The 61,619-nt window shown below is 36.0% G+C and overlaps 5 protein-coding genes and 1 pseudogene across 6 annotated transcripts; 2 read left to right on the top strand and 4 right to left on the bottom strand.

Moving 5' to 3' along the window:
- The first annotated feature begins 2,609 nt into the window (after window positions 1–2,609).
- LOC105792000 (cationic amino acid transporter 6, chloroplastic) lies at window positions 2,610–5,600 on the top strand. The gene is made up of 5 exons (XM_012620351.2): window positions 2,610–3,064; window positions 3,175–3,397; window positions 3,720–4,050; window positions 4,151–4,379; window positions 5,014–5,600. Exons 1-5 carry the CDS (start codon window positions 2,677–2,679, stop codon window positions 5,559–5,561), a joined length of 1,719 nt encoding a protein of 572 aa, XP_012475805.1. The 5' UTR covers window positions 2,610–2,676; the 3' UTR covers window positions 5,562–5,600.
- An 825-nt stretch (window positions 5,601–6,425) lies between these two features.
- On the bottom strand, window positions 6,426–7,727 carry LOC105793397 (protein FIP2). The gene is made up of 4 exons (XM_012622309.1): window positions 7,701–7,727; window positions 7,324–7,510; window positions 6,761–7,150; window positions 6,426–6,667 (listed from the first exon to the last, which is right to left on the bottom strand). Exons 1-4 carry the CDS (start codon window positions 7,725–7,727, stop codon window positions 6,426–6,428), a joined length of 846 nt encoding a protein of 281 aa, XP_012477763.1.
- Window positions 7,728–26,468: 18,741 nt separating this feature from the next.
- Window positions 26,469–28,685, top strand: LOC105793396 (protein ACCELERATED CELL DEATH 6). Its single transcript, XM_012622308.2, has 3 exons — window positions 26,469–27,271; window positions 27,355–27,887; window positions 27,963–28,685. Exons 1-3 carry the CDS (start codon window positions 26,710–26,712, stop codon window positions 28,608–28,610), a joined length of 1,743 nt encoding a protein of 580 aa, XP_012477762.2. The 5' UTR covers window positions 26,469–26,709; the 3' UTR covers window positions 28,611–28,685.
- A 1,286-nt stretch (window positions 28,686–29,971) lies between these two features.
- Window positions 29,972–47,350, bottom strand: LOC105793395 (phospho-2-dehydro-3-deoxyheptonate aldolase 1, chloroplastic-like; annotated as a pseudogene).
- Window positions 47,351–48,688: 1,338 nt separating this feature from the next.
- Window positions 48,689–53,008, bottom strand: LOC105791997 (DNA repair endonuclease UVH1). Of its 2 annotated transcripts, none has more exons than XM_012620346.2 (9): window positions 52,079–53,008; window positions 51,719–51,942; window positions 51,495–51,586; window positions 51,188–51,349; window positions 50,080–50,841; window positions 49,763–49,873; window positions 49,418–49,678; window positions 49,107–49,330; window positions 48,689–49,025 (listed from the first exon to the last, which is right to left on the bottom strand). In XM_012620346.2, the coding sequence occupies exons 1-9, from the start codon at window positions 52,936–52,938 to the stop codon at window positions 48,815–48,817; spliced, it is 2,907 nt and encodes a 968-aa protein (XP_012475800.2). In that variant the 5' UTR covers window positions 52,939–53,008; the 3' UTR covers window positions 48,689–48,814. The 2 variants fall into 2 exon arrangements, with proteins under 2 accessions (XP_012475800.2, XP_012475802.2); XM_012620348.2 differs by having other exon boundaries at window positions 51,495–51,583; window positions 52,079–53,007.
- A 229-nt stretch (window positions 53,009–53,237) lies between these two features.
- LOC105791998 (uncharacterized) lies at window positions 53,238–55,617 on the bottom strand. The gene is made up of 5 exons (XM_012620349.2): window positions 55,061–55,617; window positions 54,578–54,676; window positions 54,446–54,490; window positions 53,935–54,072; window positions 53,238–53,763 (listed from the first exon to the last, which is right to left on the bottom strand). The coding sequence occupies exons 1-5, from the start codon at window positions 55,445–55,447 to the stop codon at window positions 53,401–53,403; spliced, it is 1,032 nt and encodes a 343-aa protein (XP_012475803.1). The 5' UTR covers window positions 55,448–55,617; the 3' UTR covers window positions 53,238–53,400.
- Window positions 55,618–61,619: the final 6,002 nt, after the last annotated feature.

Here is a 61,619-nt window from a genome sequence, read left to right as displayed (position 1 = left end):
ATTCAACTATTAACTGTCACAACCGACTTCCATTCCGTTTCTAGCTTTTAATGAAAGTTACATAAAGCTGTTCTGGGATGCTTATGCAGGATCCTCAACTCTTATCTATAATCGTCTTATGAGCAACGGCGTATCTTCACCTTTGGGGGCCAATTAAATTATTTACTTCACTATTTATTAGTGATTCTTATGTCCACAAGGGAGACGTTTTACATCATGCATAATTAATATATATAAAAGAGAAATTCATTTATACCATTTCAAAACTTCTAATGTTCGATATAATGCCAATTGCAACTTAAAGAACATCTGGTAGGCTATTATAACTTACGTTATATGATTTGCATGCTTTAAACCAAAACTGTTTGGACTTTTAATTGGCGATCTATGAGGTTTTTTAATAGTCCATTACAGATTCACTCTATTATTATCACTATTCATATTAAATATAAAATCAACTTATAAATGGTGATTAAACATACCATATATTAAAAAAGAAGCATCATCGATTCATGCATTCATATAATCACTATAATACTACATCATAGTCATCAACAACTTAATCTCTTAGTTTAGAAAAGGAAAATTAATAAAACTCCTAATGGTAAAAGGAAAGGAATTATCAATTAATGAGAGACTTTATTCTATTTGTTATAGTGAAAACTTTGAATTTAGAGACAGAAATAGAAGATGACAAGTACACCAACAATAAACGTATTAAAAAAACTGACTTCTAATACTATTGATTAAGCTTAAAATTCCATTTATAGAGAGGCTGAAATGATAAATTATAACAATTTTTTTATTTTTTCTAATTTATGAGCTATAAAGTTCAGTTATATACCAAAATATAATTTTTTTATCAAATATTTATTTAAAGAGATTACGAAATTTTGTAGAGTGCCATCAATTGAGTGACTTGCCTAATCCGACTTGGATCAAGTTTGGATAAAGAGTTTTTGTTCACGAGTACGATTTATTTAAATTTAATTATAAAAATATATAAATATTAATATAAAATTATATTTTTTTTTATTTTTTAAAATTGTAATATTGACTTTTTGAACAGACCAAGTCGGAGGGCCTAAATTTTTTTTAAAATCGAGCATCAGCCCGACCTGGGACCACCATGGACATCTCTACCTATTACCATTTATATCCTTGCCTATAAGTTCATATAAAGAGCTTAAAATCCAAAGTTGAATTCAGTTGGTAGTTACATGCATGGAGTTCAAAACTTCAAATCCTAGTACTGGTAATAGACATTATGTTTGGAAAATTGTTCTCAAATTGCGATTCACCACTCATTTATGTAGTGAAATATTGGGGATGGGGATTATTAGATTGGGGTAAAGAAGAGAGAGAGAGAGAGAGAGAGAAGAGGTATCTACTCTAAAAACTATAGCCTCTATGAGATGGAAAAAAAAGAAAAGGTACATTCAGGAAGATCAAATCAAATCTTGATAAGTCACAGGTTGGCAAATGATATATTCCAGATGCTTTGGTTATATTTACATGAATGAATTCCTTATTCCAATTGATTTGATTCTTTTCAGCCAATTGTCTATACCATGCACTTTACCAAAACGATACGCCAAGAGAATCACCAACTTACAAATTTTTATTTTCCAACTTATAATCAGCCAATTGGTGTTGTGAGAATGTAATTTGTTTTTTTCATTTCGCATTTATATCTCTTAGCCGGGAAAGTGCACCGCAATGATGAACTGAAGATGTAGTGAAAGAGTTCGACTTGGAACATCATATGTAGCCTAGCTGGTCATAGTAAGATGTAAGCGCCGAAAGCTTTGTTTTGTGAATGAGAAAATGGCAGGCAATGCGCCAGCCATCTTCACAGTGCTGCCGGCTGAAGTTTTGCAAATTGTAATAATGCATAGTCTTTGCCACATTCAACTCTCAAAATTTACCTAGGCCTTGCTTTTTTCATGATGATCTTCAGTCAATTCTTATTGGTAAAATAATTACAGAAAATTAACATCAATCTTTGTTGTGTTAGTGCAAATACACGTGTGACACTCTAACAAGATTTTCCTTTTACACTGCAGTGATCTGTGTTGCAACTGTAATGTTGTGTTCAGGAATCAAGTCCAATTATTCTTGGAAACTGATGGTGAAGCAATTCTCTCTAGTTTGCTTTTTTTTTTTTTTCAACAAAGTGTATGGGGATGCTTGTCACATCTTTTTCAAAGTTTTCAGATGAGGAAATTCTTAAAGATTAGGTCAAAGTCTTTCATCAAAAATATAGTTCAAGTTATTCCTCTTTACAAAGCTTGTATTATTATTTTCTATATTCTTACTTATTATTTCTTTACATGCTTCTCTCTCTCTCTCTCTCTCTCTCTCTCTATATATATATATATAACAGAAGAAGAAACACTCTTTCGAGTCTTGGGTCTATAAAAGCTGTTTCTGTGTAGGATAGAGACCAAAGGGGTAGAATTGTAAAGATTGAATAATCCCAAGGACAAGTTGGTCTTTTTAATAAAGCTAAAGGCTCTCACCATTTTGGTTCTTTCTCCATCAATCAAAACTTTAGAAAAAAAAAAAAGAATCCAGCAAATATACAATACATAGCCTCTCACTTAAATGCATATTTAAACCCTCACCGCAAGCTTCTTATTCGAAAGCCACAAAGCACTCATTTCCTTCACAAACATGGCAGCCATTCAATCCACACACAACAAAGTTTTCATCTTCAACTACCTCCAATCTCTTTCCCAAACCCCTCATAGGCTTAGAAAGAGAATGCTAGCAACATGGACCCCGGACCAAGAGCTTAACCAAGTCAGGCTAAGGTCTGGTGCTGATATGAAAAGGAAACTTAAGTGGTATGATTTAGTAGCTCTTGGTATTGGTGGAATGCTTGGTGTTGGTGTTTTCGTCACCACTGGCCGCGTTGCTCGCAATAACTCCGGCCCTGCAGTCTTCATTTCTTATATCATTGCTGGAATATCAGCACTTCTTTCTTCTTTGTGTTATACTGAATTTTCAGTCCAGATTCCTGTTGCTGGTGGCGCTTTCAGTTACCTCAGAGTCACTTTTGGTATACCATCATTACATTAATTATATAACTCTTTTTCTTTTTTCTCCATTTCTTGATTGAAAGAGATTAAAACAATATATATACATATATCATCAACTTCTCCATTGTAGGAGAATTTGTGGGGTATTTTGCTGGAGCAAACATACTAATGGAGTATGTATTATCAAACGCCGCGGTGGCAAGAAGTTTTACAGAGTATTTATGCTCAGCTTTTGGGGTAAGTGATCCCAATTCCTGGAGAGTGGAAGTTCATGGATTGCTTGAAGGCTATAACAAGTTGGATTTCACTGCTGTAGCTCTTGTTCTTCTTCTCACTCTCTGTCTATGCCATAGGTCTGGATTTGATCTCTTACTTCAAAAAGTTCTTTTTAATATTTGTTTAACAAGAGAGTAAGTGAGTGAAGTGGAGCATTTATTTTACTTGTCTATTAGTGGCTTGGATAATTGGGTTTTGGTTGTTGGAAAGGAAGTGATTAGTGTCATTGGATCTGTGTTCATTACAAGTTTTTCCAATTTATTATCGTTGTTGTTTTGTTTTATTATGATCAAACTAGCAATTATTACTACTCTTTTCAGTATCTTTTACTCATTGTTGAGCTGCAGACAAAGAAAAACAATAGTTGATGTTCTTTTTTTCTTTTTGTGGGGATTGCAGTACAAAGGAAAGCTCAACCTTGAACCTTATTATGACAATCTTTCATGTTATTTTCTTTGGATTCATCATAATCGTGGGTTTCTGCAATGGGAGCGTGGATAACTTGGTGAAACCAAATGGGATAGCTCCACATGGTATTAGAGGAGTGCTTGATGGAGCAGCCATAGTTTACTTCAGTTACATAGGATATGACTCAGTTTCAACCTTGGCCGAAGAGATCCAAAACCCTTCCGTGAGCCTTCCAGTGGGGATTGTTGGGTCAGTTCTTATTGTTTCAGCACTTTACTGCCTCATGGCCTTGGCTTTATGCATGATGGTTCCTTACAATCAGGTCAATCGTCTAAACTCCATTTTTATTAATGAGGAACAATCGTGATGTATAATTTTATGACATTCTTTTGATATCCATATATTATGATATGAATGTATAGATAGCTGCAAAGGCTTCATATTCAATGGCTTTCCAAAACATTGGTTGGAAATGGGCGGGGAATGTTGTTGGGGCCGGAGCAAGCTTGGGGATTGTTGCTTCTCTCTTGGTTGCCATGTTAGGCCAAGCCAGATACCTATGTGTTATAGGAAGGGCGAGGCTAGTGCCTTCTTGGCTATCTAATGTGCATCCTTCAACAGGCACCCCTTTGAATGCCACTCTCTTTTTGGGTACGTGAATTTTTTCCCCCAGCTTAGAACTCACACTTCACAAAGATTACATGACATAGGAATGACAGCATTAATGGGAAGTGCTTACCTTTTTTTTTTCTTTTTCTTAAAGGAAGGGTTGGTGTGGGATTTGTTGAGAGTTGTTAGGTGATACCCAAAATTTAACCACTAAAATATCTTGATTAGTTTCATCTCTTTTCTATCACTTTTCAACTATAACACTTGTTTTTATTTGATAAATATCAAAACTTGCATAAAAGAGAAAATACACATTAACATTAAACAAAAAAAAGTTTCGTACTTTGCATTTTTAAAAAGAAACATATGTTAATCGGTTGTTGTGAGATATCTCCCTAAATATCATGATGAATTCATGATCAAGGGGAAGCATGCATTTCCATAATTCATGTAGGGGAAGATGCAATGTCTTAGGTTTCAGCTTAAATACTGATGCACATATAGCGAAAAAAAACTAATAAAAATCATACTTCTATCATGTATGATTTAAGAGTTTGATTTTCTTATCCCTTCCTCAAATTAATGAAGCCATTTGCAATAATAAAATAATGCAAAACTTTCCTAGTTAATTGAGAAGAAAAGAGAAAAAGAAATTGATCCATCTCCAATAATGTAGGGCTTTGCACAGCATCAATAGCACTATTCACAGACTTGGACATAGTGCTTGAAATGATCTCGATTGGCACACTGTTGGTGTTCTACCTCGTCGCCAACGCTACGATCTATCGGAAATATGTGATCAAAAGCCAAAACCCACCTCTCCGAACACTGTCTTTCCTCTTCCTCCTCACATCAAGCGCCATAGGGTTCTCCATATCATGGAAACTGAAACAGCAATGGTGGGGTTTGCCTCTATTTGGTGGGCTCATGGTCACAATGACAGCCTTCTTCCAGTACATGGTCCCTTGCATCCGTCAGCCTAGTGAGTGGTCGATCCCCTTCATGCCTTGGCCGGCAGCCATATCTATTTTCCTCAATGTCTTCCTGATGACAACACTGAGTATGCTGTCTTTCCAAAGGTTTAGTGTATGGGCATGTTTGATAACTGTGTTCTATTTGTTGTATGGAGTTCACTCAACTTTTGAAGCAGAAGAGATGGAGAAGGAGTTGGCCATTAATGAAGTGCCCAACTCATCCATCCAACTAACTAAGCTAGATGTTTAACAATTTAAGTTCATAATCGAAACAAGAAATTCAAGCTCCCTCTCATTGGATTCCTGTATTTTCTATCAATTAATCATTTAAAAATTCCATAGTCAAGCTAAGTCCAAATTCAAAGAATGTTACATCTAAATCAACTAACCAAACGGCAGTCTGTCATATAATATTAAATTAAGCATTGTTGCAGTGGGTTTTAATCCGTTCATATGATTCAAGGTTCTGATTATTCGATGTTACATTTGGTGGGATCAGATATAAAATACAACTTTTTCTATGGTACGTTTTGCCCACTTTGATTGGTGAAAACAACTAGTCTTTTCGTCCAGACCTTAGTGGCCCAAACTTTTTGGACTTTTGGGTGTTTTCTCATACCTTTTCTTTTTTCTTTTCTTTAGTGGCCCAAATCACATCAATAACTTACGCTCATTGGCATCGAGAATGGAAAGCTGATTTTACCGTCAGGTCATCATGCCATCCTTGCATCTATTATTACTTCTATGAATCCCTTCATAGGATAGGTCCCCAAAACTTTCAAAGTACTGAAAACCAGAAACCAAATGAAAACTCTCTGTCTTACTTTAAATCAAATTCTCATTCATGCATGATTCAATGGATGAACACAAGCTGAAGTTTTCATCAATGCTCAAAGTCAAACCATCATGAAACAAACCTTGGGGTGCAGCTTTCTAAAATGAATAAAAATACAGAGGCATCTCAATTTCATTGAATAAAAGAGATAATGTAAACTATATTATCTCAAACATTCTTTTTGGTCTCTTATCATATCATCTCCTCGCCGTTCTTCAACCTCATTCATTTACATTAGGCAATACCGTGGAAGTTATTTCTTCTTTTTTTCCTATTCGTCTATTCCAATAATGCCTTGGCAAACACATCCATGATCTTTTGTCGTGACTCAAGTATCATCTCATTATGCTTCATTTCCATCTTCATTCTCGTCTTCTCGATATCCTTCACCATCTCTATCTTCATCTTCTCGATCCTCACAAACCCTTCAGCCAACAACTTAATTGAGGAAACCATCTCCTCCACTGGATCCATGCCCCTCTTGACTCCACCATTACCATTCTTCACTCCGAGTTCTGGCCCTGAACAAGAAGCAAATCCATTCAAACCCCTATAGTCATCACCACCAGGATTAAATCACCTATCAACTACACCACATTTCTTCTGATGAAAACCTCGAGGGACTGAATCCCAAGCACCTGAAACTTTTGCTTGAAACCCCATTCCTTCGTCTACGTACTCTTGCAAATCGTTATCGTAATCATAATTGAGATTAGAGCTACCATGATTCTTTGGCTTGAACCCTAGGTTCATACAACTCTTATCACCTGAGGTCTTGAGAGGAGCCTTCCCAAGTCCAACACTATCAATACCTTGACTAAAACTATGATGAAAATCAGTCATAGAATCATAACCATCTCTAGTTCCACCATTAATCTTAAATTTTTTAATTCCTTCAGTCACAGAATCCCCGTTATCCTGCAACTTCACCCCATACCCACCTCCAATTTTGTGATCAAAATAAAAGATTGAACCATACCCACCATTTAAACAATGATCAAAACCTAGATCAAACCCAGATTCCCATAAATCTTTTCATGATTCTTCAATTTCCAGCAAAACCCGCCATCTTTATTATAATAAAGATTTTCTTGATCAGCAGATCCGTTGACCGACACAGGTACGAAATTCATAGAATCAAGCAGAGGAAACAAGTCCCACGAAGAAGAGAACTTGCCTCGGTTTTTAAGGCTCCGTTGCTTTTCCGCACGGAACCGCTGCCTCAGCTGTTCCATCTTATGACGGCATTGAACGGACGATTTCATGGTTTCAGGACCAGAAGCGAAGGATACAGCGGCAGACACGGCTCCCCAGTCGGATGCCTTGAGGTTCTGGCATCGAAGAACGAACCATTTTGATAGAAGCTAGAAAATCCAATAGAAATTTGAAAGAGAGAACGGAGTTTAGAGAAGAAAAAAAAATAGAAGAAGAAGAATTCTGTTTCATTCCATTCATTTCATAACTGCCTTACTCATGCAATTTCAGCTTAAGAAGAAAAAGAAATAACAAACATATAACGTGGCAAAAACAAAATAACAAAACTCGTCGTATTACTAGCGTGCAACGCTCCGTTTTACCCATTATTTCCTCAAATCCCAAAACGCACCGTTTTATAACTTTCTAGCTCGTATCAATACCACCCTCTCAAACTCAATCCTTGTCCTCAATGATGAAAATGAGGAAACTTCGCCTGTAATTCAGTCAAAGACTCCCAAGTTGCATCTTCTGGAAAAGAGTCTACCCACTCCACAAGAACTTCGGTGACCGCTTGGTTCCCTCTTTTCACCATCCGCCTCTCAACGATTCTGACCGGTTCCTTTGGTAAAGCACCATGAACCTCTAGCAAGGGTAAGTGGGGTTGCGAAGGAGCTGACCCGATGAGTTTCTTCAGTTGCGATACGTGGAAGGTTGCATGGATACGAGATCCCGGAGGTAGCTGCAAGGTGTACGCTACTTCACCAACTTTCTTAAGCACGGGAAAAGGTCCATAGTACTTAGGGGATAGCTTTTGATTGAGGACTTTCCGGACAGTGTGTTGTCTATATGGTTGTAACTTCAAGTAGACCCAATCTCCAACCTTGAAACTCCTCTCACTCCTATGCCTGTCTGCCAATTGTTTCATGCGCCCTTGAGCCCGTTTTAAATGGAAATGTAACAATTTCCTTGCAGCTTCACGAGCTTGCAGACTCATATCAACAACAGCCACCGAAGAAACTCCAGCAAGATATGGTAGGTGTGAAGGTGGAGGCTGCCCATAAAGAGCTTCATAGGGTGTGAGATGAATGGAAGAATGGAAAGAAGAGTTATACCACCATTCCGCTAATGGTAACCACCGGAACCAATTGGTGGGAGTCTCTCCAGTCATACATCGTAGGTAGCTTTCAAGGCAACGATTCAACACCTCAGTCTGACCATCCGTTTGTGGGTGGTAGGCTGTGGACAACAATAGCTTAGTACCCGCCCGATGAAATAACTCCTGCCAGAATTTGCTCACAAAAATTTTATCTCTGTCTGAGATAATCGAATCTGGCATGCCATGAAGTTTGTAAACATGGCTCATATATTCCTGTGCCACTTCCTTAGCTGTATAAGGGTGAGTTAAACCCAGGAAATGACCGTATTTAGTTAAATGATCCACCACTACCAAAATAAAATTTTTCTTACTCGACAAAGGTAAGCCTTCAATGAAGTCTAAACTGATGACTGGCCAAGCTCGACTAGGTATAGGCAAAGGTTGGAGAAGCCCCGGAGAAGCCACAGACTCGCTCTTTCATCTTTGACAAACCGAGCATTCACGAACCCACCGTTTCACATCCATAGTTAACCACTTCCAGAATAGCAAACTTGTCAACCTTTTCTTAGTAGCTTGTACCCCCGAATGACCACCCACTGCACTAGCATGAAAATGCTGAAATAATTGATGTCTCAGCTGCATATTTTTTCCCACCATGATTTTTCCCTTCCGACGCAAGAATCGGCCATCCCAAGAAAATTTGTCACATTGACCATTGGCTTGTTGTAACCCTTGAATGATTTTATTCAGCTTCCCATCAAGCGTATATTCTTGTTGTACCTTATTCTTGCTACCCTTCCTATATGATATCTCAAAATCATACCCAAGCATCTTCGCAACCCAACGTTGTTGAAAGGGAGTGATTGCTGCTTGGTCGGACAGAAAGCGTAAACTTTGATGGTCAGTCCTTATTTTGAAATGTCGCCCCACTAAATACGTATGCCACTTTCTGACTGCTAGCAGTGCTGCTAGCATCTGTTTTTCATAAATGGATAACGCTTGATGTCTGACTCCCAAGGCTTTACTAAAGAAAGCTACGGGTCTCCCTTCTTGTTGTAATACTGCCCCCACACCGATACCACTGGCATCCGTTTCTACAATGAATTCAATCTGAAAATTCGGTAGAGCTAACACAGGTGAAGTGCATAAGGCTGTTTTTAATGCTTGAAAAGCTGCAGTGGCTTGGTCCGACCAGCCCCACCCATTTTTCTTTAGCAACTCTGTAAGTGGTCTGGCCAACACTCCATAACCCCGAATAAACCTCCTATAATACCCCGAAAGACCAAGGAAACTTCTCAATTCCTTAGCTGACTGTGGAGTCGGCCAAGCTGAAACGCATGCTACCTTCGAATGATCCATAGCAACAGTTCCTTCAGAGAGTACATGGCCCAAATATTCGACTTTGGCTGTTCCAAAATAACATTTACTCTTTTTAGCGAACAAATGTTGTTCCCTTAGAACCAAAAGAACCAATTCCAAGTGCTTCAAATGATCATCCCATGACTTAGAATATACGAGTATATCATCGAAGAAAACGAGCACAAATTTCTGCAGCCATGGTTTAAAAACACTGTTCATGAGAGCTTGAAAACTAGATGGGGCATTGGTGAGGCCGAACGGCATAACAAGGAATTCATAATGCCCCTCGTGTGTTCTGAAAGCCGTCTTAGGAATGTCAGATTCCCACATGCGTAGTTGATGGTATCCAGACCGTAGATCCAACTTGGAAAACACACGAGCTTCCCCCAACTCATCCAGTAACTCTTCGATTATGGGAATAGGAAATTTGTCTTTAACAGTATGTTGATTTAACTGTCTATAATCAACACAAAGTCTCCAGCTACCATCTTTTTTCTTAACCATCACTATCGGAGAAGCAAACGAACAGTTGCTGTCCCTGATGATACCCGCCTGTAGCATTTCCTGGATTAGTCTCTCAATTTCTCCCTTTTGAATAGCCGGATACCGATAGGGCTGAATTTTCACTACCATACTCTCATCCTTCAAAGGAATCTTATGATCATGTAAGCGAGAGGGAGGTAATCCCTTAGGTAACTGGAAAACATCCGCGAAAGCTTCCAAAAGCTTTTGAAGCTCACTTTTCGCTTCATCCCCTCGAGAGTTGAAAGCATGATTTGTCTAGCGGAGCTCAACACCATTGCATAGGGCCCCAAGGAGTGCCCCACTGTCATAAAACACTTTGAATTTGAGTGCAAACTATCGATCGCCAAGGCACCAGGGACAATTCCCTGTATTATGCAAACTTCATTCTTGAGCGTAAACTGCATGGTCAACGAACTAAAATTCCAAACGATGTCACCTAAAGAAAGTAACCATTGAACCCCAAGCACCATGTCACATCCCTTTAATGGTAAAATCATGAAGTCCGTCTCAAACTTACGATTTTGAACTTCCCATAACACCCATTTACAGACTCCCCTAGTGAACAGCGATTCCCCATTTGCCACTGACACTCTTAGCTGCGCTTGATGCATTATAGGTAAAGATAGGCGATTAACCAACCTAGCATCTATGAAATTATGGGTGCTCCCAGAGTCAACCAAAATAATAGCTAAGAGAGAGCCTACCCGAGCAGCAACTCTCATCGTATTATAGCCCTACATACCGGTGAGAGCATGTAATGAAATTACCGGTGACTTTGGTGGTTCGTCCTCCAAATTACTCTCTTCCAACTGATCCGAACATTCCTGGAATTCCTCCGCTTCACTGTCAAAAAGAGGTTCCATCAACAACTGATATAGTTGAGATTTGACGCACTTATGCCCCGCTTGATACTTGGCTCCACACCAAAAGCATAAACCCTTCTGTTTTCATTTTGCCATTAGAGCCGGGGAAATAGAACGAGTGGTTGGTTTGCTGACAGGTGTATTATGACCCAATTGACTAACGGAATTTGCTCTTGTTAGAGTGGAAGAGAAACCCGACGCCACAGAAGAATTAAACAGCGATCGCGATGAGTTATGCATAGGAACAGAATATTTTTTTGCTGAGCCCGAAAGTAATACTTCTATCTTCCTTGCGAGCTGGAATGCATCTACCAACGTGGAGGGTTCGAACAAATCCAAATAGTTCCCGATTTCAGTCTTCAAATTACTGATGAAAATGCTAAGGGCATAGGATTCTGGTAGATGTAACTGATTCAATAACCCCACAAAGGAATCCTGGAATTGCTCCACCGTGCCCTGCTGCTTAAGATTGACCAGAGCTTTCATCGGATCTCCATACTGTCCAAAACCAAAACGGTTTTGTAAACTTTCCAAATAAGCCGGCCATGCTAGCGTGTGAAGACCTCCATTTCGTCGCGAATAGAAGTGGTGCCATTCTAGGGCTCTACCCTCCAGATGCAACATGACGACACGAACTTTGTCAGAATCAAATATGCCTTCCGCCTCAAAATATTGTTCCAGCTTAGTTAACCACCCCCGAAAATCCGAACCATCAAAGCTGGGACACTCAAGATAACGGCTAACTTTTTCTGATTTCTCCAGTGTATGAGCGGTCGTACCCCGGTGAAAACTAATCCCATCTACTAAATTCGATCCACCTCCCAAATCCTTAGCAGGAAACCCCAGAGGTCCTCCCAACACTCACTTCCCTTTGTCCTCATTCACCGATGCCGTAGGACCCACCTTAGGGTGGCCGATATATTGTTCCAAAAGGGTCTACAAGTCAGTACGAATTTCTTTACGAAACTCTTGAAACTTGGTCTCCATTTGCGTGTCCAACTTAGCCTCTAAACGACCCATTTCTGCCTACAACTTGGACATGTCCTGCTGAACACTCCCTATCTCATTTTGTAACCTCGTAGAAATCCCATCACCGGCCATTGACAAGATCGGAGAGCTCTGATACCTTTGATAGAAGCTAGAAAATCCAATAGAAATTTAAAAGAGAGAACGGAGTTTAGAGAAGAAAAAAATAGAAGAAGAATTATGTTTCATTCCATTCATTTCATAACTGCCTTACTCATGCAAATTTCAGCTTAAGAAGAAAAAGAAATAACAAACATATGATGTGGCAAAAACAAAATAACAAAACTCGCCGTATTACTAACGTGCAACGCTCCGTTTTACCCATTATTTCCTCAAATCCCAAAACGCACCGTTTTATAACTTTCTAGCTCGTATCACATTTTTCCTTGTAAGCCTCAATCAACACCAGGGTTTCCTCCTTGCTCCAGCGGGGCAGAGCAACGCGCTGTGTGGCGGTAGCGGAGTAGGACTGCGGGGTTGCCATACGGGTAGATAAGTTGGGGATGGATGTAGGATAAAGGGAAAGAAAATGAAAGCGTAAGTTGGGAAAGAAGAGAGCATTTGTTTGTTTTAGGAGGGAAGAAAGGTAGTGAAGGCAGTTGGGTGATGAGTCTAACGTGCCAGAGGGAAGCGGTGGAGAAACACGCAAGGAGCTTTTTAGCGGTACCAAACTAGTTAACGGCCAACTAATCTAAGTGGCTGAGCCTGAGCCCACTCTGCCTCTCTTTGTTTGTCTATCTCAGCGTCATCTAATCTATTGCTATTGGTGGATAGTGAAAGGGTTTGTTGCGTTGGTGGGCGGAGATAAAAATGAATTTATGAAAAATTAATAAAGGTTTTAATGTGTGTATTAATGTTTTTTTTTTAAGTTTTATTCCCCACTTATATTATATTACAGTGTGCAAAAGAGTTGGTAACAAATGAAACTAGAGAATACAATGAAGCCTAATGATTGTTTATGTTTTGCAATAACGAAAATAGTCCACTAAGTATCTTGAGCAAAGTATAACAAGGTTATTAATTTCTATAAATAATTTTTGTAGTAATTCTTTATTGATCAATCTAAGAATATAAAAGATGGTAAGAGAATAAAATAATTTTTTATGTGTTTTCCGGTATGTCATACAAATGAATTTTTTTCCTATTTATAAGAGGTCTAATGTTTTTTATAGGGACATAACTATCCAAATGGATAGTTATATTTTTAGCAATAAATATAATTATTTAATAGATGTCTACTTGAATAATTATGACTATTTGTTAATATTCACGTGACTTAACTTTTGGTTTCTTATAACTTTTTATTTGCAACTATTGGAAGACTATATATATATTGAAAATGTTCCGATAATCTCCCCTCCTCCATTTTCAAAATATTATAGATTTTGATAACCTTGGAAATCAATTGCATAAATGAAGGTGTCTTACGATTGAACCTTCACTTAGTGAAAACATGTTAGAGTTAACCGAAATTGAATGGTAGACCATACTTTGAACCAGCTATTCCATTTGATTAACCGAACACATCTCACATAATGATTTCAACATCAATCAATGCACAATTTCTAGGGATACTATTATGGTCATATGTCTATAACCTTTTTTCATGAGTATTGTCAGAACCAAGCCCTTGAGCTCTTAGAAGCAGCCACACTTCTACTCACATAGGTAGATTTCATCAAAAGTGTTCTCGTAATTATAACACTTTACCATATTTATGTTATGATTCTATTAAGAGTATAATATTTATCCTTCCCTTATCATTACGGGTACCTAGCATTTTTTCCCTTAGGATGGTATATTATATATTATATAGTGCTAGCAGTCACACACTAATGATGTACTTGGTATCATTGAACTCAAGACTTAATGTTATACCAAGCATTGAGTTGAGTTTCCATCATGGGTGACTGTAACAGTTCGTTTTAGTAAAATCAGAATAGTGGTTTCGGGACAACAAATCTGAAGTCAAAAAATTCGTTAAGAAATTTTAACGTTTACATGTTCAATTTGATGAAAAGGACTAAATCGCGTAAAGTGTAAAAGTTGTGTTCTACTAGCTAAAGGTATTAAATAGCTATAGAAATTTAAAGTGGAGGTCCTTATATGGTAATTTTTAAAGTTAAGTAAGGGTAATTTAGTAATTAAGTAATTAAAGATAAAAATAAAATAAAAGACAAAACTATCATCTTTTTTGTACATGCATGAACCAAAAAATTTCAGCAAGGAAGAGCCATGGAAGCTTGAAAATTTTGCCTAAGTAAATCCTTTGTATGTAAAACCTATCCCGTTTCTAATGATTTTTATGTTTTTGGGATAGTTGTAGCTTAACCTAGCTAACTAAGGGAATAATTTTCAAAATGGTTGGAAGTCTAGGGTTTTAACATGAGAGCATTTTAGTTGTTTGTGAAGTTTAATGGAAGAAAATGAATCTTTGTTGGGAGTTAAACAACTTTTGTTAAGTGATTTTTAATAAAATTGTTAATTAGGGATTAAATTGATAAATGTAAAAATTTTGTGGTAAATGTGTGAAATTGTGAAATTTCTGGGCTGCTATAAACATATAATAAATTTTGCTAGGCTTGTTTAGGGGTGAAATTGCATGAATTTCATTTTACAAGCCTAGGGACAAATTTGTAAAGAAGTCAAAAGTATAGGGGCAAAATGAAAAGTTTGCCATAACATGATTTTGGATTGAATTGAATAGAATGTGGTTTAAATTAGTTAAATTTGATTATATATATATCAAGAAAAGCAACGTATGGAATTATATCGGGGAAAAGATAAAGTGTTGGAGTAATCAATCGAATTTTTTCATATAAATTCGAGGTAAGTTCGTATGTTTAATAAGCATTAAATTATATGTGTTTTAAATGCTTTATTATTTCATTCTTAATGATACGACTCCACAAAAATACTCGACGAAGTTTCAGCGACTTATGGATCCCGGTTGAACCTTAGAAATAGATAGGATACAAATGACATGTCATTAGGGGTTACCGTGTTTTTGGTGCTGGTCTCGTACGTCCTACCGATGGCTGATTTTTTGGCATGTGTTGCGGTTGCTTTACAGCCTGTCTAAACAACACTATGTAGCTACGTCTTGACTGGCAGCTTGTGTGAACAGACCCAATTATGGCTCGATAGAGAGCATTGATATAAGATATGAGATCGTAGTGGTTTTGACCATGTGTTGGCACATAGTGTGTGAGATACTCGCGTATCCGATAGTATTCCAAATGGTTCAACGGGCATAGTGTTGTTACAAGGATTATATGAGTTCTATATGAACTAGTACAGATATTTATGTGAAATACGAGAAGTGATATATATTTGACATATGAATATATGGCTAACATGGTTGATGATTATGTATTAGGCTTTTGGGCCAAAATGGAGTTATTTTATACCTTAATTTTACTTACCTAAATTATGGTTGAATGGTAAGTTGTATTTTTAGTTATACGAACTTACTAAGCTTAATTGCTTACTCTATTTTATTTTTCATGTTTTATAGTGGTTTGGAAGTTCGTTCGGATTGGAAGTTGTCGGAGATTGCATCACACTATCAAACGCTTATTTTGGTACATTTGACAATATATTTTGGTTAAAAGGCATGTATAGGTCATTTTGGCTCATGGTAGGCTATATGTTTTGTTGTGTTTTAGCCATTTTAATTGGCTTGTATTGTGGACATACCTTTTGTTATGTAAATAGGTAAATAACCTTATTGTATGTGGTATATGGTTGCCATGTGAATGTCTTGGTTGTGAATTGGTAGTTTTGGTAGCAAATAGATGAGATTGATAAGTGGCATACATGTTAAGTTTTAGGCACAAAGATGCATATATGTGTTTGACCATTTAGGTAGATTTTGGAGACATATTTGGCATGTAATTAAGTGGTTAATTGAAGTGCCTATAAGTATCATGGTTGTATGTGGTATTATAACATGTTATGAGCTTGATATTGGTTGGTTTTGAATGTCTAATTATGTCTTGTTTATATGCAAATTATTGTGTTTAGGTTGGTACCATTTTAGGTGAGAAATATGGCCTGGAAAATGGTCTATTTTTGTCCACACGGCCTGGCGCACGGGCGTGCGGTTTGGCCGTATGACCCAAGTCAATGAGTTACACGGGTACAGACATAGGCTGGGATACGGTCAGGTGTCCTTATTTTGAATGCCCACACGGGCGTATGTCCCTTACACTTTAAAAAAATTCAATGTTTTCTAAAAATTTCTTGAGTACTCGGTTTAGTCTCGCTTTGTTTTTTATGTTTATTTTGGGCCTCGAGGGCTCGTATTAGGACTATATGATTGATTATGAATGTTTTTTTTTACTTGAATGTGAGATGAACATGAAATGTCTGTTTGTTTGATTGTAAGTTTGGGAAGCCTATCAAATCAAGAAGAAGCTAAGCTTTCAGGCAATGGAGGTATTGGTATCAGAGCTACGGTTTAGTCAATTCTCAGACTAATGTAGTGTATATGAGTCTAGTTAAACATGTCATTATATAACATGTGATAGTGTAATATCTCCTGATAGTTTTCAAATCATGTTTTCATATAGTAATAGATTCTAACCGAGCAAACTTCGATGATGTAGAAAGAAATGCGTCAGCCTCCGTTCGTGGAGTAGCATCATCTGAATCGAAACTCGTATCTGAGGGTCGTAGAGGAGAAGCTAAAGAAGTCTTTTTCCAAATGATGAACGAATGGTTCACTGAGTTTGTCCAAACTAATCCGGCTACTCAGCAACCTCCACCTCTACCTTTTCCCCAACCAGTTCCCATAACTCCTCAAGTCAACAGGAAAATCGTATCATTCATCATCAAATAAATCGAAGGATTTCCATAATTGTTCGACCGCTTCAGTAGGGTGTCCTAATAGAGATCGTGGAAAGCAACACGCAAGTTTAAAAGTTCAAACTACTTCATAGTAAGCATTGGTAGTGTTAAGGCCAAGAGACCTAAGTGTCCTCGGTGTGGTAGGCAACATTTTGGTGAATATCGGATGAATGACAGAGCCTGTTTCAGATGTGGCTCACAGGAGCATTTTATTCGGGACTGTCATGAGTTACCTGAAAAAATAAACTTCAAACTACTCAACCTAGCAATACAGCTGCAAAAGGGATATCACCCCGAAATACTGGAAATATAAGTGGTAGTCGAGGTGCAATAAAGGATTTTATTATGAGATCCGAGGCATGGGTGCCAGCCAAAGCTTATGCCATTCGCGCTCGCGAAGACGCATCGGCACCAGATTTATCACCGATACTTTTTCTCTCTATAACACTAATGTAACTGCTTTGATTGATCCAAGATCAACCCATTCTTATGTATGTATGAATTTAGTATCTAGTAATAGTTTACCTGTTGAGTCCATTGAATTCGTGGTTAAAGTATCAAACCCATTCTTATGTCTTAATTGATAAAGTTTGCAAGAATTATCCTTTGATGACTCGAGATTACAGTTTTCTGGTCGATTTGATGCTTTTATCGTTTAATGAATTCGATGTGATTTTCGGCATGGATTGACTGACATTGCATGATGCTGTTGTAAACTGTAGACGAAAGATTATTGTATTAAAATGTCAAAACAGTGAGACTCTTTGTATCGAAACAAATAATTCGAGTGGGTTGCCTATTGTGATATCGGCTATGCTAGTACAGAAATATGTGAGAAAAGGTTGTAGTGCTTGCCTTGCATACGTACTGGATACTAAAGTGTCTGAATCAAAGATTGAATCAGTGCCAGTAGTTTGTGAATATCCAGATGTGTTTCCAGAAGAGTTCCTCAGGTTGCCACTGATCAAAGAGGTTGAATTTACCATTGGGTTAGTACCGGGAACATCACTGATATCGATAGCTCCGTACAGAATGACTCTTACAGAGTTGAAAGAGTTGAAAGCTCAGTTGCAAGATTTAACAGATAGAGGTTTTGCACGACTGAGTTTCTTGCCATGGGGTGCACCAATCCTATTCGTAAAGAAGAAAGATGGATCACTGAGATTGTGTATTAATTATCGACAACTCAACAAAGTTACGATCAAGAATAAGTATCCATTGCCACGAATTCCTAATTTGTTTGATCAGTTGAAAGGTGCAACGATATTTTCGAAGATTGATTTATGATCCGATTATTATCAATTGCGGGTTAAAGATTCGAATGTGCCAAAAATTGCGTTCATAACAAGGTATGAACATTATGAATTTCTTGTGATGCTGTTTGGGTTAACTAATGCCCCTACAGTATTTATGGATTTGATGAATAGAATCCTCAGATCGTATTTAGACAGATTTGTCGTTGTATTCATTGATGATATCTTAATATATTCCCGAGACGAGTCTGAGCATGCTGAGTATTTGAGAATTTGAGAATTTTGTTATAAACTTTGTGAGATAAACAACTATTTGCTAAATTCAGCAAATGCGAGTTTTGGCTCCAAGAAGCTGGATTTTTAGGACACATTGTATCAGCATATGGCATCAGAGTTGATCCGAGTAAGATTTCAATAGTTGGTGATTGAAAACCACCAAGAAACATATTTGAAATCAGAAGTTTTCTGGAATTAGCTGGCTATTATCGAATATTTGTAAAAGGGTTTTCGATAATAGCTACACCGATGACGTGATTATTACAGAAAGATGTGAAGTTTGAGTGGTCTGATAAATGCCAACAGAGTTTTAACCAGTTGAAAGCACTATTAACCGAAGCACCAGTTCTGGTTCAGCCTGAGTCGGGTAAAGAATTTGTAATTTTCAGTGGTGCGTCATTAAATGGTTTGGGATGTGTTTTAATGTAAGAAGAAAAAGTGAAAAGAATTATCCGACACATGACTTAGAGTTGGCTGCTATTGTGTTTGCATTGAAAATTTGACGACACTATTTTTTTGGTGAAAAATGCCACATATTTACCGGTCACAAGAGTTTGAAGTATCTAATGTCACAGAAAGATCTGAATCTAAGGTAGCATAAATGACTCGAACTATTGAAAGATTATGAGTTAGTGATTAACTATCATCTAGGAAAGGCAACTGTAGTCGCGGATGCTTTGAGTAGAAAATCTTTGTTTGTTTTACAAGCGATGAATACGCGATTGACCTTGTCTGACGATGGCTCGATCTTAGCTGAGTTAAAAGCTAAACCGATGTTTCTACAGCAAATCTGCGAAGCTAAAAAATGTGATAATGATTTGCAAGCTAAGCTAGTACAGTGTGAGTCGACTTCTGATTCTGAATTTCAAGTCAGACCCGATGACTGTTTATTGTTCCAAGGTAGAGTTTGTGTACCGAAGAATCTAGAGCTTATACAAAATATTTTGCACGAAGCTCATAGTGGTAGCTTGTCTGTTCATCCGGGGAGTAATAAGATGTACTGTGATTTGAGACAGATGTACTGGTGGTTGGGTATGAAACGCGACATTTCTGACTGTGTCCAAATGTTTAATTTTTCAACAGGTCAAAGGCGAACATCAAGTGCCTTCAAGACTATTATAGCCAGTGATGATACTAGAGTGGAAATAAGATAGAATTACGATGGATTTCGTATCGAGGTTACCCCTATCTCCGAAAAAGAAAGATGCTATCTGAGTGATCGTTTGACGAAGTCTGCATATTTTACTCCGATATGTACAGACTTCTCACTTGACAAATTAGTTGAATTGTATATTTTTGAGATTGTCAGATTACATGGAGTGTCTGTCTCCAATATTTCGGATAGAGATCCTCAGTTTACATCACGATTGTGGAAGAAGTTACAAAAGGCTTTGGGTACACGGTTGCATTTTAGCACTGCATTTCACCCTCAAACCGATGGTCAATCAGAGAGATTGATTCAGATTCTTGAAGATATGCTTCGTTGCTGTATTTTAGAGTTCAAATGCAACTGGGAAAAATATTTACTGTTGGTTGAATTCGCGTATAATAATAGTTTTTAGTCGAGCATAAAAATGGCACTGTATGAAGCTTTACATGGTCGTAAATGTCGAACTCCATTATACTGGACCCAGCTTAATGAGAAAAAGATACACGGGGTAGATTTGATCAGAGAGATTGAAGAGAAAGCGATAGTGATTCATGACATTTTGAAAGCCGCTTCAAATCAACAGAAATCTTATGCAGATTTGAAACGTAAAGATATTCAATTTCAGATCGACAATAGAGTGTTTCTGAAAGTATCACTATGGAAGAGGATTCTTCAATTTGGTCGCAAAGGGAAATTGAATCTGTGATTTATTGGGACGTATGAGATTATCGAGAGAATAGGGCCAGTGGCATATCGACTTGAATTACCGTTAGAGTTGAAAAAGATTCATAATGTATTTCATGTATCTATATTGCGGCGGTACATATCAGACCCTTCACATATAATTTCTCCGACACAGGTTAAGATTCAACCCCACATGTCGTATAATGAAGAACCAATCAGAATTTCGGCACGAAAGATTAAAGAGTTAAGAAACAAAAACATAGTCTTAGTAAAGGTTTTATGGCAACGTCATGGGATTAAGGAGGCTACTTGAGAACTCAAGGAAACTATGAGAAAACAATACCTTAACTTATTTTCTTGTAAGATTTTCGGGGACGAAAATTTCAAAAGGGGGAGAGTTGTAACAACTCATTTTTAGTGAAATCAGAATAGTGGTTTTGGGACCACAAGTCTAAGGTCAAAAAATTTATTTTAACATTATTTTGCAATCTACAGCGTGATAGTATTATAGCATAAAAATTTCGTTAAGAAATTTTAACATTTACATGTTCAATTTGATGAAAAGGACTCAATCGCGTAAAGTGCAAAAGTTGTGTTCTACTAGCAAAAGGTATTAAATAGCTATAGAAATTTAAATCGGAGGTCCTTATATGGTAATTAGACCGTTAATTGAGTTAGTGGATGTGCATGGCTTGGTAATTGAGCAATTTTTAAAGTTAAGTAAGGGTAATTTGGTAATTAAGTAATTAAAGATAAAAATAAAATAAAAGACAAAACCATCATCTTTTTTGTACATGCATGAACCAAAAATTGTCAGCAAGGAAGAGCCATGGAAGCTTGAAAGCTTTGCCTAAGCAAATCTTTTTCATGTAAGTGAAAACTTATCCCGTTTTTAATGATTTTTATGTTTTTGGGATAGTTGTTAAAAATGACATGTCTTTAGGGGTTATTATGTTTTGGGTGATAGTCTCGTACGTCCTACCAATGGTTGAGTTTTTGGCATGTGTTGCGGTTACTTTACCGCTTGTGTGAGCAGCACCGTGTAGCTATGTCTTGACTGACAGCTTGTGTGAGTAGACCCAATTATGGCTCGATAGAGAGCATTGATATGAGATATGAGATCATAGTGTTTTTGACCACATGTTGGCACATAGTGTGCGAGATACTTGCGTATCCGATAGTATTCCAAATGGTTCAACGAGCACAGTGTTGTTACGAGGATTATATGAGTTCTATATGAACTGGTACACGTATTTATGTGAAATATGAGAAGTGGTATATATTTGACATATGAATATATGGCTAACATGGTTGATGATTATGTGTTAGGCTTTTATGATTATGTGTTAGGCTTTTGGGCCAAAATGGAGTTGTTGTTTTATACCTTAATTTTACTTACCTAAATTGTGGTTGAATGGTAAGTTGTATTTTTAGTTATACGAACTTACTAAGCTTAATTGCTTACTCTGTTTTATTTTTCGTATTTTATAGTGGTTCAGAAGATCGTTAGGATTGAAAGTTGTCGGAGATTGCATCACACTATCAAACGCTTATTTTGGTACCTTTCACAATATATTTTGGTTAAATGGCATGTATAGGTCATTTTGGCTCATGGTAGCCTATATGTTTTGTTGTGTTTTAGCCATTTTAATTGGCTTGTATTGTGGACATACCTTTTGTTATGTAAATAGGTAAATAGCCTTATTGTATGTGGTAAATGGTTGCCATGTGAATGCCTTGGCTGTGAATTGGTATTTTGGGTACCAAATAGATGAGATTGATAAGTGGCATACATGTTAAGTGTTAGGCACAAAGATGAATATATGTGTTTGACCATTTAGATAGATTTTGGAGACATATTTGGGATGTAATTAAGTGGTCAATTAAGGTGCCTATAAGTATCATGGTTGTATGTGGTATTATAACATGTTATGAGCTTGATATTGATTGGTTTTGAATGTCTAATTATGTCTTGTTTATATGGAAATTATTGTGTTTAGGTTGGTACAATTTTATGTGAGAAATATGACTTAGAAAATGGTCTATTTTTGTCCACACCAGCAGAGATATGGGCGTGTGTCTCAACCATGTGTGACACACGACCAGGTGACACGGTCGTGTGTCCCCTGTAATTTCTAAATGAAGCAAGTTAATAGCTTAACACGACCTAGCACACGGACGTGTGGCTTGACCATGTGGCACAAGTCAGTATACCCTTTAATTAGCACACGGGCGTGGGAGGCCATTTCGAAGGGTACACGGTCTGGCACACGAGCGTGTGGTCTGGCCATGTGACCTAAGTCAGTGAGTTACATGGGTACAGACACAAGCTGGGACACGACCGTGTGTCCTTATTTCGAATGCCTACACGGCCTGACCACACGGGTGTGTCACTTTGAAAATTTTCAATATTTTTTGAAAAGTTTCTTGAGTGCTCGGTTTTGTCTCGTTTTGTTTTTAATGTTTATTTTGGGCCTTGAGGGCTTGTATTAGGGACTATATGATTGATTATAAATGTTTTTTTACTTGAATGTTAGATGAACATGAAATGTCCGTTTGTTTGATTGTAAGCCCAGTAATGCTCCGTAACCCTATTTTAGCATCGAATACGGGTTAGGGGTGTTACATTTAATAACTTGTTTCTTATAATTAGCAAGTTTTGCATAATTTTCAATATAGTCCTTTTTAATCAATTAACTATCGAAACGTTAAAATTTTTCAACGAAACTTGAATACTATATTAATAACATACTGTAAATATTTATAAAAATTTTTACGGCTCAATTTATAGAAATGAGGTCTCGGTACCTTATTTTCTAAAACCAATTGACCTAATAAATTATTATAAAACATAAATTACCAATTCAAAATCTTTCTAAAACCACACTTGACTCCTAATTACTAAATAATAAAATTTATGAGCTTACTCGTCAGATTTGGTGGCCTTGAACCACTATTTCCAACACCACTGAGAATTGGGCTATTACAGATATAAATGAGTAAGACCATGGTTGAAAAATACAATGGTATCAAGGTAAATTGGACTAAGACCATAACTAAAAGACGCTATGGCTTCCTAGTTGTCCACCAGGACGGTAAACACAAGAAATATGAGGTGTAAGACCATAGTTGGACTATGACAACCTAGGTAGTCTGACGAGATGTTAAACACGAGATAGTCCATCAGGACGATAAAAATGGGGCAATCTAGTGGGACATAAACACAAGGTTATCCGTCAAGACATTAAATATGGTGACTAGAGAGTACCCAGTCAAAGTTTGGCTATAGCAATGAGTAAAGGTCCAATAGGACAAAGAGCCTAAAAACTGCTATAATGAGAAAAAGAGAATCCAAGTATAACTCAAGCAAAGGATGCTAAACATTCACCAAGAGAGGGATAGCCTAATTGGGTGTAATTAACACCGATAATACCACAGGGAAGTCCGCCAAAGACACAAGGGCAGAATGCCACTGTATGGCAACAATGAATACGGATTAGTGGAGATTTAAAAGTTACCATTGGTCGTTCGACGACTAAGAGCAAGACAAACAGTTGAACAAGACCAATTAGTAAAGTGTGGATTCGTCTCAATAAAAGGGCAGCCCAGTAGATGGTTTAGCCCTGTAATCAGAATTGAGAATGTTGAATAGGTTGAGGGTAAAATGGGAAATTTAAAGTGTGGCAAAAATTAGGTCCAACTTATGATGGGCCTTTACGGATAAGCCCACACGTAAGTCTAAAGTAGAGGATGAATCCGCCAAAGGTAAATTGCAAAAGTAAGGGAAGGTCTAGACCACGTCAAAAGAAAAAAAGGAATTGTGAACATCCACGATGAATATGGAGTTTAAATCTCTCCTTAAAACTTCATTTTGGAAGTCTTGTATTTTTTTAGATCATATCGCAAAATCTTACTAAGTCCATTTAGAACTTACAAATTATCTGCATATTGCAGGATAAAAATTCAATGTGTGAATCGAGTGGAGAGACCAAGCCAAACAACTCCAATTACAAGAGAAGCATGGATATTGACCTAGTATATATATAAAGGGGCACCCATAGTGGCTTCGCCTAAGGGTTTTAGTTGTCATTTTATGTTTTCAAGTCTTAGTCCAAAACTTTTGTAATTTATTGATGAAAATGAAACTGTAAAGTTTTATCATGTAACAATATGAATTGATTAAGTGATTTAATTCAATAAAGAAATTTTCAATAAATAATTCGGGTTATTGCGACAATCGATGCTGGACTCAACGAATGGGTTGGGCATCGGGTGTTATAATTTTTCTTATAGTCATATTAGAGGACCATCAATTGTCCAATCAATTGACTATAAAATTTTACATTTATTCACCCTTCACCATGGACATTATCAATTATTTTCTGACTATGATCAAAATCATGTCTATCACCTAAATAGGTCAAATAGCATTAATTTTTCTATTTTTACACTCATGAGAGTTTTTATTCATGACTTACAAAGTAAATTTTAAATTTTACTACATCTCAAAATTTTATAGAACTATGAGATTATAGACCATATCCAAGTCTTATATAAAAACCACATGCACCATCGTAAATATGCACAAGATAATCTTAATTTCAAATATATTATTATCATGTTATATATTCTCACTAGAAGATTTTATACCGAATAGCAATCTTATTATATAAGTCAATGCTTTCCACTATTCTACATTGATTAGAAAAATTAACGATGCATATGCATATGACTTATTTCATTTCTAGTCAATTTCTAGTCAAAACCACTTCTAGTCCAAACTTTATAACATAGAATAAAAATATGTAATCATATATAAAACTCATTTAGCTTATGGTTATTTAACAAAAACAACAACCAAAATTATTTATATTATATGATCATCTACAAACTTTCATTTTAGCAATGAAAATGATGTCTCATCAATATGATCCAAATTCTAGTTACTAATATCATGATTTAAATAAATAAATAAATAATATCATATCTCAAATTAAATATATATCATAAAAAGAACGAATACCTTTGTACTAAAAATTCACTCACAAATTGGATGGAATGAATTAAATTATAAGTTCAACTCCAACCAAACATCTATATATAATGTACCAATAAGTACATAAGTGCCTTTTTTTAAATCATACCTTTTCATATTTGGAAGTTTACCAAATAGATATGGTTATTTGGACTTCAAATCTTGAACAAACATATGTTTTCGCTTAAGGCACCAACTGAAACATTATTAACTTTCTCCTTTTCATGATATAATATATATATTATATAATTCTATATCAATTATAATCATGCATATTAAAATGTCATGCATACAAGGAACTAGCGTTTGATTTTTGTCAAGTAATTGATGCATAATACACTCACATCTTTTGCATAACGCAATTTAATGAACACATAATAATTGAAATCTAATTCATGCAACACAAGTAAAATAATAAATTTAACATACTTCTTCGTGGCAATAAATATTTTTTAAAATCAAAATATGACGTGATATGATCCTCATAGGACCATGTTTATACTATCAAGTGAATGTGTGGTAAACAAACACACGACTTTATGCCAAAAAGACGTAGATTGAGGAGAAAATAATTTAAAATTGGGCTTAACATCTCATTGCAGAATCAAAAAAGGTGTGGGAGAGATGAGTAATTTGGCAATGAATTTGTAGATTTCTTAGTTAACAAAAAAGCAGGGGACGAAAACATGTTCCATGCTTATTTGGTCAAGTCATGGATCATCAATGCTTTCCAATTAATTTTCCTTTTTTTTAATGCATCAATCATTCATTCACTGCAGCAAAAGATGATGGGTTGCTATTATTTAACGGCGGCGTTCATAAAGTAAAGAAAATGTTGTGGAGAAAAGCTGATGACACAACTTAAAGGTAATTAAACCTTATCTTTATCGACTATTTTTAACATTATGTACTCAACTGTATCAACAATGCTTCGTACAAGTAGGAAGTATAAGACTACGTAAATAATTGGTGAGTGATGAGTTAATGACAGCCGTTGGAAAAAGGGTCATTAATTGGAGTGACACCATTTCTCTTTGTTTTTGAGGGGCATGGTTTAGTCGTCTGTCATTTTCAATCTTACAGAAAAGCACTCTCTTTTGCACAAGATTATTACTAGCTTTAATCAGATTCTTTGTGGAAAATATCAGTAACAAGCTAACAACATTTTCCCATTATAAAACTTCTCTTGTATGTGAAGACCAGAAATACACCAAAACATCACTCTTTTGCAGAATCAAGAAGGCTCCCATGGATCAACGGTTGCTCAAAGCTGCTAGATCAGGTGATATTAATATAATCAAGCAACTTTCCGATGCGGAAGGCGGTATCCTAGGTGGAACAACGCCTCAAGGGAACACCGCTCTTCACATGGCTGCAAGATTCGGGCATGAGAATTTGGTACAAGAGATAATGAAGAGGCAACCTAGCCTTGTTCTCAAGAGTAACCTCAAAGGTGAGACCCCCGTTCATGTTGCAGCCAGGGGTGGACATTGGCGAATCGTTCTACTCTTCAGAGACTCTGGCTCAAATGGTGTTTACATTGCGAGAGTCAGAGATAATTATGGTAACACACCCTTACATTGTGCTGTGAGAAATGATCATTATCTGGTGGTCTGGAGATTGGCGGATAAAGACCGAGAATCGTTGCTGTTGGTTAATCATACCGGGGAATCTCCGTTGTCTATCGCTATTGATCTCAAGTTAGCAGTCACTGCCGAGGCAATCATCGGTTTAAATCGGTCCACTCTCGAGTACAGAGGACCCAACGGCCAAACCCCTTTGCATTGTGCTGTCATAAGACGTGATTTACGTAAGGCTTTGGTTCCTAACAGTCTTGATTATTATATAGCATGCTTTTTTTGTTCATATTTAATTCCTATGGTATGAAAACAGATATCATGCGGAAAATACACATCAGGAAACCAAAACTCATAAAAATGCAAGATGAAAAGCAGAGGACACCCCTTCATTATGCTGCGGCCTTGGGTGAATATGAGATAATCAAGTTATTGCTTGAATGGGATATTTCAGCTGCATATCAAGGTGATGACAATCAACAAATACCTCTCCATTTGGCTGCTGAGAATGGACAAGTAAACTTGTTAAAGATATTGCTCGATCCATGCCCGGACACAATCGAGTTAATGGATAATGAGCAACAAAATATCCTCCACTTTGCAGCCAAAAATGGAAACATTGATGCTGTCTCATTTATATTGAAGTTGCCTGAAATGGAAGACTTGGTTAACGCTGCTGATATGAATGGAAATACTCCATTGCACCTTGCAGCCAAGAATTTCCACAGCAGCATTGTTTACATTCTAACAAGGAATTCAAAGGTTGATATTAGGGCAATCAATAAATCGAATGAGACTGCTCTAGCTGTCGTGCAATCGTCGGATGACCATGGAATGGAACTACAAAAGGTAAACATAAATCTAATCCTATTGTTACATGTTACGCATACTAGATTATACTTATGCTCCTTCCTTGTACTGCAGCACTTGACGTTGAAGGCACTAAAGAGATCTTATGCAAAGAGGGCTGTTAATCCCAAAGATGTTGTTGATAATGTACAATTCAGTTATGATGAAGTAGAAAAAGTAGGGGAAAGAGGGGGTAAGAAAAGCAGAGAAATGGCTCAAATAATCTCAGTGATGGCAACACTAATAGCTACATTCACATTCACTGCTGCATTCACTATTCCTGGAGGGTTTATCAGTGATGGTCCAGATGAGGGTATGGCAATATTGATTAAGAAATCAGCTTTCAAAGCATTTGTCATCACTGATACCATTGCCATGACTTCGTCCATGACTGCTGCAGTTATGGTTTTCTGGTCATCATCACGCCGCAGTAGCGAGTCGTTCATGGACTCACTCCCTTTTGCCATCGGGTTGACATGGATCGCACTTGTGGCAATGGCATTAGCATTTGTTACTGGCTTGTTTGTTGTGTTGTCTAAGAACCTATGGCTTGGTATAGTGGTTTGTGTGATCGGTTGTGCTGCACCTGCCATGCTTTACATATTTGCACCACTGTTCCTTCTTGTGTTTGATCGATTGTCCTCCACTCGAGCTCGTCGACGGAATATTGTTGAAGATAACCCATTTTTGTTTGTTTTCCGATTGGCAAAGATGATATCTTAAATGGGTTCTTTTTCTTTTAACTTGTAAAAAAGCTGTAAATTTGAGGACTTAAGTATCACTTTTTCTTTGTCTAAAGTAACTGGAAATGCTTTGACCTTCTAGTATCTTGTTCCTGAATGGAACCTGGATCGAGCCATTTGAACATGTAAAAAGAGGCAGATTTACGGACCAAAAAAGAAAATGGATTCAGGTAGGGAAGGATCGGAGGATTGAACCTGACGTGAACCAAACACGCAACCTTCTGCTGTGGAGTCAGACGCGCTACCATTGCGCCACAAATCCCCTGTTGATAAGGTGCTCCATTTATATTATTTTACTCTTAATAATGCAAACTTATTAGAATCCACATTGAGCATATATGGTGGTTAAGACATCACGATCTTTGCTCATTTTTCCAACCCTAATTCGCTCAGTGGGGGTGGAGAAGATCAAGTTTGGAACCCCCTACGTCCTTTTCCAACAGCTACAATATACCACTGTATTTGTCTCGTTGCAACCTGTTGTTAAAATGGGATCTGTCGGCACGAAACAGATAAGGAGAAGAAAAATTTTTAGATGAAATTCTTGAATAACCAAGGAAAAAAAAGTTGCTGAATGTTCAAAAGGTATTTTTTAAAGAAGAAGAAAAACATCAGACCTTTATTAGTATTGAGTTTGAAAGTCCAAGAATATTTTTAGTTCAGTATACAAATCTAATCCAAATTATCAATTAATATATGTTGGATTATTTACAATGGATAATAATTAATCCTTGCATAACCAAACATGAATTCTCACATCAGTGACCAAGCAAGAAGGCTAGCAGTGCTCCACCTTCTTGAAAAAGAAAAATATTTTATTTAGTTTTTTTTATAATTTATAAAATTTTAAATTAATAATAATAAAATTACACTTCACCCCTTAAAAATAATAAAATTTTAATTTAATTTTTTTAAAATTTATAAAAATATAAACTATTAAAATTTACTATCATAAAAAAAAAAATTTTTGCTTCCCGCTTATATCCTTCTTTTCAAGTCTTGAATTTAAGCGAAACAACTAGACATGCAACGTACATAAGTCCAAGCAATCCAGCACCATACCCGAGTCCAAGCAACACAGGTATTAATTTAGATTATACTTTGAACGAAATCCAATATCACCAAACCCACATTTCAAAAATCACAATCATAGACTAATTGATAAGAGTGTCGAACTAAGAGAAAAGTTACAGAGGTCCTTCTGGGGGAAAGGTTATTTATGATAGTACTTAAAATACTCATTTGCATGCACAAGACGTTGATTAAAACAAAAAAAACTTAATATGCATATTCTCAATAAAATGAAGGTTGAGCAGTTGACCGGCTTATGCTATAGAATTACTAATTAACTTTGTTCCCATTTAGAAGTTTATTAGCAACCTTCAGCCTTCTCTTCCTCAACCTCTTTGATATAGCAATGGCTAGCTCTAATGACTGAGATGCATTTAACATGGGGTCACAATGTGTGTGATACCGAGAGTTCAAGTTACCAAATATCACAATCTTTGATCCTCCGACGCAATCTGTTACATTCTGTCCCGTCATCTCTAGGTGAACTCCTCCTTCTTGTTCATGAACATCGAAGAATTCCCTCAACTCGGCCTAGTAAAAATAAAAAGCAGGACAAAAACATATCTCATTTCAACTTCATAATGGTCCAAAAAAGTGTTTGCTAAAAGATGCAAGTTTAAGAATTCTTACCCTGACTGAATCGAAAGGACGTGTTTGTTGCGAAATGACCATCTATGCTAACTGCGAACTGCGAAGCTCACCAAATGTGCGAGCTCACCAAAAGATGCAAGCTCACCAAGATTACAAGCTCACCTGTGAATTGCAAACTGTGAGCTCACTAGAACTGCGAGTTTACCAAAATGTGCGAGCTCACCAACACTGCAAGTTCTTCATTCTGCAAGTTGCCAACTTGCCAGCTTGCACTGAAACTGTGATAAGTTTTGATTAAACATTTTGGCAGGTGATTTGACAGAAACCAACAAATGAAAAAGAAAGTAATATGAATCTAGTCACTGAATTAAACCAAGTTGTAATATCTTATTATTATTAGCTTATTTAAGCATAATTTTTCATGTAAACTAAGTATCAATTTTTTAATGAAATAGTTCATCAAAAATTAACTTCTCCATTTTTCATATTTTTGCTTCTGTTTCTACCTCTCCTTCTTCAAAAATCCAACAATTTGTATCAAGAGCCATTTATCTTTGAGGCTTGTTTTTCATAAAAATGTCTTCACCAAACTTTACACCATCACCACCCCATGTTTTTATAGGGGAAAACTACCACATCTGGGTAGTAAAAATGAAAACATATCTTCAAGCCTTTGATCTTTGGGAGGTTGTAAATGTTGAAATAAAACCACCAGTGTTGAGGTCAAATCCCACTCTTGCTCAAATGAAACAGCATAATGAGGAATGTGCCAAAAAACATAAGGCAATGTCTTGCCTACAAAATGGTGTTTCAAATGTGATCTTTACAAGAATCATGACCTGTGATACTCCTAAACAAGCTGGGGATAAGCTCAAGGAGGAGTTCTAGGGATCACATAAGACAAGGCAACAACATATGATAAATCTCATACGAGATTTTGAAAACCTCAAGATAGAGGAAGTTGAGACGATGAAGCAATATTCAGATCAAATCATGGAAATGGTGAACCAAATAAGACTGCTAGGTGATCAGTTCCCTGATAGTCGAGTAGTTAAGAAGGAGATTACCACACATCCTGAGAGATACGAATCAAAGATATCCTCACTGGAAGATTCAAGGGATCTATCAACCATCTCACTCTCAGAGCTAATCAATGCTTTGTATGCTCTCAAACAAATAAGGACAAGTAGAGAAGAAGGACATGCTGAATGAGCTTTTCAAGCTAAAAACAGAAAGGCTGTAAGCTCCTCAAGTCAGAAAGTAAAAAAGGGATGGTCAGACAAAAAAGAGAAATAAAAAAAAGATGGTGGAAAGAAAAAGCATCCATCGTTTTCACACTACAAGAAGTTGGGACATCCTAAGAAATTCTATTGGTTCAGTCCTTATGCTCAATGCAAAAACTGCAAGTAGCTTGGTCATGTAAAAAAAGTACGCAAAAATAAAAGGCATACTCAACAACAAAATGTAGAGGCACAGACAACAAAAGCAGAAGAACTCATATTCACAGCCTCCTGCAAAGCCCAGCTCGCAACGCCATGCGAACTCATCAACAGAGTAAAAAAGAATTGGCTCGTAAATATCAGGTGTACAAGTCACATGACATCAGATGCGAGCATCTTCTAGAATGTTTACAAAAGGTTCCATCCCAAGGTGAAAATTGGAAATGGCCAATATATTGAAGTAGTTTGAAAGGGAGATGTTTTAATGAAAACTCCATCAGGTACTAAACTTGTTACAGATGTTCTTTTAGTCCCTAACATAGATTAAAATCTGCTAAGTGTAAGACAGCTGCTCGAGAAAAATTATTCTGTGGTATTCAAAGACAACAAATGTCTACTTCTTGATTCAAGTGGATGTGAGCTCATATCAACAAAGATGACAGGCAGAAGTTTTGTTGTCAACTGGAACTTAGCAACTTCAGCAGCATATACCAACTCGCAGGATGAAACAAAACTGTGGCATAGAAGAATGGGACATGTTGACTACAAATCCTTAAGTCTAATGTCCAAGAATAACTTGGTTGAAAATCTGTCAAAAATGGTTGATCATGAAGATGTATGCGAAGTATGTTAGCTTGGGAAATAGGCGAGGTCTCCATTTTCTGCGAACACAACATGGCAAGCCATTGAAAAATTACACTTAATACATACTGACATTTGCAGACCCATGAAAACAAGTTCGCTAAATAGAAGTAGGTACTTTGTGTTGTTCATAGATGATAGTACAAGGTTTTGTTGGGTGTACTTCATGAAGAACAAGTCCATGGTGTAACACCCATAACCCGTGACCGCCGCCGGATTGGGTTACGAGGTGTTGCCGGACATGACACATTTTTATTTATTTATTTATTACTATTATTATTATTATATTTGTTAATTACTCATTTAACCTTATTTAAATAAATATAACTTATATATATAATAAGGTTAGTTTTGTCCTTAGCCATCCACTAACTATTTAGTGGTCTAATTACATGTTTAAACCTTCAAAATAAAAAGACAACAACAAATAGATACTTTTAGCTTTAACCCCTAAATTTTTATTTTTATGCGATTAAGTCCTTTTTATTTAATCAGTTACTCAAACAACAAAATTTAAACACGAAAATTTCACACAATAAAATTCACACATAGTATCTCACAAAGTAACATTAAAATATTTTTTTGACTCAGATTTGTGGTCCCGAAACTACTATGTCCGATTAGGGTCGAAATCGGGCTGTTACAACTCCCCCTTTAGGGATTTTCGTCCTCGAAAATCTTACCGGTGAATAGGTTTGGATAACATTCTTTCATTGCATCTTCTGACTCCCAAGTTGCTTCTTCAACTCCGTTTTTATGCCACAATACTTTAATTAACGAAATTTTCTTATTTCGTAATTCTTTGATCTCACGAGCCAGAATGCTATTGGTTCTTTTTCATATGACATATCAGAGTTAATTTCAATCTCTGTCGAACTAATCACATGCGAAGGATCGGATTTGTATCTACAAAGCATCAAAACATGGAATACATTGTGAAACTTTTCTAACTCAGATGGCAACAACAATTTATAAGCAACTGGCCCGATACGCTCTATAATCGCATACGGTCCAATGAACCCCAGACTTAATTTACCTTTGCGACCGAATCTGAGTATTTTCTTCCACGGCGATACTTTCAAAAAAACTTTATCTCCAATCTGAAACTCTATATCTTTTCTTTTCAAGTCTGCATACGATTTCTAACGATCCGATGCTGTTTTCAGACTATCGCGAATCACTTTCACCTTCTATTTAGTTTTTTTAATCAAATCGACCCCGTGTATCTTCTTTTCACTGAGTTCAGTCCAAGACAATGGTGTACGACATTTACGACTGTACAAAGCCTCGTAAGGTGTCATTTTGATACTAGATTGAAAGCTATTATTATATGCAAATTCAATCAAAGGTAAGTATCGTTCCCACGTACCTTCAAACTCGAGAATGCAACATCTCAACATATCCTCAAGTATCTGAATGATTCGTTTGGGTTGACCATCTGTTTGCGGATGGAAAGCTGTGCTAAAATGTAGTTTCGTACCTAAAGCATCTTGTAGTTTCTTCCAAAACTGCAATGTAAACCTCGAGTCTCTGTCCGAAACAATAGAAATAGGCACACCATGTAATCTCACAATTTGAGAAACATACAATTCAGCAAGTTTATCAAGCGAGAAATCTGTACGAATCGGAATAAAGTGTGCCGATTTTGTCAACCAATCAACAATAACCCAGATTGCATCTTTTTTATTCGGTGTCAACGGTAAACCGGATACAAAATCCATCGTGACTCGGTCCCATTTCCATTCGGGTTTCATGATTGAATGAAGCAATCCAGAAGGTACCTGATACTCAGCTTTTACTTGTTGACATATTAAACATTTTGAAACAAAGTCAGAAGTGTCTCGTTTCATACCGTGCCACCAATAGTGCTGTTTCAGATTGTTATACATTTTCGTATTACCCGGATGAATAGAAAATTGACTATTATGAGCTTCATTCAAAATCATCTGAATTAACTCTGAATTTTTCGAAACACATATCGATTTCTAAATCTCAAACAATTCTCAGCATCAACTAGAAACTCTGAATCAATTTTCAAATAACATTGGGCCCTTTTTGCAATTAAATCACTATCGGCTTTTTGAGCTTCACAAATCTGTTGAACAATTAACAGTTTTGCTTTCAACTCAACTACTATCCCACCATCATCAGACATAGCTATATGCGCGTTCATTGCACGCAAAGAAAACAGTGATTTTCGACTTAGAGTATCAGCCACAATATTAGCCTTTCCCGGATAATAGTCAATCACAAGCTCGTAATCTCTTAGCAACTCTAACCATCGTCGCTGTCTCAAATTTAGATCCTTCTGAGTCATCAAATATTTCAGGCTCTTGTGATCAGAATAAACATGACATTTTTCACCGAATAAATAGTGGCGCCATATTTTCAAAGCAAAAACAATAGCGGCCAATTCGAGATCATGTGTTGGATAGTTCTTTTCATGTGGCTTTAATTGTCTCGAGGCATAAGCTACAACTTTGCCTTCCTGCATCAACACACAGCCCAAACCATTCAAAGATGCATCACTAAAAATAACAAATTCTTTACCCGTCTCTGGCTGAACTAGTATTGGAGCTTCAGTCAAAAGGGCTTTCAACTGATCAAAGTTTTTCTGACACTTTCTGTAGCAACTTTGTCATCGGGGTCGCAATCGTAGAAAAACCTTTCACGAACTATCTATAATAACCAGTAATTCCCAGAAAACTTCGAACTTCTGAAACATTTCTCGGAGGTTTCCAATCAAGTATAGCCGAAATCTTACCCGGATCAACCCGAATACCTGATGCCGATATAACATGGCCCAAGAAACTGACTTCGCGTAATCAAAACTCACATTTACTGAATTTTGCATACAATTATTTATCTCACAAAGTCTGTAACACAAGTCTCAAATGTTTGGCATGCTCTGCCTCATCATAGGAGTAAATCAAAATGTCATCTATGAACACCACCACAAACCGATCCAGATACTGTCTAAAGATTTGATTCATCAAATCCATGAAAACAGCAGGTGCATTAGTAAGTCCAAAAGGCATAACCAAAAACTCATAATGCCTGTACCTCGTTCGGAAAGCAGTCTTTGGCACATCAGAGTCTTTAACCCACAACTGATAGTAGCCTGATCTCAAATCTATCTTCTAAAACACAGTAGCCCCTTTAAACTGATCGAACAAATCATCAATCCGTGGTAACGGATACTTATTCTTTATTGTCACCTTATTGAGTTGTCGGTAATCAATGCACATTCTCATCGTTCCGTCTTTCTTTCTCACAAATAGAATTGGTGCACCCCAAGGAGAGAAACTCAGTCATGCAAAACCTTTATTAGTCAACTCTTGCAACTGTGCTTTCAATTCTTTTAATTCGGTCGGTGCCATACGGTATGGAGCTATCGAAATAGGAGTCGTCCCCGGTACTAACTCAATACCAAACTCTACTTCTCGAATAGGTGGTAAACCGGGTAATTCTTTGGGAAACACGTCTGAATACTCACACACAACTGGTACAATTCAATCTTCTTTTCAGTCACTTTACTATCAAGAAAAAATACAAGGTAGGCTTCACAACCTTTTCTCACATACTTCTGAGCCAACATCGAGGATATTATTGCTGGTAAATCATTCAAATCATTAGATTCAATCCGAATAATCTAATCATTCTGACACCGTAGATCAATAGTTTTCCGTTTGCAGTTTACAATAGCATCATGCAGAGTTAACCAATCCATACCCTGAATTATATCAAACTCGTCGAATGGCAACAATATCAAATCTGCCAGAAAACATAAATCTCAAATCATCAACGGGCAATTCTTGCACACTTTGTCAACCAAAACACACCGGCCCAAGGGGTTCGATACTTTAATTACAAACTCAGTAGACTCAACAGGCAAAGTCTTACAGAATACTAAAGTCTCACACACATAAGAATGAGTCGAACTAGGATCAATCAATGCAATAACACTAGTATCATAAAGAGTGAAAATACCAGTAATGACGTCTGGGGATGACACCTCCTCACGTGCTCGAATGGCATAAGCTCTGGCAGGTGCGCGAGCCTCAGATCTAACAGACGTATCTTTAACATATTTCTGACTGCCACTCACAATACCCATATTCCTGGTTGGTCTACCTCGAGCTGCTGTGTTGCCCGATCTTGTATTCTGAGCCAAATTTCGATCCGCAAACTCTGGGCACTCCAGAATAAAATGATCTTTCGATCCACATTTAAAACAAGCTCGATCATGCAATCTGCAACTGCCAAAATGTCGTTTACCACAATGTTCACACTCGGGTTGATTTGATCTGACATTACCCACACTAGCTACTGAGGTAGCTCTCGAGCTCATAGGTGGTCTATCTCGATCTTGTCGTGAATACCTCTCAGTAGCCTTTGAATGGCTAGTATCATCTCGAAACTTCTTCAATATCGTTTGGAATGACTTACTGAATGGTCTTTTACGTAAGTCTCTAGCTTCGGAGTTAGCTTTTCTTTTTTCTTTCCCAAGCTCTTCGGCTTTGCAAGCTCGTTCAACAAGTACCACAAACTCTTTTATCTCAAGTATGCAAACTAACAGTTTAATGTCTTCATTAAGCCCATCTTCAAATCTTTTACACATTATAGCTTCTGTCGAAATACACTCTCGGGCATACCGACTGAGTCTCACAAATTTTCGCTCATACTCTGTCACTGTCATCCTACCCTATTTCAATTCGAGAAATTCCTTGCGTTTCAGATCAATGAATCTCTGGCTGATGTATTTCTTACGGAAATCAGTCTAAAAGAATTCCCAGGTCACTCGCTCTTTCGGAACTACCGATACTAGTGTATTCCACCATTGATATGCAGTGTCCCATAACAAAGATATAGCACATTTTAAACACTCATTAGGGGTGCAAGATAACTCATCAAACACTCGAATAGTATATCGAGCCAAAACTCAGCTCGCTCAACATCACCATCATCAGTGGCTCTGAACTCTTCCGCCCTATGCTTTCGGATTTTATCAACAGGAAGCTTAAGCAACCTCAATGGATCACTCACTTGAGGTATAACAGGTATCGAAGATGGACTAGTCGGGGGTAGAGGTTGTTGTACAGCCGGATTAGTCCGGATATATTGAGTAAACCAATCGTTCATCAATTGGTAAAAAGCTTGTTTAGCCTCTCCCTCCTGGTTACTCGAGATCGGTCTAGAATCTATCGGCTCTGTCCCTTGCGCGGGAGCAGGCGCTATACTCTCAACATCATCGGCTACAACTCGATCGAGATCCATTACTATACGAAAACACATTTTCAGATGTCAGAAGTCATCACACTATCTCAGTATAAATTATGGCATGTATAGCTAGACTCATACGCGCTACGTTAGTCCTAGAATCGACTAAACCATAGCTCTGATACCAATAAAATTGTAACACCCATAACCCGTGACCGTCACCGGATAGGATTACGAGGTGTTACCGGACATGACACATTTTTATTTATTTATTACTATTATTATAATATTTGTTAATTACTCATTTAACGTTATTTAAATAAATATAACTTATATATATAATAAGGCTAGTTTTGTCCTTAGCCATCTACTAACTATTTAGTGGTCTAATTGCATGTTTAAACCTTCCAAACAAAAAGACAACAACAATAGATACTTTTAGCTTTAACCCCTAAATTTTTATTTTTACGCGATTAAGTCTTTTTCATTTAATCAATTACTCAAACAACAAAATTTAAACACGAAAAGTTCACACAATCAAATTCACACATAGTAACTCACAAAGTAATATTAAAATATTTTTTCAACTCAGTTTTGTGGTCCCGAAACCACTATGTCGGTTATGGTCGAAATCGGGCTGTTACACGAGGCGGTTAAAATATTCTTCAAGTTTAAAGCTATGGTTGAAAACCAAAATGATTGCAAGCTCAAAATGGTAAGAAGTTTGAAAAGTTCCTCGAAGAATCTAGTGTTCACCATCAATTGAGCAATGTATACACTCTACAACAAAATGGAGTAAGTGAAAGAAAGAATAGAGTTGTGATGAATATGGCTCGCTGCTTACTGTTTGAAAGTAAACTGCCAAATAATTTTTGGGTAGAGGTGGTAAACACTGCTGCTTACCTGGTAAACAGACTACCTACTAAAGCTATTGAAAGGAAGACAGCATTTGAAGCATGGTATGGTTTTAAACCTTCTATTTCACATTTAAAAGTATTTGGTTGCACCTATTTTGTTCATGTTCCAGAAGAGAAAAGAAGTAAGCTGGACAGTAGATCGCAGCCAGGGATATTTGTTGGATATTCCAGTGTTAAGAAAGGATACAGAATCTATAATCCTTTCACCAAAAAGGTGATCACAAGCAGAGATATGAAGTTTGATGAAACAAAAATCTGGAATTAGACTACAACATAAGAAGAGATGTGTGAACAAATGAGTCCAAGACCAGATCTGTAAACCAAACTGAAAATGATGCAGTTGATGAACAACCAGTGCAAGGATCCAGGTCCACCACTAAAATTTATCAACAGTGTAATATGGCGAAACAAAAACCAATCACTTTTGAAGAAGCTACTCAAGAAGCTGAATGGTAAACAGCTACGAAAGATGAGATCACCATGATCAACAAAAATGAAACATGGAGCTTATGGATAAACTGGTTCACAAGAAAGTAATTGGTGTCAAATGGGTGTTCAAAACCAAGATGAATCCTGATGGATCAGTTAACAGATATAAAGCGAGGTTAGTTGTGAAGGGGTTTAGCCAGTAATATGGAGTTGACTTCACTGAAACCTTTGCCCCTGTTGCTAGGTTAGACACCATAAGACTACTACTAAATCTTGGTCCTAAAATGGGTTGGAGAATACATTAGATGGATGTGAAGTCAACCTTTCTAAATGGTTATTTGAAGGAAGAGATTTATGTCGAACAACCATAAAGGTTCTGTAACAACCCGTTTTCAGTAAAATCGAAACAGTAGTTTTGGGACCACAAATCTGAAGTTATAAAATTTATTTTAATATTATTTTAATATCTACAGCATGATAGTAGTATTGCATTAAAATTTCATTAAGAAATTTTATCTTTTGTATGCTCAATTTGTGAAAAATATCTAAATCGCGTAAAGTGCGAAAGTTGGGTTCTAATAGCTAAAGGTGTTAAATAGCTATAGAACTTTAAGTGGAGGTCCTTATTTGGTAATTAGACCATTAAATAAGTTAGTGGATGTGCATGGCATGGTATTTATGAAATTTTTAAAGTTAGGTAAAGGCAATTAGGTAATTAGCCAATGAAAGATAAAAATAAAATAAAATAAATTAGTTGTCATCTTCACACATGCATGAGCTAAAAATTTCAGCAAAGAAAACACCATTGAAGATCTTCAAAGGTTCATCCAAGCTCATCGTTGCATGTAGGTGCGTTTTTGTCTCGTTTTTAATTATTTTTATGTTTTCAGGATTGTTGTAGCTTAACCTAGCTAGCCTGAGGATTAATTTGCAAAATGGTTTAAGGTTTAAGGTTTTTCCATTAATGAATATGTTAGGTTTTTGAAGTTTAATGGAAGAAAATGAATCTTTGTTGTTAATTAAACAACTTTTGTTAAGTGATTTTTAATGAAATTACCAATTAAAGGTTAAATTGAAAAATGTCAAAATTGAGTGTTAAATGTGTGAATTTGTGATGTGTATGGTCTGATATGTGCACATAGGATATTCGGCTAGGCTTGGGTGTAGTGAAATTTCATGAATTTTATTTTTACGAGCCTAAGGACTAAATTGTAAAGAAGTCAAATGTTTAGGGGGAAATGGTAATTTTCCATAAAATGAAATTAGATTGAATTGAATAGAATAAATATTAAATTAGTTAAATTTTATTATATAGATTAAGAAAATCCACGTTTAGAATTAGATCGGGGGAAAGACAAAGTAGTGGATTGATCGGTTGATTTTCTCCGTATTAATTCGAGGTAAGTTCGTATGTTAATAAGTATTAAATTATATATGTTTTAAATGCTTATTTATTATAATTGTAATGATACAACTCCACAGAAACATCCCACGAAGTTTTGACATTGTATGGAATCCCGGTTGAACCCTAAGAATAGATAAGATGCGAATGACATGTCATTAGGGGTTACCGTATTTTGGGTGCTGGTCTTGTACATCCTACCGGTGGCTGAGTTTTTGGCATGTGTTGCAATTACTTTACTGCTTGTGTGAGTAGCACTGTGTAGCTACGTCTTGACTTACAGCTTGTGTGAGCAGACCCAGTTATGGCTCGAAAGTAAACATCGATATAAGATATGAGATAAAGGTGGTTTTGACCACGTATTGGCACTTAGTGTGTGGGATACCCGAGTATCTGATAGTATTCCAAATGGTTCAATGGGCATAGTGATAATACGAGGTTATACGAGTTCAATACGAACTAGTACATGTATTCATGTGAAATATGGGAAATAATTTAATTTGTTATATTCATACATGGCTAACATAATTGTGATTATGTGTTAGGCTTTGAGCCAAATGGAATTTATGTATGTTTTAAATATGTTTATCTAAATTGTGGATGAATGGTAAGCTATATCTTAGTTAAACGAGCTTACTAAGCTTAATTGCTTACTCCGTTTATTTTTTTGTGTTTTATAGTGTTTCGAAAGCTCGCTCCGTTTGGAAGTCGTCGGAGATTGCGTCACACTATCAAACACTCATTTTGGTATTTTTGAACTTTATATATTTTGGTTAAATGGCATGTATAGGTATTTTGGCTAATGTGACCTATATGTCTTATTGTGTTTTGGCCATTTGATTGGCTTGTAAGGTGGTCATGTATTTTGATATGTATATATGTATAAATGGCCTTATGATATGTGGTGTATAGTTGCTATATGAATGCTTTGCTTATGAAATTGGGTGTTGGCACTAAATGGTTGGAATTTAGATGTGTATGCATGCTAAGTTTTAGGCACAATGTCTCATAAATGTAATTGACCATTTAGGTAGACTTTAGAAGTATATTTGGTATGTTTAAAAGTGGTCAAATGAATATGCTCATGGATATCATGTTGTATGTGTGGATAGTACATGTTATAAACTTGATATTGGTTAGTTTTAAATGCCTATTTATGCCATGGTTATGTGCAAATTAATGTGTATAGGTTGGTACCAAGGTGGGTGAGGAATATGGCTTGAAAAATGGTCTATTTTTGTCCATACGGACAGAAACACGGGCGTGTGGCTCAGCCGTATGTGACACACGGCCAGGTGACACGGCCGTTTGGCTCAAGTCAGTATACCCTCTAGTTTTCACACGGCCTGGCACATGGGCGTGTGAGGCCATTTTGAATGGTACATGGCCTGGCACACAAGCATGTGGTTGGCCTTGTGACCCAATTCAGTGAGTTACACAGGGTCAAACACGGGTTGGGACACTGTCATGTGTCCCCTGCACTTTGAAAATTTTTGATGTTTTTCTAAAAATTACTTGAGTACTCGGTTTAGTCTCGAACCACTTTTAATGTCTATTTGGGGCCTCGAGGGCTCGTATTAGGGACGATATGAATGAATTTGAATGGTTTTTAATTTGAATGAGATATGAATTTAATTTGTATGATTGTTTGATCTATAAGTCCGGTAATGCTCCATAACCTTATTCCGGCATCAAATACAGGTTAGGGGTGTTACAAGTTCACAGTACCTGTGTATTGAGGCCAAGGTGTATAAACTGCACAAAACGTTGTATGGTTTTAAGAAAGCTCCAAGAGCGTGGTATGAAAGAATTGAAAGTCACCTTACAAAAATGGGTTTTGCAAGAAGCATCAGCGAGCCCACTTTATATGTGAAGAAAACTGGTAATAAAATACTCATCATTATTCTATTATATGTTGATGATTTACTTGTAATTGCCAGCAACAACAAAATGGTAATTATATTCAAAGATCAGATGTAAGACAAGTTTGAAATGTCAGACTTAGGTGAAATGACATACTTCCTCGGTCTGGAGGTGAACCAATGTAACAGCTCGATTTTGGGCCTAGTCGGAACAGTGGTTTCAGAACCACAAATCCGACGAGGAAAATTTTATTTTTTATTATATTTTTATGGTCTACAATTTCACAGAATGATTTCGTGAAAATTTTGTTCAAAAATTTCGACGTTTGGGAACTCAATTTAGTCAAAAGGACTAAATTGTAAAAAGTGAAAAAGTTGAGTTTTACATGTTAGAAGTGTCCAATTGTTATGAAATTTTAAATTTGAGGTCCTTAAATGCTAATTAGACCATTGGTTACATTTTGGACAAAAATGGACATGAGATAAGTAAAATAGGAAATTTTAAGTTAGGGGTATTTTGGTAATTCGACAATTAAAATGTATTAAAAAGACAAAATAGGCCAAAAATCATCATCTTCAAGCCTTGGCCGAATTTCACAAGGGAGGAAGCCATTTTTAGGGTTTTCAAGCTTCCAAGCTCTATAGTAAGTGATTCCAAGCCCCGTTTTTAATGTTCTTTACATTTTTAGAGTCTCGGTAACTTGATTTAGCATATTCTAGCAATAATTTAATCTAGGGTTTATATTTGGAAAAATACCCATAGGTGAAATGTGTTTATTTTGATGTTTTATGGTAGAATATGAAGCTTGAAATTATGTTAAACAACTTTTGCTAAGCGGTTTTAATTGAAAACGAGTAAAACGACATAATCGGTAAAAATACCTAATGTTCATAAGTGTTAGAGTGGGAATTCGATATTGCCATAGAAGGGAAAAATGTTCAGCATGTCATAATACATAAGAATAAGGGATGAAGTTTAATTTACGAGCTTTGGGGCAAAATCGTAATTTTGTAAAACTTTAGGGGGAAAATGTAATTTTTGCCAAAGTGTGATTTTAGGACTAGATTGAATATTGTGAGTGTTAAATAAGTTAAATGTGTTATTATAAACCGAGAAAGATGAGGAATTGACCTTGAAAGCATGATGGTAAGTTTGTATGTGAATAATACATTGTTTTAATTATATTTAATATATTGTTGAAATATGATTGAATATAGAATAAATATTTGATGTAGATTACAAAATGTGAATAAATTGGAAAAGTTGGTAAAATGTTGTAAAGTAAGGTTCCCGATTGAACACTCGGATTTGACTGAGATTCTTTGAATGTAAGGGGTTACTAAGTGCAGATTTCCCGAATCATTAATCAAAAAGGGGTTGCTAAGTGCAGATTCCCCGAATCGTTGATTATAAAGGTGGTTGCTAAGTGTTGATTCCACCGTATCCTTGATTGTGAAAGGGGTTGCTATATACTGATTTCCCGTATCATTGATTATAAGGTGGTTGTTAAGTGTTGATTCCACCGGGATCGTTTGAACATGAGGTGGTTGCTAAGTGCTGATTCCATCGTGTAACAGTTAATGTTCCGAAGTGTTCATCGTGGAAATTGGATAAGTGAAAATATATGTGAATCGAATAAGGTTACGTGATGAATATTGGGTTCGATATTTAATCGACCCTTGAGTAAGATGAAAAGAAGTAACGAAACTATTAAAGAGCAAATTTAAAAATAAAACAGTTTTGAACAGAAATAGTTGTGTGACTTTGAAAATTCACCAAAAATGGTGGAAATTGGATTAGAAGTTGAATTAGATATGAGATTAAAGATTATTGATTCTATTTTCATATAAAAGAAATAGAGCAAGAAAAAGAGTTATATATTTTGAGATATTTGAAATTTAGTTAGACAGGATCAGAATGAGTTCGGAATCCCCTATTCTAACTTTGGAAAATTGTCAAAAATTGTACAAAAATATTTGTGGGATAAAGTTTATATGTTTAGAATCCTCAGTGAATCTATTTTCAATAGAAACAAACGAAAACAATATCCAAATTCTGTAAAATGAGATAATTAATTTTTAGTGAAGAGAGGTTAGAACTGTCGAGCAGTGAAACAGGGGAAACTTTAAAGAATAAACTGTACTATTTGGAGCTCTATAGCTCTGGATAAAAATAATATAGTAACTCTGACTCGGATAGATAGTTTTGAATAATGCATGTTAGTGAATAGTGAAATTGTAGTTAATGTTATTTAAGTGTGTTGTACACATTAAGGATGTGGAATGGAGAGGAGGAGGAGGAAAATTTTATATATATATATATGAATGATTTGTGTATAATTGGTTATGTGCTCGATTATGATCGATAAACATTAAAATAGAAATGATGTTTACATTTGCGTATTATTGATCATGGTTTAAGCTCATATGAGAAAATAAAATTTCATAGTATGTGAGTGTAGTATATTTGGTATATGATTTGGTATGAAGTAAGGCCATGAATGGTTTATGGATTAACTCATGTTGGTAAGTTTGATACATGAATAAATGTTGAACTCAGCCATACTTATAATTCTTACGCTATATGTTTATTTGGCTAACATGTGTGGTGTACATGCTTTGGCTTTGGCCAAGTGGTGGCTGAATTATGCCATGTTAAATTTATAAGTTATGTATTGAAATGGTAAGTGCCTAGATGGGAATATGCTTGTGATCATGGAAAGGGTGGTAATGTTTAAATTATGTAAACTTACTTGAAATGATTTATCATGTGGTTAATTCCAAAAAGAATTATGTTTAAATGTACTAGCTTGTGACTATGGTTGAATGATATGTTATTGTTTTGTGTGATATTCGTAGGAAATGGGTGTGGAAAGGAAATGAAATACTAAGTCCATACTTGAAGAATAAACTGACGAAGAAGGGGATGATGAGTTGATTTGATGTTGTTATTTAAGCTTAAGTGATGTTTTCATTGTAATACTAAGAATTTTATAAATGTGTTAATGAATGGTATAACCGATAAATGTTGAGTTAAATGGTGAATACGTATTAGTATTGAACTTAACGATATTGAATTGTACATGAATCAAATGGAAGCTTCTAGTGATATGATTTGAATTAAAAGAATTATTGTGGTATTGAAATATTTATTGGATTGAGAAATTGATTTGAATTGTGAACATGAAAGGCCGTGACTTGAATGAAATGGAAATGAAGCATTGAATTACATGAGTAAGTATTAGGTCTCGTAGGCCCTATTTGTTATAAATATAATATTTTGAGGATATGTTGTAAAGAATTATAAAAGCATGTTAAAAATTTGAAGAGTTTAAATTTGAATGAAATTTTGTAACTCGGCTTAATACGTTCACATGTGTAAGTGTTCTAGTAAAGCCCCATACCCTATTCCAGAGTTGAATACAGGTAAGGGGTGTTACAACCAAGCTCACAATGCAATCTTCATAAACCAAAGGGGTTCGCTATAAAAATCTTACGAAGATATAGCATGGAGAATTGTAAACCTACGAGCACCCCTATTGCTTAAGGTGAGAAGCTCACCAGCAATGAAGATGTTGAAAAGGTTAATGAAACAAGCTACAAAAGCTTGGTGGGATGTCTATTTTACTTGACAGCATCCAGACCTAACATCATGTTTATTGTAAGTCTATTGTCAAGGTTCATGCATTGTTGTAATGTGAACCACTACAATGCAGCAAAAAAGAGTTCTACGATACATAAGAGGAACCCTAGATCATGGAGTGAAGTTTATGAAGACTGAAAAGATCAAGCTCTTAGGTATTCATGCAATGATTGGGCTGGATCTTCTGAAGACATAAAGTACTTCAGGTTATATCTTCACTCTAGGATCGAGTGTGTTCTGTTAGAGCTCGAAGAAGCAAGAAACAGTAGCACAGCCAACAGCTAAAACTGAGTATATCACAGCTGCAGCAACTGTAAATCAAGCCATTTGGTTGAGAAAACTACTGAATGATTTAAATTTGAAGCAAAGAGAAACAAAAGAGATCAAGTGTGATAACCAATCAGTTGTTGCAATTACAAAAAGTCTGATGTTCCATGGTAGAACAAAACACTTCAAAATCAAATATCACTCTATGAGAGAATTGGAGCAAGCCAAGGAAGTCACATTAGTTCATTGTAGTTCACAAGACTAGTTAGTTGATATTCTAACAAAATCTCTTAGGAAGATGAGGTTTGAAAAGTTGCGTTATGATATTGGAGTTCGAAGCATAGAGGTCAAGAAGGAGTGTTGCGAAATGACCATCCATGCTAACTGCAAACTGCGAAGCTCACAAAATGTGCGAACTCACCAAAAGATATGAGCTCACCAAGACTGTGAGCTCACCTACGAATTGCAAACTGCAAGCTCACCAAAATGTGTGAGCTCACCAACACTGCGAGCTCACCAAGCATGAAAGCTGACCTGCGAGCCCTTCACTCTACAAGTTGCCAACTCGCCAACTTGCACTGAAATTGTGATAAATTTTGATTAAACATTTTGGCAGGCGATTAGACAGAAACCAATAAATGAAAAAAAAAGTTATATGAATCTAGTCACTGAATTAAACCAAGTTGTAATATATTATTATTATTATTAGCTTATTTAAGCATAATTTTTCATGTAAACTAAGTATCAGTTTTTTAATTAAACAGTTCACCAAAAATTAACTTCTCTATTTTTCATCTTTTTGCTTATGTTTCAACCTCTCATTCTTCAAAAATCCAACAGTGTTTTCAGACCACATGGAGCTTTAATTGTGTTTCCATGCATGGGATCACTTACCCAGGTGACAATAAGCCCAGCTTGGCGCACAACCCTAATAAAATGTGGAAGCTTTATCCGCATGTTATTAGCTCTCATTCGGGTGTTATTGTCAGTCTTCCGATTTGTTCTGAGGGTTCAGAATTTCACACAATTTTACGAGTTCCTTTGGGTCCATCTTATCACTCACCTACATGATGCATGGAGATATCAACAACCAAAAAAGCACTATTCCAATATAACAAACTAAAACTATGTCAAGCTTTTTCTCCCTCAAGTCACCGATTAAGACAAGAAAGGAAAAAGAAAAACCATTATTAGGTTTGCCAAACTTGAAAATGACATGCACTTGAGCTTCACCCATGCAAACCAACTAAACTTGCTCAACAACTTACAGTTTTACAATAATGAAATCGTCAAATTACTTGTCTTCTAATTTCTTACAGTTCAACATTTAGACGCCGTAAACTAGAAAGCATAGACCATGTAAAACTAGAGTTGCATAGTTCATATCCAAATAGGAATGGTTTGGCCAACTCAATCACTTCATATGAACTATGATATTCTAGAGCAAGGAATGATGCCACAAGGGTCTCAAAACTATCACATGCTACTAACCACTCTTAGTATCATAGGCTTCCTACCTTTCCAACAAATGTTTTAATTCAATTAAAAGATGATTCTCTATTAGAGTCAATTTTAGGTTCTTTAACTGATATCAAAATTCCATTTCAATACAATGAAGCAAAAGTATTTAAGCAAAGCTTATAAACTATTGGAAATTAATGCCTTTTAAGTCTAAAGAATTCTAATACTTCATATTTTATGTCTAATTATTTTAATATGTACTAAATAAACTTTTTCATGCAATTACACTAGTAACCAAATGTGCCTTTTAACATTTTAAGTAAGCTTTAGTGCATTAAGTAATTTTCCCATGCTTTAGGCGATGTTTGATAAACTGATATATTAAGTATTGAATTTACGATATAAAATCAGCTTGGTATATAACTTAAAATTAAATATTGAGTATAATTAGATTGTCTTTTTACCATATCTATTTTTTTATACAATACCTAAAACTATCCAAAATCTCTCTCCAACTCTTAAATAGGAGGATAATACACTTCAGCACACTCGAACTCACATCCTCCTGCACTGGCGACAATGTCAATGTCAATCGAGTTAAAACTTAGATTGTTTAATAAAGGCTAATATAATCATAAAAGAAATAAAATTAAATAAAAATTAAATTTATTCTGATAAATAAGTGGTCCCTAAATAAATTATCATTTTCCACATTTTTCTTTTGTAGAAACTGAGCTATTAAATAATTTTCCAATGCTTTAAGTGACTTTTAATGTAATATTATCATGCTTTAAATAATTTGATTTCTTAAAAAATTTAATGTTTTAAATAACTTTTATGCTACATTTGATTGGAATATTTTTTTTCACATATTTTAATCATTGGTTAGTTATAAACTAATCAAAATTAATAATTTTAATCACTCGTGACTTATTTGTGACAAAAATAACGAAAACTTTACTTATTTTGAAAAAATTTATTTTTACAAAAAAATTTACTTATAACTTAAGTGCTAAATGAATTGCATTTAATTTCTTAGAAACTTTTAATATTTAAAGTAACTTGTAATATATTATATCTATGATTTATGCATTACTTTTCATGTTTTAAGGGATAAGTAATTCTTTAATGAAACTCAAATAAGAATCTCACAACAACAACAATTACCAAGGGGGTAACTAATACGTTAATGAAGTTATGGGGAGATATTACTACTACTTTTTTGACCTAAAATGATAGGTCACAACAAGGTTGGATACTTAGCATCGAGGAAATCTCTTAATGTCTGGGCAGCTTTTCGACCACCCATTAGTTCAGCTAGCTTCTCTATAGGAAGAAGTGCAAGTTCAGCCAAGCTTTGACATCCATCCATTATAGTCCTGTAGTTGGAATCTGTTACTCCTGGGAGTCGTCTCAAAAACTCAACAGCTGATGTATTGTAGTTTTCAGCTCTGTAACATAGGGGAATTACTTCTTATACTGGAAGAAAGATCTATGAAATGCCGAAAAAAGAAAAAGACCATGCAGCTTACCTAACATCATTTTCTATGATACCCTCTTCTGAGGGTACACCAACTCTCATTGCCTTTGTCTCATCGGGTTCATCCTGATTTGCCTTAAGAGAAGCAAATATATCAGCAGTTGCATGTAAGCTCCGAGACCAGATGATTCGTAGGCGGGGAAAATGCAGAACAAGTAATGACAGTTTGGATATGATATTAGTTGGTGTTACATCATCACCAATATCACTTGCAGACTGCATACACCATTACAGCAAAACATTAAAGGGCAATCCACTAACTTTCCTTTTATCAGTCATTGCAGAAGACTGAATTCATGTTACCTGAAATGAAAAGCTTTTGTCTTGTGAAAACTCAATTAGAAGAACCGGTATTCGGTAATAACGAACCATAGTTTCCACTTGGTGGTAAAGACGACCTGATGTGAAACTCATAAAAAGATCTTGAATGCTTTTCCTTTCAACGCAAATAAGTGGTGAGAGAACATAATCACCAACTTCTAAGGTTACTGGGATTATACGCATGCCCTTCTGATGAAGGACATTCGGAAGACTACTCATGAACTCTCTCATGTCCACTATTACCTGCAGTTAAAGTAAATCTGAATGAAACAAATTTTCGAGCAAGCAAACAAGGGAAAGTACTTCCAAGATGAAAATATAGTCCACCTGCATTTCCTTCTCAGCATCCTTTCTTCCCCCAGCCTTTCTGGTGATTGAGTTCTGGGAACTTGAACCTTGTATCTCCGATGAAGAATTTAAACCAAGGCAGAAATCGTTCTGAATAAAAAAGGGAAAGCATGCGAGGCATAATCAGAGTAATTACTACTTAAACCAAAGAAAGAAAAACATTCACTCACATTCTATGCTAAAATATTTCATTAATTATCTGTTATTATCAACGACTGATCATTCAAAAAAAATGAATGTAAAGTAGTCCCCACTACAGGTGACAGATAAATAAATACATAATATCATATTCATACCTGATCAACTGGGATCATCATCATTGATTTCTGCCTGATCAAAGATTCAAATGCTCCATTTTCTCTACGGATGCTTGCTTCAAACTTTTGGACTTCAGTAGAAGCATCATAGAAAAGAAAATAGACCTTCACCTTTTTTCCAGGATTCTCAGCTTTGTAGACTTCAATCTCCCTAACAAAAGTCATATCTGGATGGTAAACAATAATTACAGATGGCTTTAAAACATCTAATATAGGCTGCTCTCTCTCCAAAGCATGAAAGTGAACTGGTGGTAACTGCTTAGGGTTGTCCGCTTTTCTATCATTGTCAATATTCTTCCCAGAAACCCCATCAACAATTACAGTAGGGTTGATTTCATTTATTTGGCCTCCATTTTCTGACCCATAAACTTCAGGTCTATCACCGTTTGCTAGCTCAGTATTATTGGAGCCATCTTTATTCCTAGCATGGCCTTGTCTAGTCCTTCCTCTTCCCTTCCCTTTCCCATGTCCTCTGCTGCCAACTTGAGGTTCAGGATCTTTTGCAGCATCCTTTTCCTTCTTAGCTTGGTTTCTTTTTATCTCTGCTGCTGCAGCTAATAATGCATCATTTTCCTGCTTGCATGCACTGCTAACTTCGGCATTCCGGGCAGGTGTTACAGCAACAATACCATCAAGAATCCCATAACCTTTAGGAGCTTTGGGTTTTTTCTTCTGAGGAGTTTGCACACCACGAAGTTCAACTTTGCTTAGGAGGTACTTTTGCCATTCATCCCTCATGACCTTCAAAAGAAAATATGCAATGTCAATTCTACTAGCAAACATGGCAACCTTTAATAATTCTCCCCGTAGATTAGATTCTCAAGCAGCCATAGCATGAAGGGATACTGTCCAGCAGTTACAATACATCAATTTTATAATTAATGAGATTTATGAAAACATAAGAAGTGATCCCCCCTCCCCCTTCCTCTCCCTCTTTAAAGTTTCTACCTCCCAAAGTGCAATTCTAAGTATAAATTAGTTCCAGAAATACTTTTACTGGCTTGAAACCAACAATTTCTTAAAACCATTCGAAAATAACATATAAATAAAGGTTCCTATTAATTTACTAAAAATGCAATAATAAAACCTTTTGTGAGCCATTAGTAATGCAATCTTCAAGTTGCATGCACGAGCACTCATCTTTGCATGCCACTAAAATAATACCATTATTGTCCTCTTCAACATCCAACAATGGTTCTCCCGATGATGCTTGCTTTTTTCTTTCCTCTTCTATCTCTTCAAGGACCTCCTATAATAAAATATTTAAACTATAGAAGATGAGAATAGAACACAAGAGTATGAATGGCATGCATCACAAGTATAGTAATTTGCAAGACACATAAATTGAAGTGAACACGGAACACAGACAGCACAGATGGAACTCACTCACTCACACGTAACACCTTCCACTTTGGAGACTCTTCCAAAACTTCTTGAAGAACCACTCCGTTACTTGTACTTGTAGATGAAGTACCAGCAATTGCTACTTGTACAATTAAGTGAGAAAAGTTACAGTATCAGAAAGCTTTGAAATGAAACTTTTGTTGTCAGTATGCCATTGTTAAAATTCTGAAATGAAAACCACAGTAAGACAAACGGCAGAGTGAATTCAACTCACCTTCATCATTATTGTTGTCATCTTCCTTCAATTTTCTCTTTTTTCTAGCCAAGTTCTTGCTAGGCGTGCTAATTTTGGTATCATCAGACTTTGCAAAACGATAAACACGCTTCTTTGCATAGTCAAATACCTTATAACTGGACTCTGCGAATATCCAAACGGATCGAAAACTCTCTGACACTCGAAGAGTATCCAAATACTTTAGATAACTTACTGCATCATACCTACCCAAATAAATATACAAGAAATCAATGTCAACATTCATAACAATACCCTTTAACCATCAAGTCAAATGCATTATAAAATCATAATTAACATGAATTCAGATAAAGAAAGAAAAGGGGTCCTTTTGCTTAGTACCTAACAAGATAATCCAACAACTTCCTCAAAGTTTTCAAATCCGAAACGAGTTGTTTCGTCTTCTTCCCCAAAGTATGCCAAATGGGATCCAATTGCCTCCTCACAATCTCATCAAATGACTTAAACAACCCATTCTCCACCGTTAGATCCTCCACATCAACCTTATTAGTTTTCCTCATTTCCTTCAAGCAAGCATCCATAACTTCCACAATGGCTTTTTGAATCCCCAACATGCATTTAGTCATCGGCACCCTTATATCCACCACTTCCGGCGGATTCCTCTCCAATTCCTCCGAAACATTCACTTGAAACCTCGGCCAAAGATGAAGCTTCCTGATGAACAAACTCTTCATCGTCCTCTCCGTTTTCGCGAACCCAGAAACCATAGAGTGAGGCTTGTCTGAAAACGCGTAAACAGAAGCATTTTTGTTGAAAGTCTTGATGATTCTGACAATGAAAGATTCAGTTGAGCTTTCGGAAAGCGAATGAGCGTTAAGGAAAACGATACCGGAAATTAAGGAAGTTTGGGCCTTTTGGGTTAAGAGGTCAACAATGAGGATACGAGGGGAGAGGATGAGGATACGGTTGGAGGAGTAGAGGGAGAGGCGGTTAGAGGAAGGGAGATCGGCGGTTATCTCGGAGAGAGGGAGGTCAGGGGAAAGGGAAAGGAGGAGGGATTTGAGGGAGGAGGAGAGTTGAGGCGGGTGGAGAAGGAGGAGAGAGCCGCTGGATCGGGAGTGAAAAGAGATGAAAGAAGAGAGGAGTTTTGGGAGGGAAAGGCCGGAGGAAAGGACTACGAGGCCGCCATTTGTGTCTTCGAGGAGGTCGGAGACTATTTGGTCATGGAATTTTAGGACCATTTTTCAGGTCTAGGGTTTGGCGGGAAGACAACGATGAGGAAGACGGTAACGGAGAGAGGACAAATTTGGGGGTTTTAATTTGAATTTGGATAAAGCAAAACTTACTATTCCAAGTCAATTAGTCAAAGTTACGAAACGCCGTCGTTTAGGTTAATTTTAAAGTGGAAGTCAATTAGTCAAAGTTACGAAACGTTGTCGTTCAGGTTCATTTTAAAGTTGAGATTTGTTTGATCGAGCGCCTATCATCTGATGAGCATTATGAGAAGGTGGAAGAGTTGCTCTAAAGAAGACAATCCAGCTTTTATGTTTACAATTAATTGATCGAGCTTTATTATCTTGATAAACTCATGAGAACAACAAAATTACCCAATACCTTCACGTTTCTGTTTTGAAAAAAGGGGGGGGGGGGCATAAATATTACAGTACAGTGTACAAACAAGCAAATTAAGGGTATACCAGTTTTCATTCTGATTTCATATTTGTGTTAACATCTCCAAGACTCTTCTTCATTCTTCTCATTACCAACGGAATGGGCCTTTGTAACACCGATACGTTAATGTTGTTCCAAACATCAGATTTGGTTGGGAGTTGTGCGATTTTCTCCGCAATCTCCATGTCTTCAGAAAGAACAGAACCGAATACAGTGTATGAATTCTTCCATTCTTCGTGGTTCGCCAGGCTTATAAAGAACTCTGGACCAGAGCCAATCCAGGCAACTGATCCCCTTCTTATGGTAGGGCAAACCTCCATCGGTATCTTTTTGAATGGGGTTCCTTGGGCTTCAAGAATTCCTTGGATCAGCGCGAATGGTGGACCATAAGAAGCCTGTAAATTTGTGAGAAACTTGGTATTAGAAACATAAAGCATCTTCAGTAGCTAGAAGCATATGTTTTAAACAATTGAGTTCGTAATCACACAAACATGTATGAATCACCCCTACTTTTGTAACCATAGCAGCCATAAGATAAACAAGTAGATGCTCTTGAAATTCCTTACATCTTTTATGTGATTTCCTTGTGAATCCCAAGATTGTCCTCGGCTCTCTGCACGATATATTTGGCAACCCGCACAATGGCGCAATGTCAACAACTCGAGAATGTAGGTCACAGAATATGGAGCACAGTCTGGGAAAAGCTGCATAAACAAGGAATAATTGGTGAGTGCAAGGATCTTTTCACTTACATAGAACTCCAAACTTGTTTCGAAAAGGTCTTATTAAGTCAAATGACTTCACAGTTCGCAACAAGAATCATCTTCATAGTGAATTGAACGTGCCAACCATAAGAATGAAAGAAACAGGAAAAATATATATTCTAAATCACGCGTGCTAATAAGATGAACCGTAATAATGCTAAGCTCAGTTATGTTCATCTTTCTTTCTACTTTTCTTCCTACTACTCTAGCAGGAAAATAGCTTCTCAATGAGCTGCTACTAGCAGTGCCGAACACTATGATTCGACAAGATAAAACAGTCGAAACATAGACTTGCAGAAGTAAAAGAACTCACCTTTATATGAAGAGTACCATATTCTGTTTCCATCTCAACAATACCCTAAACAGAAACAAGTAAGAACGATCATCAAAGAGCAGACAGTGACAAAAAACAATTAAAAAAATCAGAGAAACTTATAGTGTATACCTCTCCTTTCCCGAATACGATCCCGGATGTCCAACTAACCGTTTGACCTGCCTCTTGCCTATCGGGGCACAAAGTATCTTTTTGTTTCTTCAGCCAACACTAGGGAAACAAAATGATAAATATAAGACTATGGCTATCTTGATTCAAATTTTAACATAACATTTGCATTACTTGAGAATATGACTAAGGCACTAAGCAGGCAAATAAAATGTTCCAGCCTCATTTAAAAGTGCATTTGGCAAAGTGAGATTGCTCCAACTTACGTTCAGAGATATGAAAGCAGGTTATCATTCTTGAGGAAATCTGCTAATTATTCTTCTCAGATCAATTCTCAGTCAGTAAACTAATGTATTCACCAGGTCAACTCAAACAAGCACGACCAGAAACATTCAGTGAAGCGAACCTTTAAGAAGAGGTAAAAATACTGATCTAAACGAAACCCTTGAAATCCAAACAAAAAAGCTAAGTAAAGGAAGAACTCACCTCTCCAAATCTCGACCCACAGGCATCCTTGTTCCCACAGAAGACCCAAGTATCGCACAAGCAAGGCCCATCATTGCCACTACACATGGCCTTACAAGCCTGGCAACATTCCACAGAGGAATTAAACTTGAAGTCAGACCCCCACTTCACAGCTGCACCCCACAGCTCCAAATTCTCAATGCCTCTGCAACACTCGCCCTTCTTTTCCCCAAAATCAATACCCGCCACCGATTCCAAAGACTCAAAGCTGGAATCCTGAGGATTTACGGTGGGGTTCAATAGTGTGGAAACAACCGCATAGACCAGAAGACAGGAGAACAGAGCCACCAAGAGGAGGACGAGAGAGGCGAAACGGGAGTGTTCCGGGTCGTTTGGCCTACGAACCATTTGAGACTAAGTGGTGAAGAGCAAAACCCGGAGAGGAATTTGGAAACTTTGGATCGTGAAATGAGACAGCGATTTGGTTTTGGGAGGGAGCGTTGACTGTGAAAAACAGGGGAGAAGCGAAGCGAAGCAAAGCAAAGAGGAAGCACTCTTGGACAACTATTACTATTTAATTAACTAAGTTTCCTTAAAAGAGAGAGAAGGCTGGTGGGTCAACTTGCTTTGCTGGCTACTAAGTTCACTATAACAATTGTCTAGTGTCACGGGGTTAGACCTTTCATCTCGCAAACCGTGTGGCCTTAGGCGATCCGTTTGCTCCAAAAGAATAACAGAAAGAGCGCTTGCAAAGTGTTTGAGTAAATGCTCTCAATTCTTATTCACAAAGAATAATGAAACAATTCAGGAGTGAGTACAAATGAGGGGAGGCTCTCTATTTATAGTTGAGCTCCCCCAAAACTGACGGTGAAGATACAATTACATCGACGGACGAGATTAACCATATCCCTTTATTTTAGGGATTTACAAGATATGCCATATTAAATCTAATCTAATCTTTACAAGATACGATTCCCTCTATCTTCTAAGATTAGTTACCATATTAGCCTAAGTTGTCATCTCTTCACTATCGGGCCAACCAGGCTTCAATCTGACAGGCTTCTCAAATATCTCTTTGAATCGGGTCAGTTCTCGTGGGCCAAATGATCCCCATCTAAGCAATAGACCCCCATTGGATGCATTTGGTGCGATGGTCACGCTTTGAAGCTGCTGACCGTGACATTCTCCCCACCCATTCTATAGCGTCCTCGTTGTGACTTCAGAATGGCACTAACTGGATTCGCCTCGGTCTCGTCTCAACGCCTTAGCCTTCCCCTTCCTTCAGGACTTTTGCCTCGGCTTACGTCGCTTTTTCACTCGAACCGTCCTACTCGTTTGTACATCTCGATGACAAGAAGCTATGTCGCTCTCTTGCCCACATTCTAACTTTGCTCGAATAGAATCCTCTTGAGTCGCCACACTTGGCTTCGCTTTGCCCACAGTCTCTCGACCTCTTTGCTCAAGAACTTCGAAAGGGCCCCTACGTTCTCGCCAAGTCAACAAGTTAGAATGCAAAACACTATCATAGTGTTCAGAATGTACCTTCGCATCTACTCTGGTCAACTGTCCCTCATGCATCACTTCTTTTCCCTTGAAGTCCGATGCATCACCCACCTCTCCCATAGGTGGAAGCCTTGTCGATGACTCGGCCAACTCTGACGCTTCACTCAACTTGAGCCTCATTGGTCCCAGCTTCACTATTTTCATCGCAACTTTCTCCACTAAGTTCGATGACAAACTCACCTCTTCCTTGGGTGGAAGCCCCTCCGACGACTCACCAAGCTCAGACATTGCCTTTCTTTTGACTCCGGCTTGCTTTGGATAGTTCAACTGTAATAGCCCAATTTTCAGTAGTGTCAGAACAATGATTTGAGATCACTAAATTCGATGAAAAAGTTAGAAATATTTTTGAATCAGTGAATTTTGTGATTTAAAAGAAATTATTAGGTAAATTGGGTCAAAAACGAGGTATCGAGACCTCGATATCATAAACTGAGCCGTAAATATTTTTATAAATATTTACAGAGTGTCAATAGGATAATATTAAAGTTTCGTTAAGAAATTTTAACGTTTCGATAGTTAATTATGAAAAAGGATTAAGTTGTAATAGGGATAAAAGTTTAATTATAGATTAAAGAAAAGTTAAAAGGACCAACTAGGCAATAATGCCTTTTTCCAAAGTTGAGGCGGCATAAGTATAAAAATCTGAGATTTTTATGTGTTAAAAAATATTATTATATTATAGTAATGATTATGTTTTTATATTATATTATTATTAATATATTATATTATATTATATATATACATAAAAGAAAAGAAAGAAAAGAAACAGAATAGAAGAGACGAAACAGAGAAAGAAACAGAGAGCAAAACGGGCAGAGAAGGAAGGAAAGAAAGAAAGAAAGAAAGAAAAAGAAAAAGGGAAATTTAAGGTTTTAAGGTTCCAAGCTCAATTGGTAACTCAAATTAAGTCTTTTTCTTATAATTTTTGAGTTTTTGGAATCCTAGAGATAAATACTACTTGATTTATGTTGATATTTTGAAAGTTAGTAGATTGTTAGACATGAGTTATGTTGAATTAATTGATGAACTAGAGGTTAAAATGATTGAATTTTAAGTTAGAAGTTAGTAAAAGATTGATTTGTAAAATAAAATATAAGTTTTGAATTGATAGGGATTAAATTGAAAGAATCCCGAAATTAGGGATTTATGGGGAAATTGAAGAATTAAACTGAGTTTATAGTAAGAATTAAGAGAGAATATAGAGTTAGAATGGAAAAATAAAATTAGTATTGATAAGGGATTAAATTAGAATTTGGGTAAAGTTTAGGTATACGGGAAATATTTTAATGAAATTGTGTATTAATGATTTTTAATTGTTTAATTACGTAGCTAATGTCGTGCAAGAGTCATTGCCAAGAAAGGAAAGGGGAAGGTGATCAAGGAGTGACTCGAGAAAATTTACGGTTAGTATTACCATAATTCGAATTTAATTATTAATTGTTAAAATTTAAATTAATATACATGATAAGAAAATTGAGGTGAGTATCATGATTGAATCGAATGAAATATATATATATATATATATATACATATTGATATTGAATTTATTGATAGTAATTGTTGAATTTTGAATAATATGTTTAGTAAATAAAAATAAGGAGAATATCGATATTTAATTGAATGAATTAAAATATGAATTGAATAAAAGTGAATTAAATTATGAATAAGTGTGAATACGTGAATTGAGTATTGACTGAAAAGTGGTTTGATTGAATCGAGGTATGATTTGTGAAATATGTATTGGTCTTTGAATTGTATATTGATTTGAAAGTGGGAAGTGAATTTGAAATAGAAAATATATTGAATCAAATGGTGATTAAATTGTATAATGATTTGAATTGAAAGTATGAGAAAGTGATTGAATTGAAATGTGATTCGAAACCCTATTAACTAGTCGGTGAGTCGGATATAGTTGGCATGCCATAGGATTGGAAGTGTTCAGGATACTTGACCTTGAGTCGATGAGACACTAGGTGTCATCTTGTTACTTCGGATAGATTCGATGAGGTACTGGTACCAACTTACTTGGCTTTGCCGATGAGACACTGGTGTCAACTATTGCTTGAACTATCCGATGAGGCTTTGGGTGCCGTCTTGGTGTGTTTGGTTGGATCCGTGTATCCGCCAAAGTCCGAGTCATGTTAATAGGGGAAAATAAAAGAATTGAAGTAAGAAATGATATTGAATTATGAATTATGTGAATATTTGAAGGTATATGGATTGGAAATTAAAAGCAATTTGAATTGAAGTAAATTGATTTGAAATAAGACATTGAATTGAGATGTGAAAATGGAATGTGAGAATTATGGTTCAAGAAACAAATAATGATAAATTTTATGAAATAGTTTTTGGTAATATGAAATGATGTAAAATGACAAGTGAAAATAAAATGATTTGAAATAGTGAAATAATATGTGAATTTAATTGAATACAAGTTATTGAATTTTATTTATGGATTTAATGTGTAAATTGAGTGTTAAAAGATTATAAGTGTAAAATTGAATATAAATAGAAATGATAATGAATGAGTTGATGAAATGATTGAGTTTGTATGGATTGGAATGAGTTATTAGAATGAGATGTTGAAAAATCCAATAAAATTTAGATAGTGAAACAAGGTATGAATACAATTAAATATAAGATTGAAATATTGCTTATTGTTATTAGTGATCAAGTTGATTTAAAGTATGAGGCAATTAACGAATAATTGTAGACATAAATTAAATGTATATAAATTATCGATTAAAGTTATTAATTTGAATTATGGTAATACCACTGAGTATTCCCATACTCAGCGTCTGAGTTGTTTTAATGCTTGAGTTAGTAGAAAACAGTGTTCGGTCCAGCATCCGAGTAATCCCGACCTCGAGAAATTTAGCGATGTATTTTTCTTTTGATAACGTGGCATGTACCTAAGTAATGTTTATACCTAAGTGATGTATAGGATTAGTCAATTTGAATGTTTGTATCTATGATATTGCTAAAGGAAGATGTGTGAGTATGTGATAATGTTTGGCTTTTAAAATGGTTAAGTATGAATATGTTTGGTAATATGTATGTTTAGATGATAAATCATGCATGGAAATCATGAAAGAGTAAAAATTTGTAAAGAAACAGATTTCAAGCAGCTACAGTGATGTGACTTTGAAAAATCACCTAGGATAGTATAAAATTAATTAGAGGGTGAATGATATATGGAATTAAAGATTGTTGAGTCTATTTTCATGGAAAAATAACGGTTTAACAAAAGAAATTTTATATTTTGAGATATGAGAACTTTAGTGAGACAGGGTCAGAACTGTTTTTGGAGTCCTCTGTTCTAAGTTTAGAAAATCATTATAAATTGTACAAAAATGGTTATGAGTTGTAGTTTATATCTATAGATTCCTTATTGAGTCTATTTTCTGTAGAAATGAGTAATAACTTCATATGAAAATCCTATAATGAGAAAATTTATTTTTAGTGGCAAGAGGTCAGGACAGTCAAGTGGTGAAATAGGGGAGACTTTAACTAATAAACTGTACTAATTGGCTGAACCAAAAATTCTGAAAATTTTATAGTAGGAAGATATATGAGTCTAGTTTCAGGGAAAATTTTCGGAATTAAATTTCGAGTCCCGTAACTCTATTTATAATTAATTTAGTAACTGCTGCGCGATTAGACAGATTGCTGTAAATAGTGAAATTAATTTTCAAAACAAGTTTTTATGCTTCGAATTAGTAAGATAAGCTAAGTAATGCCTCGTACTCGACTCCGGAGATGGTCTCGGGTAAGGGGTGTTACAATTTAGTGGTATCAGAGCTTTGCAGGTTTAGTCGATTCTCAGACTAAATTGAGCTCGAAATTGAGTCTAGAGGTACATGCCATAATTGAGTCGAATTGAGTCGGGATTTGGATGCTGATATATTTGCTTATGTTTTAGAGTTGAAAATGTCGAATGAATATGATGATGAATATTACGTTATATGTTTCATTGAAAAATAAATTATAGTGCTATACGAACTGTTGAATTGATAACTAAATTATAAAATATACAAAAGTAATATATGAAGTAGATGATAAGGATTATTAAGGAATTATGGATGAATAGTAAGTTTTGAAATATATTACATGTGCTAAAGATAGAGAAGATATAAATGCACGAATTATTGGTACAAGAATTAAATTGTAAAGCATGTAAAAGTATTATGTGAAAAGTGTAAAAGTGATATGCATGCATGAATGAAAAAAATTTGCCCAAGTAGACGAGGTTAGAACTATTAGGATATTAAGGGAGTTTAGCGTGCTCTCTAATTATTAGCACATCGGTGCTCTCTGATATTTAGCACGTCAGTGCTCTCTGAATATTAGCACGCTCTCTGATGACTAGCACGTTAGTGCTCTCCGTTTAGCGCATTTGTACTCTCTGTTTAATAGTGCATAATAATGCACCTCTGTATCAGTCCCGTATATCCTAAGTGTTCTATTTCGTCTACTGGGTCTCTGCTAAAGAAAAAAAATTTATTACAAGATAAAAGATTATCTTTGATTCAATGATGAATGATTATAAAGGAAAATAAGTTACAAAGCTGTGAATAAATAAGCATGTATTTGTAATAAAATAATTTAAAGTTGTGAATAAGTAAATGTTATTTAGTTTTGTATGGAAATTTAAAATAGTAATCCTTATAGATAAGGATGAAAATATGCATTTATACATTTAAGGAGTAACCTTGATAAATGAGAAATGTTTTACTAATAGACAAAAATGTCTCCAATCGATCTAGTTCCGACAGTGATGAAAGTGATATTTGAGTATTTGATAGAGAAAGGGGAGTTGCCTATATGAGTAAAGATTTATAAGGTACGAAATGAATGTTTGTAATGAATATATTGACGATAAAAGTCATGTTATGTGTATATATATATAAGTATATATATGAGAGTTAAAATTTTGAGGCTTTACGACCTTCACCCCCTCACCTGAACAATGGAATTTACAAGAATTATATTCATTAAGTTTACAAGTGTGAAATTG

This window comes from Gossypium raimondii, chromosome 8 (assembly GCF_025698545.1).
Source record: "Gossypium raimondii isolate GPD5lz chromosome 8, ASM2569854v1, whole genome shotgun sequence".
Lineage (NCBI taxonomy): Eukaryota > Viridiplantae > Streptophyta > Magnoliopsida > Malvales > Malvaceae > Gossypium > Gossypium raimondii.
The sequence above is the reverse complement of the archived record's forward strand: the minus strand, read 5'-3'. Positions and strand labels throughout refer to the sequence as shown.

What these genes read in the sequence shown, in the direction of transcription:
- LOC105791998 (XM_012620349.2), bottom strand. Translation starts at nt 55,447, where the DNA reads ATGGTTCGTAGGCCAAACGACCCGGAACACTCCCGTTTCGCCTCTCTC. An exon ending in TCGTATTCGGGAAAGGAGAG is followed by an intron (nt 54,491 to 54,577) that starts GTATACACTATA and finishes GTTTCTGTTTAG; the next exon opens with GGTATTGTTGAGATGGAAAC. An exon ending in ATGGTACTCTTCATATAAAG is followed by an intron (nt 54,073 to 54,445) that starts GTGAGTTCTTTT and finishes TTGTTTATGCAG; the next exon opens with CTTTTCCCAGACTGTGCTCC.
- LOC105793396 (XM_012622308.2), top strand. Translation starts at nt 26,710, where the DNA reads ATGGATCAACGGTTGCTCAAAGCTGCTAGATCAGGTGATATTAATATA. An exon ending in TGTCATAAGACGTGATTTAC is followed by an intron (nt 27,272 to 27,354) that starts GTAAGGCTTTGG and finishes GTATGAAAACAG; the next exon opens with ATATCATGCGGAAAATACAC. An exon ending in ATGGAATGGAACTACAAAAG is followed by an intron (nt 27,888 to 27,962) that starts GTAAACATAAAT and finishes CTTGTACTGCAG; the next exon opens with CACTTGACGTTGAAGGCACT.
- LOC105793397 (XM_012622309.1), bottom strand. Translation starts at nt 7,727, where the DNA reads ATGGGTAAAACGGAGCGTTGCACGCTA. An exon ending in AAACGGAGCGTTGCACGCTA is followed by an intron (nt 7,511 to 7,700) that starts GTAATACGACGA and finishes TGGATTTTCTAG; the next exon opens with CTTCTATCAAAATGGTTCGT. An exon ending in ACGGAGCCTTAAAAACCGAG is followed by an intron (nt 7,151 to 7,323) that starts GCAAGTTCTCTT and finishes GGTTTGATCTAG; the next exon opens with GTTTTGATCATTGTTTAAAT.
- LOC105791997 (XM_012620346.2), bottom strand. Translation starts at nt 52,938, where the DNA reads ATGGTCCTAAAATTCCATGACCAAATAGTCTCCGACCTCCTCGAAGAC. An exon ending in ATGCTGAGAAGGAAATGCAG is followed by an intron (nt 49,679 to 49,762) that starts GTGGACTATATT and finishes CTTTAACTGCAG; the next exon opens with GTAATAGTGGACATGAGAGA. An exon ending in ATCATAGAAAATGATGTTAG is followed by an intron (nt 49,026 to 49,106) that starts GTAAGCTGCATG and finishes CCTATGTTACAG; the next exon opens with AGCTGAAAACTACAATACAT.
- LOC105792000 (XM_012620351.2), top strand. Translation starts at nt 2,677, where the DNA reads ATGGCAGCCATTCAATCCACACACAACAAAGTTTTCATCTTCAACTAC. An exon ending in TGATGGTTCCTTACAATCAG is followed by an intron (nt 4,051 to 4,150) that starts GTCAATCGTCTA and finishes ATGAATGTATAG; the next exon opens with ATAGCTGCAAAGGCTTCATA. An exon ending in GAATGCCACTCTCTTTTTGG is followed by an intron (nt 4,380 to 5,013) that starts GTACGTGAATTT and finishes CCAATAATGTAG; the next exon opens with GGCTTTGCACAGCATCAATA.